Consider the following 72089-nt stretch of genomic DNA (forward strand, 5'->3'; position numbering starts at 1 on the left):
ATTCTATTTTAGTTAAAAAAAATTAAAGATTTTAATGAAACAAAAAATTAGATCAACAATTAAGTTAAAACTATAAGAAAAAAGATAAAAATATCATCACTTATTGTGATTTTGATATAATAATAATAAAAAAATTAGTATTACAAATTTACTCTTACTTTTACATGTGATAGAATTTACAAAATAAATAAATCTTTTATTTTGCATTAATATAAAAAATCTTATATTATAAACCTCTAAATAATAAAATATAATTTTAAAATTTAAATCTTGATTTATCAAATGCATTATTATAATTAATATTTAAAATCACCAAGTATATTATTTATGGGATAATATTTTTATTTTTGTTTATTATATATTTATGTTTTTATTTAATTTGTTATATCAAGTATTTATTATATATTACCATTTTAAAATTAATATGTCCAAAAAATAATTAAAATCATTAAATATGGGAAGATTAGAGAGTGAAAAAAATTACAATTAAAGAAGTTTTATGAGATAATACATTAACATATTAAAAAAAATGTTAAAAGGAAAATATAAGAACCTGTGAGGTGACATATGTGGGAGAGTTGACGTAAGAGAAATAAATAAATAAATAAAATGATTGGTGTACTTGATAACAATTTTTATAAATAATAAGTGTTCTTATCCTTTAACTTTTGAGTATAATTTTGGAACAAATTCATAAGTGGTACATGGACCGGTAATTTTTTTTATTACTTTACTTTAAAATTGAAAAGGTAAAAGCATAATTTTTTTATTGGTGATGTATGGTTGCATGATATTCCCAAATTTTAATCAATTAATTTGTTATTATATTAAATGACACTTTTCCCTATTATTTTTAACTAGGTGGCAAGTGAAGAGGATTGAATGTGCTACAATTTAAAAAACTGAGATTTTATCCACTATTCATGGCTCTCCTTCATCCTAAAAAAAAAAAGAGGCACTCGGTGCAACATGACAATATCGTCCTCCCCCCTCCCTCCCTTTCCCTTGTCACAGGCAAAACATATTAACCAATAGACACACTCATACAGCCACATCAACTAATAAAACCCCTTATAGGATATCTCATTATATTAATAAAAATAAATTAAATGGCAATTAAAAAAATAAAATTTTCTTATTTATTATTATTTAAAAAATATAAGATTCACAAGGGATCATTGGCCTAAATATCTGAAACAAACCTTTTAACTTTATAAAAAAATAATTAAAATTTAAGTCTAAATAAAAAAAATAGTTTTAATAATATTTTTAATAGTGTTTTAAAAAAGAAGATGATTTTTTTAATTGATACCCATTTAATGTTATTTTAAGAATTATCTTAAATGATTTTTATTTTTTTTTTATATTAAAAATCATTTCAAAGCATTAAATACTTTCAAACAAGCTTTAAAATTAGAACAGCACATTTAAAATTACTTAAATTCAAAATTAGAGTGAGCAAAGAAGCATAAAGGGGTTAGGAGTGCAGGAGGAAGTGGGTGAATGATTGGCATCCACAAGTGCGGTGGCAATTCTGGGGCCACAAACTTGGTTTGTGGACGGAGTTGATTTTCCCCATTTTACTTGGCCCCCACCCGCCTCCTCCTCCGTCTCTCACTGGACTCTGCCATTTTGGTTCTCTCCCTACCAAGGTCAGTTCTCTGCATTCCCTTATTTTCCTTTCAGTTTCTTTACTATTTTTCATTTATGATTACTGTGTGAAACCCCTTCTCTTTCTGATTCTCGTTCAGTGCCAAGCCTCTCTTTTGCCCTTTAGTTTGTTTGCAACTTTGAATCAAACTCTGCTATACCACCACTATTCAACAAGGCTACTGTAGATTGTTCGAAGAAAACAAAAACAGCTGGTTCAAGATAGATTATTATTATTATTTTTATTTTTTTTAAGTCTGTACCCATGATTTATTTTGTGCCCAAATCTGGAGCTTTTTTTTTTTTTTAAAATTTTTAATCTTTCCTCATACATGGAAAATTAAACTTTTCTGAGATTCAAGGAACACCCCCCACCCCCCTTTTTTTTCTGCTTTATTACAAAGGCCTTGTAATTGGTTAATGGAAGACCTTACAAATTTTCCATTTACTGAGCCTGTTAACCGGTTTCAAACCAATTTATATGATTTGTAGTAGTGTAAAAGGTTAAGAAGCCAAAATCTGTATGATATGGTGGCAAGAACATGCATTATGGACAAGAGTAATGAGGACATAAACTTGGTTGTTCATGTTTAGAGCAGGTTGATATGGTGGACAAGGCAACCTCCAAAAACCTAGCATAACATATAAACATGGTCATATGACAACAACAAGGTGTTTGATGTGGGGGTATTATTATCATGTTGGGCCTTGGTTGCTTCAAAAATTAACCTCTGTCCAAAACGAGGAAAATTTAGGGCAAAGCTTTGTAAAACTCTGAAAATAAACCCTTGGGAACTCTTTAGAAACACCAGGGAACTCATGAGAATTGCATTTCCGGTAAAATCCCTCAATTTTATGTTTCTCAATCCTTTTCCCCATAATGATTCATGAACATTTCCAAGAAGTTTCTCTAATCATTCACTGAAGTTCATATTTCAATTTACCATTCAACTTTTTTCAGCATTCATATTAGCTTTATAGAGTTTATTATCAGGTTTCCCATAGTTTCTTATTTCATTCCTATTCATTTCCCTGTTTCACATTTGTGACATCAGTCCTTGCTTTTGTTTCTGCATGTGGTTTTCCAGTTCCTGTATCCTGTTCCTGTTAAAGATGAAAATATAGGAAATTCACAAAATATAGATAGTTGGGTTTACTCAAATATTTGACTGAAATTCTGGAAAAAAATAAAATAAAATTGGTGGAATGGAAATTGATTATAACTCGTTGAAATGTTAGAAAAGACTCTAAGCAATTCTAAAATAATCTATAATAAGCATATTGAAATTGCACTTTTTAAGACAACAATATATGTATTATAAAAATTTGTGATGTTGGGCAATAGTGTAATGTGTACTGATAAGAATTATGAATTTTGAAAGTGTATACTTGATATTAATGTGAAGGTAAACATTTTTTAAATTAGTTTTCAACAAAATAATATATGTATGATAAAATTAGTGACATTGGTCAAGACTATAATAGATAAATGAGTTTAAAAAGTGAATAATGAATATTAGTGCGGAGTTAAAACTTTTACATCATTGAATTGTATTATTTGAAAACATGTTACACTTCAATATTTAAAACACATTACATTTATAAAATAGTTTAAATTTACCCAAAAAAAACACATTGCATTTGTAAAATAGATCAAATTTACCCCAAAAAAATCTATATTGAAAAAACTAACTTAAAATTATATACAGGGTCTTGAAAGTAAATAAATTTAAATTAATTAAAATTACTCAAATTCTTGTCAATCAATCTATATTTACTTACTTTTCTTCTAAATTATCTTAAATTTATTTCCATCCATTTATATTCATTTAATTGGAGGAAAAAAAATAAAATCTGTCAATGAAATTATTAATTTTATTGAAACGTTTTTATTAAATTTGAATAACAAATTAAATTATTCAAAATTTTTAAGTAAGATTTTATGTGAAATATATTATTTGAAAGTGCATTTTAATAGTCTATTTAATTTTTTTTTGACATTTTTTTATTTAAATAATATTATCGAGAGTTGTATTTATAATTATTTTATGAAATTTATTTTTATTTAAAACTTATATTTTATAAAATATTAGAAAACTTATTTTTTTATTATTTTTAATATTTTAGTTCTTTGCAATTCCATGATCTTTTTTTAAAATTTTAAAATAAAATAACTAAGGGATAAATATGATAAAAATTAAAAATAATTTTTTTTGAATTTTTTTTTCTAATTTTTTAAAATAAGAAATTAAAGTGAACAAAAAAATAAAAAAAAGATGATTATTTAGCCAATTTTTTTTCAAATTTTTTCAAAAATCAGCTCAATTGTTGAATCTTATCAGCAAACAATATTTTCTTGATTTTTTTGCTAAACAGTATGACCAAGTGGTATGTGAGAGGTATGGTGTGGGTTTGTGGAAAACAATTAGGAAGGAGTGGATTTATTTGAGTGGTAGGTTGGCCTACCAAGTGGGCAATGGGCAGAGAGTGAGATTCTGGATGGACAAGTGGTGTGGAGATGAGCCACTTTGTTTTTTTTTTTTTTTTTCATAGGAAACGACAAAGGGATATATTGATAGAAAAAAGAAGTACAAGAGAAGGATGAGGAATCCTCCCACCAAAGAAAACTAAACTACAAGAATACAAAAATAAGAAAATACATAGTAAAAACATACAAACTCTCTAGATTAGACCAATCCTTTGGAATTGCACACCGCTATCCAATCAAGTTGTAACACATTAAGGGGAGTCTCCTTAAAAACCTTGGAATAGAAAGACTAAAGAGAAGCAAGGAAATGAATAGAATCCCAAAGATACTCTGAATTCCTTGCTTTATCCTAAAAAATCCTCGCATTTCTTTCGCGCCACACAACCCAAATTAAAGCGATGCTCGCAGCTTGCCACAAAATTATCCCTCTCTCAGATAAACCAAAACCATTATAATTGATGGACAACATGTCGAAAATGCTCCTCGGGGGAACCCAATCCATCTTGGCTAATTGAAATAATCTGTGCCACAAACCCCATCGTCAAAAAACAATATAGGAAAAGATGATCTGCTGATTCTCCATGCTTCATGCACAGTTTACAAATATAAGGATTAAGAGCTTTATAGGGTCTTCTGAATTGTAGCAATTCATTAATATTTACCTTCTTGTGTGCCACTAACTAGACAAAGGACTTGACTTTGAAAGAGACTTGAGAATTCCAAACAAACTTAGTAGGGAAAACTGGAGGAGAACCAGAAAATTAGGATAAGGTTAGAAAGAAAGATTTGACTAAAAAAAGCCCTGAAGAAGATAAAGACCAGGATCTCGCATCTGAAACTGAAGGTGATAGATGCAAACCATCAAGTGACCGCATGAGACCTTCTAAATCTTCTATCTTAGAATCGGAAAGGTTACGGTGGAAATTAAAGTTCCAAGAGAAAGGACGAGTAGAACCGAGAATTGAAGAAATATGAATATTTTTATCCAAGACTACTCTAAATAGTCTTGGATATTGGGATCCCAAAGGTTGGTCCCCTCACCACAAGTTTTTCCAGAACTGAATTCTTTTCCCGTCTCCTACCACAAACCGAGTAAACTTGGAAAACTCCTGAAAGACTTGTGCAATAGCCTTCCAAGGACAATGATGTGACCATCTGACTAAAGTGTTAGCATCCCAACCATTAGAGTGTGATCCATAAATGCTTAAAATAACCTGATGCCATAGAGCTGAACCCTCTCTAGGGTACCTCTACAACCATTTCCTTAAGAGAGCAAGATTCCTTAAAGAAATATTCCCAAATCCCAAACCCCCTTTTGCTTTCGGATTACATACTACATCCCAACTAATTAGATGATCTCTTTTACCTTCCCTAACCTTTGACCATAAAAAATCCCTTTGCAATCTCTCAATTTTTGTAGCCACTGAAGCGGGTATCTTAAACAAGGAAAGGAAGTAGTAGGGTAAGTGGGTGAGGCAAGATTGGATAAGAGTTATCCTACCTCCAAAAGATAAATAAGCCTTTTGCCACCCATCTAATCTTCTCGAGATCCTCTCAATCACTAGATCCCAAAAGCTATAAGCCTTGGGATTCCCTCCCAAAGGAAGACCCAGATAGAGTATAGGCCAACCAGAAGCCTTACAATCAAGAAATTTGGCTAATCTAGAAAGATGATTCTGATCAAGATTGATGCCATAAATATTACTCTTGTCTAGGTTAACCTTAAGCCCATAAATAAGCCTAAACACTAACAATAGACTCTTGAGAGTCTGCAATTCTTCCTCCCTAGTGTTAGAAAAGAAAATGGTATCATCTGCAAATTGCAAATGGGACACCCTAATTCTGTTCCTACTCACCCTGAAACCCTCCAATGAATTTCTTTCCTCTACTCTCAATAACATCCTGCTCAGTACATCTGCGACTAAAGTAAACAAAAAAGGGGATAAAGGGTCGCCTTGTCTTAAGCCTCTAGATGCCTTGACCCACCCTTTAGCGTTTCCATTCACTAAGACTGCATAAGATACCGTGGACAAACAACCACTCATCCATTTTCTCCATCTAGGACTAAACCCCTGCTTCTCCAACACATGATCCAAAAAATCCCAACTCACATGGTCATAAGCCTTTTCAAAGTCAATTTTGAAGATGACTCCTTCTTGAGTCCTTCCCTTCCTTATTTTCCATTTCTTTGTCTAAGGAAGCTTGGGTGTCGGATGTTTGGAACCCTGATGGTGATGGGGGTGGTTGGACCCCTCTTTTTCTCAAGGGCGTTTAATGATTGGGAGGTAGAGTTGGTGGAGCATTTTTTGCAAAAGATCCAAGTTTTTAAGGTGCAAAGGGAGGGGGAAGATAGTGATTTGGACAACTTCGAGGTGTGGCACCTTTACGGTCAAGTCTCTTTATTCTATCTTGGAGCCTGAAGATTCTCTTTTGTTCCCTAGTGGTAGTAATTGGAGGGCGAGTGTGCCTCCTAAGGTGACTTTCTTTGCTCGGGAGGCTTCTTGGGGGAAAGTCTTAACTTTGGACCAACTTCAAAGGAGGAGGCACTCGTTGGCAAATAGGTGTTTTTTATGCCTCTCTGAAGTAGAGACGGTGGATCACCTTCTTCCTCATTGTGCAAAGACTCGGATTATGTGGAATCTTCTCTTCTCCCTCTTTGGTGTGACTTGGATTCTTTCTTGTTCAGTGAAGAAAACTCTTCTTGGGTGGCATGGGGCTTTGGTGGGGAAAACTCATAAAAAGGCTTGATAAATGATCCCCTTATGTATATTTTGGACAGTCTGGAAGGAAAGGAATATGTTAGCATTTGATAATGAGGAGCTTTTGCTCCAAAGATTGAAAAATTCTTTTGTATGTAATCTTTGGTCTTGGGTTAATGTGTCTATAGTTTTGAGCCCTTCTTTGCTTGTAAGCTTCATTGATTGGTTAGGCTCTAAGTAAGGGCAATTGATGTTTTTTGTTTCTATCCCTTCCCTTTCGGTTCAAGCCTTTTGGCTTTTTTTGTATACTCCTTATATACTTTGAGGGCACTGCTTTTGGTGCTTCCTCTTTTCTATATATACATCTTTTTTTATCTATATATATAAAAAAACAATTACAGTATGACCACTAGTTAAATTCGACAGGCTGCTTGTGAGATTGCTCTTATAATATTCACTCTCGACTGAAAAATACAGATCTTGTTTGCTAGTGTATCACATGATGAGCTTTCCTCTAAGAGATGCAATGAAATCATTAGCTTAGTCTTCATCCTGATTTTCCTATATAATGATTGACATGTGAACATTTTATATTGAAACTCCTGCTATGTTTTAAAAATGAGCATAAATATTTTAAATTTTTGGTCATTTCAGGGTATTTGATGCTTGTGGTATGAATTATTCTACTATATTGTTATGCTACAAAATCTTTAATTATAATTGCAATGTTCATTGTCTCCAAGATCATTTACTTAAAAATTGATATTGCATATGACGCTTCCTAATTACATCTTTGTATTTATTCAGCTTTGTGTTGTAAAGGAAATGCTGGCTAGTATTATTTCCTTCTTATATTGACCCTTCCAATGGCACTAACTGCGAGCAAGTTTTCAAGTAGTCCTGTGGCGACCGACAGGACAAGTATCTCTAAATCGCAAGGAACTATTTCTTCATTTTCCAAATCAATAAAACATTGTGGGTTGCATTCTAAAAATCAAGGAGTTGAGCTTAGGCGACAGAGCAGTGGACATCTCTTGACTGCTAGATATAGATTTTCCAACAAGGGTTTCTGGCACATATGTGGAAAAACTGGTCATTATTTTTCCTCTAGGGGATCTTCTGTGTTATGCTGGTTAACAGGGACACATAAGACTGAAGCAAAACAATGTGTTGAACATTATAGTGATCGTTCTGATATACCAAGGTAATATTAATTAACTACAAAAATTCTGATAATTTTAGTATTGTTAATCTATATATATTACATTTTTTCTTGTAGTTTCATTTTTTTTTTCTGTGACTTTAATTGTTAAGTTGTCAGAAAGGATGTCACTTTGGCACTGGCTTTTGAAAACGGGCACTTATTGCATTTTGACAACGGCATTTGGACAACATCCAAACATGGCAGGACTATATATCCGTGTGTTTATGAATTCCCTGACTGATAACACATATGCATGTATATATATATACTTGCATAACACACACACACACGCACTCAGGCGTACCCACATATATAAATACACACACACATATATAAATACACATGTGGAAGAATGATATGAATTTAATGAAGAAAACAATAACTTCAAAAAAGGTTCAGTAACCATAATGAAAAAGGGTAATAATTTTATAATGGGTTTGTTACTCATAAGGCCTTACACACTGCCTACTCAGTTTTGATGTAAATATTTGCAGTATTTAAGTGTCCAAGCTGATTTCACATATGTACATGGTCATGGTTGTCTTGCTGACTGGCATCCAACACCAAGTGTTAGTAGGGAGATGTATCCTGCTTTTGCAGTTTTAATGCAGTCTGTTCTTTCGAAACACTTGCTTCTGTTTAACATGGAATGTTTTAATCTTCAGGTTTTAAGCAGGTTTATGTACATCTGAATGTTGTTAAATAATTATCATGACCTTTTACCTTGCTTATTGGGAATCTTCCTAATAAGATGTAGGACACTTCTGGCAGTCAAAATCGTTCATTGCACTTCTCCCAATCAATGGTTGGTCTGTTTGACACTTGTTGACATGATATCCACCATCATACCATAACAGACACCTATTAGAAACTTGCAAAACAATTCATCTTCACTTATTTCAAACAATGTCGAGTATTTTTCTTGAGGAAACTACTGTGAACTATTTATTTTATTTCTTATTTTGGTCTCTTTGGTACTTTCACATCCACAAACAAACCCAAATTTATAAGTTTCTACTATGCACTCAAATGACTTTGTCCTGTTCTCTTGTCTAAATTTTAGGAGTTTCCTTTGTTAAAAATCCTATGTCCGTGTTAAAACACAGCACTCATTTCTGTGTCAACAGAACATAGAAATTTCAATATACATAGTTCAGAAGGGTTAATAGCAGTTACATTGTTTAAGAAGCTGGGGTTTAGATAAAGTGGCATTTCCTAACTTTTGTGTGTAGAAATAATAGTTATATAGAAGGTGAAGAAGGGACATTAATATCTCTTGGATGAAGAAAAGTAATTGATAAAGACAGATGAATCAGTATGGCTATCCCTGGGATTGCCTCTTCTTCTGCATTACCAGTTTTAATTGGCTGGACTTCCAATTTACTGGACAATAATTTTTTTTCCTAAACTGGAGTCTGTTTCACCTGCCAAATTAACTAGTGTTTAATTTTAATATCTTTATTCAATTACTGTGAGTGCCATTTTTTTCACTCATGGCAATGAATGATACCCTTTAGTTTCAAACAAGAACTTATGCTTATCCACCAACTGTTTTCAGTTCTATCACTCCTTTATTTTGTGATTTATCCATCATTTGAAACTTATTGGTGCTGATATCTTATCTGTCTATTCATGGTAATCCTGTTGTAATCAGTGTACAACTTGAAGATGAGGAAGACGAGAATCTGGTCATGCCTGAACGAATCATTCACTCAAATCAGGGTTTAGCTGAAGCTTGTAAATTTGTCTACAATGATGCAAAATTTGTAAATGAAAGGGCTCGTAATGACATGGTCTTGCTTTCTCGGTAATGCACATGCGCTATATTGTCTTTTTGGCTTAAACATATTAATGTGAAAATGGTTTGCAAAATCTGCAATGTTCATGACTAATTGTATGCATATGGTACTTCAGGTTTAGTATGCTTAGCTAAAACTCCACTTATAATATGAAACTTCTCTATATGGTGGAGAAGTTAGCTTCAGACATTTGATTTGGTTTAGCTGGCTTGGGGTACTAGTTATTTTTATTAAATTATCTTTTCTATGTCATATTATAGTTTCATTCACATTCCTTATCATGTTATGTGCCTTTGAATTTATGTTAATCTGGAGATGTCTGCTCATGCTTTAGTAATTTAATTTTCATTAGTGGCATAATGAGGTTGGATGCCCGTGCACGCCAAGATGTTGCTATTCTTGGGTCAGAGTTTCTTAAGCTTGATGGTAAGTTCTCTTTTCTTTGTATTTTAAAAAAGTGCCAGTGTGGTCTCTTGGTGCTATATTTGCTTCAATGCACATCTGGACACCACAATAAAGTTGAATAATTCAGTTTTATATCAACAAAGCATGTGGAATGAGCCTTCTTTTTTCCATAGCACCTGGAATTATTACATTTTTTCTTCATGGGTGGAATTATTCTTAGAATTTCAGGAAAGCTTGTGGTGATGAGTTCTTTTTATTTCATTTTTAGAGGGTTGATGCCATATTAAGTTGTGATCATTCAATTTTCTATTTTAGATTCTGGAATTACGTTCTTCCCTTTACATAGCATTCTAAAAGATTCTACATTTTTACATGCAAGTAATCATTGTTTGAACCTCATAAAAGGATATTTTGATATTTCATTTTTATTTGTGCTGATAAATTTTTCATTATTATTATTATTTTTAATTTTGTTTTGGTGTTGAGAAGAGGTGATTTAAATTTGTTTGTGTTAGAACTAATAATGTATTACCTAGTGAGGATTAGTTATAGGATATTCTCACATGACACCTGTACAAATGTGTGAGCTCTCTTTGTCTTGTAGTGCTAGATATATCTCTCGCTCTGTAATAGCCCTCTGATACAGTTAACAGAATACAAAGCAAAATTCCTTTCTGTAGCTTCTTCTTTTCCTCTGTTTCTTATTCCTGAAATTTATCTTGGTATCAAAGCTTCCTTCATTTGATCCAAATGGCCACCTCCGGAAATATATCTGAGAATACTTCCTCTATTAACCCTACAAATATTTCCACTGCTTAAATCCCCCAAATATCAGTTCAAGCAAATCCCCAAAATCAACTCATCGGAGCTCAAACTTTTCCTCTTGTTCAAACCTCTTTTCCATCTCCAAATGAGCCACTTACTATTAAGCTTGACAGAGACAACTATTTGATATGGAAAAATCAGCTACTCAATGTTGTGATTGCAAATGGATTAGAAGGTTTTCTCGACAACACCCACCCTTGTCCTCTAAAGTTTCTTGATCTGCGGCAGCTCATTAACAATCCAAAATACTCTCTATGGCAAAGGTATAATAGGCTTATCATGAGTGGTTCTATGCATCTTTATTTGAGAATGTCATAACTCAAATAGTGGGATATGACACTGCTAGTGAAATATGGTTAGCATTGGGCTAGATCTATGCCTCAGCTTCAATGGCTAGACTTGTTGAGCTGTGCACCCAACTTCAGTCTTTAAAGAAGGGTGGTATGTTTGCCTTGGATTATAATCAAAAGATTAAGGGACTTTGTAATAGCTTAGTTGCCATTGGAGAACCGGTTTCTAGAGAGGATCAGTTGATTTACATGTTTAATGGTCTTCACTCTGAGTATAATGCCTTTTTTTTTTTTGATAGGCAAAAGCACAAATATATATTAGAGAAAGGGAGCTTGAAAGGCAACCCAGAGCATACAGGGAGTATACAAGAGACACCTAAAACAAGCAACAAAAACACAAGCACTCACCGGCCCTCAACAAGAACCCAACCAATCCACAAAGTTAAACAAAGATAAAGGGCCTACAACTATAGAAGAATTAGCCCAGGATAAGAGATTACAAACAAAAGAGTCGACTCAAAGATTGAAAAACTCTGAGTATAATGCCTTTGTCACCTCCAATGTTTTTAGAATCGGACCGGTCATCGAACCGAAAAAATTATCGGTTCACAGTTCACTGGTCAAATCGGCGGTCGAACCGGTGATGTAATAAATATATAATTTATATATTATATAAAATTAAAAATAATTATAAAAAATTTAAAATATAGAAAATTACAAATTTTAATAATGTTTGATTTTTATATTTGGTATATTAAATTAAATGATAAAGTTTAATATTTTAAATTTTATTAAATAGAAATATGTAATATTTAAGAATGAAGATATATTTAAGATGACAAAATTTATAACATTTAATTTTATCTTTTTGTCTTTGTATTTAATTGTTTTCAAATTATTCTATTAATTAATTTATATTATTTTTTATAATTATTATTATATTATTATTTTAAAAATAAACAAGAATTTAAATATTTACATTTCTTTAAAGATTTTATATGATAAAAATTTGAAATAAAAACATTAATCTTAGAGTCTTATTATATATATTTTTTAACATCATTTAATAAATATGGTGCAATGCTCAATGGTTCAAAGGCTTCAAACTCTGAGATCCGTCCAACCCTCAAAGAAGTAATGTTTTGCCTCTATTTAGTCCTAGTCCCAGTCCCACATCGGAAGCGCATGAATTCTATGTGCTCTAAGTGCCCTATAAATACCTTCAACATCCAAGCCAAACGTGCCAACAAATTGGGCCTGGAAACATGGCCCAAATTTAAGTTTTATAAGCTTGTCATTGGATTGGGCCTAGTGGCTTGGACCAAATTTAATTAGTTTTAGTTTTGAAAGTATTGGGCATGGAAATGTGCCTGATGGATAATGGGCCTTTTAATAGTTAACAAATTTTTGTAACAATTATGGTCTGACCGGTTTGTAAAAAACCGAACGGTTTGTTCGGTTTGGTGGTTCAACTGTCGGTTTGAACGGTTCAATACCGATTTAACCACGAAACGGTTTATTGAGATGGACCGAACCAGAAAGTTCACGGTCGACGGTTCGACCAGTTGGACCGGCCGGTCCGGTCTCCTTTTTAAAACAATGGTCACCTTTGTGAATAATCAATTTGACTTGCCCAGTATGGAGGAGATACATAGTTTATTTTTGAGGTACGAGTTTCGACTTGAGCAACAACATACAGTTATGCAAGCCAACAATGTTTAGATTCAAGCTCATACTACTCAGACTCAATTGACTGCTTCTCATTATAACAAGAAACACTTCAAACACCCATCCCACTTCTCCAATTCAACACCCCATTTCTCTATTCCTGCTACTCTTGCTACGAATTCCTTTCACCCAAGTATCTTAGGTAGACCTCAAGGAAATCCGCTTGTTTGCAATTGGCTATTGAAACTTGTTAATTCTTTGAATGGTCCAAAACCACAGTGTCAAATCTGTGGCAAATCTGGCTATACTGCTCTTGTTTGCTACCATAGAGGAAACCTTCATTATCAGCCTCCATCTCCAAAGAATTTTAATACTACCTTCACTTTTGATTCCCCACTTCCAACATCCTCTCTTGTGCCTAGTTCTTTTGATACAACTTCTCCTGTAAGGGATCCCTCCTGGTTCATGGATTTTGGAGCCACACATCATTTTACTCCAGATATCTCCATGATACAAAATCCAACTCCATTTATTGGCAATGAACAGGTTATGGTTGGCAATGGTAAGAAAATTCCCATCTCTCATTCTGCCAATTCTCTTTTATCTTTCTCCTCTTCTTCTCCTCTCAAATTGAATGACATTTTGTATGCTCCTACTCTTTCAAACAATCTTTTAAGCGTGTCCAGACTTTATGCTGATAACACTGCATTTGTAGAATTCTATCTTGACTTCTTTCTTGTGAAAGATCAGGTCTCGAAGAAGGTTCTTCTGCAGGGCCAGCTTGTTAATGGTCTTTATTAAGTCTCTTCAGCTTCAAAGTCTCGTACATCAAATCTCTCCAAAGTCTTCCTCTCCAGCACTTAAGAAGCAAACCTATGACACCATTGTTTAGGACATTCCAATTCCAAGATTGTCAAAAGAGTTTTAAATCTTTGCAATTCCAGTATCATACATTTTGATGTGGATTTCTGTAATTCTTGTTAGTTTGCTAAAAGCCACAAGCTTCCATTTGTAAACTTTGATTCTAGAGCTAAGTTTTCTTTTGAGTTAATACATTATGATCTTTGGGGTCTTTCCCCTATTTATTCTGTGAGTGATGTTTTTTTGCTATTTATTGATGATTACTCCCGTTTTAGCTGGTTGTACCTACTTAAAACTAAAGATGAGGCGTTGTCCATTTTTCTTCAGTTCAAAAACCTTGTGGAAAACCAATTTGATGCTAAGATAAAAATATTACAAACCGATTGGGGAGGGGAGGGTAGATTTGTCTCCACTTTCTTGGCTTCTCGTGGTATCTCTCATCGAGTCTCTTGTCCTTATACTCTCCAACAAAATGGGTGAGTTGAGAGAAAAAATCGTCATGTTGTTGAAATGGGATTAACTATGCTGGTTCATTCTAGAGTACCTATGTCATATCGGCCATTTGCGTTTCAGTCTACTGTTCATATCATCAATAGGCTTCCTACATCTATTCTTAACTTCAAAAGCCCCTTTGAGATCATTTTTTTAGGAAATTCCTGATTACAATTCCTTCAAAATTTTGGTTCTGCATATTTTCCTTGCTTTTGATCGTATAACTCTCATAAGTTGTAACCATGATCAACTGAGTGTGTTTTTTGGGGTAACGGTTCCTAGCATAAGGGTTTCTTGTGTCTTGATGTTTCTACAAGTCACATTAATGTTTCAAGACATGTTGTATTTAATGAATTGGACTTTCCTTTCAAAAAGCTTTAGTCCACATCTTCCCCTTCTATTATCTCTTATTGTATAACTATTCATTTTTTTTTTTTTCCTGCTTCTTCTTTTCCTTCTACCACCAGTCCACAATCCTCATCTACATCCTTCCAAACTGGACCACTTTCTCCTACTACCCCTTTTTTTGTTTCCTATTCCAAGTTACCTAGTGACCATCAGTCTAGCCCACATTCCATTCCCTTAAATTCTTCTTCATCTTCTACCAATTCCAACTTCCTTCCAAATTATGATTCTTCTCCCCTTCTTCCTCCTCCTCCTCTTTTCCCTTCTTCTGTTGTATCACCATTGTGTCCTTCTGATACATCCATTTCACCACAAAGTCCCATCATCCATCGGTCTCCTACTTCCTCCAACATTCATCCCATGTTCACCAGGTCTAAACATGGTATTCATAAGCCCACATTATATAACCTCTCCACTTTAGCTACCTCAAATTCCATTCTGACTGAGCCTACCACTTACCAACAGGATTCTCAACATTCTGTGTGGCAATAGGCAATGTAAGCTGAGTTTGATGCCTTGCAGGCTAATGACACTTTGTCCCTTGTACCTGCTCCACCTCATTGCAAACCCATTGGCTGTAAATGGGTATACAAGGTTAAACTCAAACCAGATGGCAGTCTTGAGAGACATAAGGCTTGATTGGTTGCTAAGGGTTATTCCCAAACTGCTGGATTGGATTATTTTGAGACCTTTAGTCCAATGGCCACAATTCGGATTGTTCTTACTTTGGCCATGTCTAAGAATTGGCTCGTTAAGCGATTGGATGTGCATAGTGCTTTCCTACATGGTGAATTAGGGGAAGATGTGATTATGGTGCAACCTCCCCGCTGTGTTCACTCAAATAATCCATTTTATGTCTATAAGTTTCCAAAGGCTCTTTATGGTCTTAAGCAAACACCACGGGCTGGGTATACTAAACTTAGTTCCTCATTGACTTGTTGGGGTTTCAAACAGTCTCAAGGTGATTCCTCCATGTTTATTTTTCACTCTGGTGCAAATATGCCGATTGTTTTGATTTATGTGGATGACATATTGCTTACAAGAACTAATTCTCAACTAATAACTAATCCGATTTCCACTCTTCACTCTCAGTCTACACTCAAAGATCTTGGAGATCTATATTTTTTTCTTGGTATTGAAGCTCATTGAACAAAAAATTCTTTGCATCTTAGTCAGGTGAAGTACATATCAAATCTTTTAGCTAAAGCTTCTATGGTACACTCCAAGCCTTTACCTACTCCAATGACTTGTGCACATTGTTCATTTATGAAGGCCAACCTCTTGAGGATCCTACTCTCTACTGTAGTGTGGTTAGAGCTCTTCAATATTGCACCCTTACTTGTCCGGATATTTGTTTTACGGTAAACAAGGTTTGTCAATTTATGCATTGTCCTACCAATGTGCATTGGCAAACAGTGAAACGAATTCTTCGGTATTTACATGGCATTGTTTCCCATGGCCTCTCCATTGCTGCTTCATCAGATCTCTCCTTAACATGTTATACTGATGCTGATTGGGCCTCATGCCTTGATGATAGGAGGGGTACTAGTGGCTATTGCACATTACTTGGTTCAAGCTTGATCTCTTGGAGCTCCTTCAAACAGAAAGTGTTTTCTCGTTCAAGCTCAAAATTTGAGTATAGAGGATTAGCTAATGCTGCTACTGAATTAACTTGGGTGGAGTCTCTTCTTCATGAATTGTAGATCCCATTTTCTCCTCCACCATTGCTGTTTTGTGACAACATTAGTGCCTGTTACCTTATTGTTAATCCCATTCTACATTCTTGGACAAAACATGTGGAGATTGACTATCATTTTGTTCATGAAAAGGTCTCCAATGGCTCCTTGGCTGTTCACTTCACTCCTTTTGAATCCCAGCTTGTTGATATAATGACTAAAGCACTACCTACTTAGCGATTTCTTGCATTGCACAGCAAGCTCATGGTTCTCCCAAGACCTGTGATCTTGAGGGGGGATGTCAGAACTAATAATGTATTACTTAGTGGGGTTTAGTTATATGATATTCTCACATGACACCTGTACAAATGTGTGAGCTCTCTTTGTCTTGTAGTGTAAGATATCTCTCTCTCTCTCTGTAATAGCCCTCTGATACGGTTAACAAAATACAAAGAAAAATTCCTTTCTGCAGCTTCTTCTTCTTCTCCTCTATTTCTTCTTCTTGAAATTTATTTGTATGGACTTTTTCTTTTTTCTTTCTTTTTTTTTTTTGGGTGGGGAAGGGGGTGAATTATTGAGAGTTACAACAACATTCTTTAGTGCATCTATCACAAGTTTTGAGTCTTCTTTGATTTTTAATTCATCTAATACCTTGTTAACATAGTTTGCCCCTGAGAAGGTAACCAAAGGTAACACACCTATATTCATTGTCATTGTAGGCACAAGTGACCATAAAGATCTCTAATTATTGACCTTTCTAGTTGTTTGTTGTTCTAGACCTAGCAAATTTCTATATCAAAATCTTGTTAGAACTTTCATATTAGAACTTTCAATATCAAAATTTTAAAACGTATCTTAAATGTTAATGAAATTCTTAGTTGGGTCTCTATGACAAGAAAAGGATAAACAACTTTCCCTTCGAAAATCACCTTATTTTTATGATTCCAAAGATTTTAAATAAGATTTAAAGTTTTAATTCTACCAAATGTTTTTAAAACCGGACCAAACGTTGAACCAAAAAAGTTACCAATTCACAGTTTATTGGTTGGACTAGTGGTTGAACCGTGGTCAAACTGATGACGTCATAAATATATAATTTATATTTTATTTAAATTTAAAATAATTATAAGAAATTAAATTGTATATATAATTAAATTTTTTAATAATATTTCATTTTTTACGTTTAATATATCAATTAAATGATAAAGATAAATATAAATGTATTAATATATTAAATGGAATAGGTATAATATTTAAATATAAAGGTGAAAAGAAAACTATAATATTTAATTTAATTACATATCTATGTATTTTGTTATTTTAAATTTTAAAAATTGTTATATTAATTAATTTATATTATTTTCATATTTATCATTAATAATTATTATAAAATAAATGTAGATGTAAATATTTATATTTGTTTAAATGTTTTATATGATAAAAATTTAAAACAAGGATATATATATATAAATATTTACCATGTTATCTATTAAAGCAGCCAAGTAGCTGAGTGGTCCTTTACTTATTTTGATAACCATGGGTCCTAGGTTCAAATCTTTACAATGCAAAGTTTCATTTTAATATAACCAAAACCTATCCCACATCGGAAACCAATAGATCCCATGTTTGGTATAAATACCCAAGACAACTTTAATAAACATCAAATGATATGGTGGGCTTGCAAGGAAGGAGATTTGGCCATTGGCATGGCAATCAATCAATAGTTGACCAGTTCGTATGGAACCGGACTGGATGAGCCAGCCTGGAGAGACCACCGGTCAATGATTGGACCGGTTGGACTGGCCGGTCTAGTTTGGTTTTCAAAATATTGATTCTATCCCAAATATCCCAAGAGAAAGAAAATCCTTGGTAAACTTTTATCAATCAATGGCCAAAGAATACCTTAATATAAGGGATAAGTTTCAGTTTTCAAATCCATTTTAATAACATGGCATTAGGATGAGAATTTCAACCAATGAACCAAATAGCTACTTTATTAGAAAACTTACCATCTTTAGAATAACCCAAAAAATATCATCTTTCAATTATTACTAGAAACATGAATAGTTTTTCTATTATATATAAACATTAGATGGTAACACCCTACAGATTCCACATAAGGGAGTGATTATTTATAAAAAAAAATCTCTCATTGGGATTCTAATTAATAAAAGGTGATTTATCATCACCAACAAAAAAGAACATATACCCAATACCAGTTTAGAAAAAAATATTCCTACCATTGTTGATATATCATATTGTAGAAAAGAATGATTTTTATTTATGCATTTTTGACAAAATGATACAATATTTATAGTGTACAAAATTAAGAAACTAAATTGCATAAAATTAGAAGATTCGCTAATTCATAGAAATCCTCTTCCCTACAAATCATGAAAATAAAACAAGAAATATGCAGCTATACAATCTCGGAAATTAGGGAGTTAATTCGATAGTAATCTCAATTAGATTCTTTAACACTCCCTTTTAAGCTAGTGAGTAGGTATTCTTTCATTCCCAACTTGCTAGTTATCTTCTAAAATAAGTGACTTGGTAAACCCTTTGTTACAATATCAAAATGTTGCCCATTTGTTAAAATGTAAAATACAAATTAGTCCATTGGCTAGCTTATCTTTGATAAAGTGTAGATCCACTTGAACATGTTTAGCACAATCATGTTGAACTGGATTATGAGTAGTACTGATTGTTGATCTATTATCACAATATAAGTTCATAGACCCCGTCCACTTCACTATCAAATCACCAAGAATTATTTTCAGCTAAAGTAGTTCACAAATTTATTGTGCATGACTCTGAATTACATTGTTGAATTAGACTTGGCAACTACAACTTGTTTCTTACTTCTCCATATCACTAAATTTCCTCTAAGAATATATGTAGAGGTTGATTTGTGGTTTGTTACTGATTCAGCCCAATTTGCATTAGTGTATGCCTTCATACTCAACTTTATTTTTTTAGAAGTGTATTTCCTAGCTTGGAGTGGATTTAAGGTATTATAAAATTCTGGGCATAGCTTGTAAGGAAGTCTCATTTAGGGAGTGCATGAACTAACTTACTATACTCACCGCATAAGCTACATTAGGTTTCATGTGAGATAAATAAATCTCTCATCTAACCTCTAGCGACTCCCCTTATCTATTGTTGCATCTTTTGATGTTTCTTTAAGGTTAAGATTTTGCTTAATAGGTGTGTTGGAGATGGGGTACTGTCCTTGCAAAGGCTAAAAGCTTCTTTTGTTCATTTACTTTGGTTGGAGACCAAACTGTCTATAGAAGATGATCCTTCGACATTAATAGATTTTATTGATTAGGTGGGTTCCCAGGAGGGGCTGTTTTTTGTACATCTTGTTTGGATAGGTTTCCTTTTTGTTTCAGCTGTAAAGGGGGTGAGTGCCCTTTTCTTGTACATTTTGGGCCATTATTTTAGTGTCTCTTATTAATACAATACCTTTGATTTTGCTTAATATGTGTGTCAGTATGCCTATATTCAAGTATCTTGGTTTCTTAGAGAAGATCAAGAATATACTTTAGTTGGGAAATAAAGTTTCCATTTCTTGAACAAGCCACTCCAATTCCCAAGAAATACTTGAGCTTATCCAAGTGTTTTATTTTAAATTCCATGGTCAATTGTTTCTTAAGTTTTTCCATGTCTTCAATAGCATCCCCTAGTATGATGATATCATCCACATAAATAATTAAAATTATGATTTTACCTGTTGTTGACTATTTGATAAAGAGAATATGATCCCCTTGACTTTGTCAGAACTTTCAATTTCCCATAGCTCTTGCAAATCTTCCAAACCATGCTCTTGGAGATTGTTTTAGGCCATATAATGCTTTTCGTAGTTTGAATACTTCATTAGCCTTAAATCTATTATTGAACCTTGGAGGTGTTTCAAAATGCAAGAAGACATTCTTAACATCAAATTGTTGTAAAGATTAACCAAGATTGGCCGTTAAGGTCAATAATCCTTGTATAGGATTCATCTTTGACTGGAGCAAAGCTTTCTTACTAGTTCACCCCATATGTGTTAGCCTTTAGCTATAAGTCTAGCTTTGTATCTCTCTAAGTTTTCATTTGTCCTATATTTTACAAAGAAAACTCACTTACAATCCACTGGTTTCTTCTCTTTAGGTAATTCAACAATCTCCCATGTCTTTTTTTGTTTTTTTCAAGTGCACTCATATCCATAGTTTTCCTCCAATTTTCATTCCTAAGCGTGTTTTAGACAGTAGAATTTTAATAAGATTTAATTGGGTAATAAAAGCTTTATGTTGTGAGGGTAAATCTTATCAAAAGATATGATGTTAGATACAGGGTGTTGGATGCATTTTCTAACTCCTTTCCTAAAAGTTGTTGGAAAATTTAGGTCCTCAAACACTGGTGCCAAACAAAAACGACTAAGGTTACATTTAGTACCTCTCATGGGTTTGGATTTTTAGGTTTGGACTGGAACAGGGTTTGACAATCTTCTTCTTGATATTCCTAAGTGGTTGGTTTTGGAATGCAATGTTTGAGATTGAATTTTCTGCAATTTTTGACATAGTGTTCAGTGAAATAGAAACCGATCAATGATAAAGAGGGCCCACTAAGAGGAGAAAAAATGGTGACCATGATGAAGACCTTAAGGCTGAGAATAGCAACAATGAAGGCCACTGGAAATCAGCAATAATGAAGGCCATTTAAAAGCTGTTTGGAAGAAAATCCAAATTCTTCCCTTTTTTATTAACTTCTTGTGGAAATACAACAGGAAATAAATAGGACTCTTAGCAGCCTAGAATCCTAACTAAGTGAGATTCTTAGCAGCCTAGAATTCTAATGAAGTGAGACTCCTAGCAGCCTAGAATCCTAACTTAAGTAAAGAGAAAAAATAGTAACTGAAGAGAAAAAATAGGAAAGGTCCTATCTACTCCAAGTTTGTTACTGGATTTTGTTGAAGGAAAACATAAAAAACCTAACTAACTTCCTAACTTTCTTCAACACCATTAAATAAAGGGAAAGAAGGATTTTTATTCATGCATTTCTAACAAAATGATACAGTATTTATGATGTACAATCCTACAAAATTAGGAAACTGAATTACACACTATTAGAAGGTTGATTAATTCCTAGAAATCCTCTACCCTACAAGTAAGAAAAAATAAAGCAGGAAATATGCAACTATAAAATCTTGGAAATTAGGTAGTGAATTCTCTGGTATCTTCAATTAGATTCATCAACATATATGATAATGCCATATATGTTTTCTTTGATCTAGTATAAATTTCCAAATAAAAGAACATAAAAAAAGAATGATTTCTGTTGTGTCTGTATGAAAAATATGGTTTTCCTAAATCAACCTTCCATTTGTAGCTCGGGCAAGAGAAGATACTGAGAAAATTGACCATGGTGTGAAGAAAAAGGCTGAACGTCTTCATCATATTGCTACTGTATGTGTATCTATATGCTCAGTTGTTGGTTCTGTTGGAGAAAATTCATGCATGCACTCTCTGTTATTAATATATATTCAATTTTGTATACTTATCAGATTTTGAAAGACAAAGCGCAGTCTAGATTGAAAAGTGCAGCTGACAAGCATTGGAGTGATGGAGCATTGGAGGTATCTCTACCTTCTTTGTATTACTTAATTCTCACTCTTCTTTGAAGCTTGTTATTCTGGAGTGAAGTAATTGATGAAGATGTTTAAATTTATTGGACAATTTGAATTTTATCTGTCCTGAACAGTTAGATGTGAGGTGAAAGATCATTAAAAATATAATAATAAATAAAATTGGAAAGTTGGAAACAACAAAAAATTGCTTATCATGCAGTTAATTTTGCGATTTACTTGCTTTTTCTTACTTCCTGTGCCACCTCTGTTAATTTAACTTTGATTAGGTCATTGTATTAGCTTGGAAGAGGAGTTGATTTTTCTTTCTTCATTTTTTAACTTTTTATATTGTCTTGGGTGAAGCCTTAATAATTCTATTCCGTTGTTGGAAGGGCTGAGGAGAAAAGCACAAAATTTTTTACCCTTATCCTCAAAATTTTAGTCTACAGAGAATAGAGGTTTCTTTCTTCCCCCTTTTCTACCAGGGATAGATCTAGAAGCTGTTATCAGTGGCAGTATTCTCTACATTGTCGAGTGTCTCATTTGTGCTTTGAAGTCATTGGACATTGGTGAGTTCTGTACATTATTTTTAGGGTCATAAAATAGTGGTACACACACTAGTCATGATTACAATTAAAGATGTTTGTGAATATGTTTGGAAGTGGTGGCTTCTAGAAGATGTGTTTTTACCCCAAGAATATATAAAATGGCTGGAAAATTTGAAATCTCAGTGATTAGACTTCTGCCTCACAATTAGCTTGTTCTTAGGTTACCTTATTTCTCAATCTTGTGTGATTAGACTTCTGCCTCACAATTGGCTTGTTCCTAGGTTACCTTATTTCTCAATCTTGTGTGATTAGACGACTTCTGCCTCACAATTAGCTTATTCCTAGGTTACCTTATTTCTCAATCTTGTGTGATTAGACTTCTGCCTCACAATTAGCTTGTCTTTAGGTTATGTTATTCTCAATCCAATTCTAAAGATCAGCACCCCTTCCACTTGCACTAATATAAAATATGATCCTAGTCCTGATAAAATTGGTTTGGCATAGCTTTTTGCTCTAGTTGGGAAATTTGTTGATCAATTTGCAATTAACTTCACCTTATTGATGGTCACGATGGATTGATTGTACTTTCTCTGGCCTCAGATTATATGAGCATCAATGATGTTGAAACTTTCATACATTGATATCATTAATGATGTTTCCCATCTTCTGATGCGCTTTGCCAAAAGTCTTTTGAGTTTGTTTGTTTGCCTTTTTCTCCTTTGATCAGAAACAAAAGATGTATAAATTGTGAAAAAAAGCACATGAGAAGGATGAGGGGTCCTTCTCACAAAATATAAGAAACTGATCAAAGTAATGACTAAACTCCTCCACTCTACAAGGAGAACTATACACAAAAGTTTAGTCCACTTAATACATGGGTCACATTTCCTCGATTCCTCAGAATTGAGTAGTATGTATTATTAAAAAGAGCATTACTTCTATTTGCTCATGAGGTGCACCAAACTCTAATGAAAATTATTATGGTTGTACTTGGATTGTTGCTATGGAAGAGGAAATGGGTGATGGATTAATGTATGGAGATTGTTATTATTCCTTATCTCAACATTGGAAGTTTCTCTCAAGGGTTGTGCATATCTTTAAGGTTATGTATATCCTGAAATATCTTAATTTGTTGTGCCAATGAAAGCTTCATGCCACATGTTAGTGCAATAAAGACAAAACAAATCCAAACACAATGGTACATGAGGTTTTAATATAGCTGGGTGTTATATGCCAAAATCCACTGATAAGAGAAGATCATCTGCCTTACCATAGAGAATTTACAGAAGAAAGAGAAAACAAATACAATGCTCGAATCTAAAACAATTTCATGTTTCCCCGCTTCTAGTATCTATAACTTACTCTATTGGGTATCTTCCGTTTTTCCTTACATCTCTATTTATTGGGTACAAACTTATACACATGCTAATCTCAATTTTATGACTTTTTTCCACTCATGGATAAAGATATTTCTATCATCTTTCCTTATTCTATTAGTAAATTTATTTCTCAAGAAAATATCAATATATGAAATATTCTAATATAATAATTGTTTACCAAAGGAATATGTACTAAATAGGAATTTGAGACACCTTCCAAAATATCCCCACATTGGTTCAAATTTCATTAAGTCTTACATCTCTTTGCCACACATGCTATGAATTGTGGATTCAGTCTCATGCTGGCTCCTGATTGAGTTATCAATCCATTGTGCATCTCATTCATTCAGTTCCATTTGTGATGGTGGCTAATTTTGGAAACAAGTGCTACATGACACATTTTAGAGCATTCTTCAAACCTTTTGTCCCATTCTGGTTGTCCATAAAATTGTTTTGATCTCTTGCTATAACTCATATTAGTTACTTGAAAATTTGTTATCTAATTACAATCTAAGTGCCCCAAAAGTCTTACAAGTCCCAAGTTTTATTGGAAATATTTTGTGTTCCGATTCTTGATGCTTTCATGTTTTGTCTTTACCTCATTCTCTAATTGTGGAGTGTGAGTAATGGGAGCCCTTTCTAACTATATTTGACGAAGGCAATGTTTACTACTTAGGAAGTGATGAAGTACTTGCTTTTTTCATGTCTCTCAACCATGCAGTCATCTTCTAAGCCAACATGTTTGGATTATGGCATTGTTGGCTTTTGCATGCTAGTGTTGCAAACATTACAATGCTTTGCTGAATTCAACTTCATGTGGGAAGAAGTTTACAGTTAAACTACATATAGGTTTTCATTTAGGGGCCATTTAATTTACCCAAATGTACCTTGTGCTTTTAGTAGATCAGTTAAATTGTGATACTGGATTTTCTCTTTTACAAAACTGATAGTGAAATTATGAAAGTCAAGAAAAGAAACCTAGAAGGAATACCAAAGAGATACACAAAAGTCACTACCCTTAGGAGTCCAACAAGACTTGCAATTCACAACTCAATGCTATCCACTAAAGAGATTTGGAGTTTGGAGAAAGAAATCTTGATTAAACCTTAAAGTTATCTTCGACAATTTAAAACTAATCAACCTCAGAAGACAAAGGACTGACATAGTCTTAGACTTGAAACAATTCTCCAAGCATAGGTTCTCAAAGCATGACCAAAATAAATGTTAGTCTTAAACCTTATTTGACTAATAATAGAAGACTTCCTACAAAACTCATGGAGGGACTGACCATTCATCTAGGAAGTAAAAAAAAAAAAACCTAACAGGGTAACAATGGTCAATCTAGTAGGACCACTTCTAGAAATGATGTAATAACTTACTCTATTCAACTTTTGATAAAGCTCTATTATATGCATTAGAATCTTAACTCATAGGGTTTTCCAATGGTAAGTAATTTGCATAGAAAGTCTAGCCAGAGTTTTTCAAAGGCAATAATGATTTATTGAAAAGCGCTTTACAAATGGGGTTGTACATTATGTACCCAGTGGGGGTATGCAATGAGTGCCTAAGGCACCGACAACACCTTAACCCCTACCTTAACAGTCAACTAAATCCAGAAAAGATGAAAAGTTTCAATATGATACCAAATTAGACTATGGTAAGAAAGCACATGTAAAGAGATTTTTCATTATCACTTCCCTGAACTCTTGAAGCCTTCAAAGCATCTTTTGTTACATCTCTCCAAATAGACCAAAACAAATGGGGTGTAACCATACTCCAAAACCTCGTCCTATTCTCCCATACAAATTTTCCATGCTAATATGACAAATAACTCCTCAATAAGCGAGGAAATAACCACAACACATTGAAAAGAGATCACACCAACTATCATAAGCTGTGCACCATGATACAATGAATGGGAATATGGTTAACTGACTTCTTACCTATTCGCAAAAGAAACATCAACTTACTAATGACCAAGCTGCCTTTTAAGTCGATATAAAGTAAAGTTTTTCTCCCAAGTAGCCTTTCACACAACTTTAGATGGGGAAAAAGACTCTCTCCCTTGGACTTGAAATGTTGTAGAAAGATCATACCAGAAAATGTCATTTTTAGTTAGCTTCCATTCTAACATATCAACATTTTTTTTATATAGGCAAATAAAAAAATATATTAACAGCACCTATCAAAAGCACACCAAAGTACATAGTTCATGGAAAAGGGACGTTAAGAGGCAAAGCAAAAAAACCCTTTCATGAAGACTTTAACCAATTTACAAAATCTATAATGGCTAGGGGACCCCCATCTATGTACATCCTAACCCACAACAAAATATTACAAAAAAACATGGATTTAAGTGCTTGATTAGACATATCTCTGCTTTCAAATGATCTCCAATTCCTCTCCTAATAGAGAGATCAAAACACTCACATCAAGATAACCCTTCAAACCTTCTTCCGTTTTTTCTCACAAAGAACCTTAAACTTGACATTAATAATGCAACCCTGAACAAGGAAAACCCCAAATTCCATAACACTAGCTCTGGCACAATGCAAAAGGATGTAATTTAGCTCTTCATCTTTCTTATAAAGAAAACATCAATTTACTAGAGACCATCCTCGTTTTTTTCTGCAGATCCAGAGTCAAAACCTTTCCCTTAGAATCTTCCCATGCAAAAAACTCTAGTTTGGTTGGAGCTATAAATTACAAATAATGAGTTTCATTGGTTTGATTTTGATCCAAGAAACTAGGTTGGAAGTTATGGACAAATATCTTGTCTGAGACATTTGGAAGCTTCCCACAAAGAATGGTACTTCTCCCTCTGACGAAGCCTCAGGTGGGATTGTCAATATTTAGAGATCCTCTTGTGTTGCTAGACATGATGTTTTCCTTGGATACTTTTCACTTTAGATTTAAGGAGGGTGATCGGTAAGATCTTTGAGTTTAGGTAGTGAATGGTTTAGTTATTCTTGGCTGAAATTGGGCTTTTGGGTGGTTCTAACAAATCTTCTCAGTCTTGGCTTGCTCATATAGTGGGTAGAACTCTAACATCATCAGGGATCCAACAAGCTGGGGGAATCTGGAATCTCTAGAAATATGAGCAACTGACTTTTGGATTAGGAGCAATGTAAGATATTTGCATAAAGTGAAAAACCTTGATTCTCAAGAGGGAGCATAAAGGAATTTATAAAGGTAGATTAAACAGAGGAAAGGAGGAATAGATGTAACAAATAGGAATGATACAAAAATGAAACAGGCAATCTATCTAAAGGGAAAACCTTGTTTCCACTAATGTTTGTATTCTTGTGGATGAATTTGTGTCTTTCACGCTTGGAAACCACCAATTTAACTCTTTCAGGTATTACAAGATAATATGACATCTCTTAAAGCTACCTGTTTGTTTGTTCTCAGGCTGATTTGCGCCGTGCTGACTTTTGTGCCAAACAACGTGCAATGGAAGATGCCCTAATGGCCTTAGAGGTAAACTGATTTATCTTTTAGAACTGATTTTATGGATTCATCTCTACTTTGTATTTGTGATGGAAAAATGAAAGTTTGCTTCGATAAACACTATTCCCCCTTGGATTTAATACTTAAATATATTTCTTTTTGTGGTTTCACAGTTTGTAAAAAATATCCATGACATGATGGTGAGCAAAATGTACAAGTTGTAAGTTCCTTCTCTGATGGTGCATCCTGTGTTTGTTCTCTCTGACTCATAGTAAAGTTAGTTGAGGCTTAAAACCTTAATTTTATTTTGACATATTCTTGGCATCAACTTCCCTTATAGGAAAAAAGGTACTCCATCATCTAATGACACAATGGGACATATAATGCTCGAAAAGAATGGAAAAACTCTTGATTTCTTCCCTGGGGAAGTGTCCACTGATCGCATTACCGCTATTCAGGTCCTTTTTTATTGCCATATAAACAGCATGTCCTCTGGAATGCATCTGGGATCATAGCAGTTACACCTTCACATTTGATAATGTGCAGGAAGTTTACTTGAGTATGGCCTCGGCTCTCTCTGAAGCTGATGGAATTGACTATACTGATCCTGAAGAGGTTTGAATCTAATGTTTGCTATTTTTTTAATCTGATTGAGCCAATTATGTAGGCTTGGGGTTAATGTTTGTTTCTTTATCTATTTTTTTCATACCTGGAGCAGCTTGAGTTGTTAGTTACAACTCTTATCGATCTTGATGCAATGGATGGTAAAAGCAGTGTTTCACTGTTGGCAGAGTGTTCAAGTTCTCCTGATGTCAATACTAGGTGAGGTCTTCTCCTACCTACTGATACCAAGCACACCCATTTCTTTATTTTTTCCTGATAATATAATTCAAATTGCAGAATGTGTTTAAATGTTTCATCTCATGGGAGTTGTTTAAAATGAGCAGTCACATGATCTCTCCTGGGAAAGAGCTCATGAACCTCCTATAGCTTCTTTTTAGCACAAATGTAATAATGAGAAACTTTGTATTTTTAAAGTTAGCATGATGAATAATTATAAGGATAAAATGTAAATGTATAATATTTTTTATGTTATTAAATGATAAAGTATAATATTTAATTATTAAAAAGTTATATCATTAGTCAAAAAGTAAAATAAAATTTCATTCATGTTTCATTAGCTTTTTTATTTTATCATTATGTTATATTAACATGTTTATGTAACAAAGGATGTGGATGTCAAAAAACTCAATATACTTAATATAAATCTTATAACTAAAAGAAAGATTGGTGTAGTGTTGGCTGATCTCTCCATTTTTAAAAAATTCTCTTGTTCGAGTCCTAGTCTCTTAAACCCTTCTCACCCATTTCAGGACCCGACTGATCCAGTTAGGCTGGCTGGTCGGCCAGTTTGCTGCAATTGGAGTCCAAAAATGGCTCATTTGTGAAGCAAACCAAAGACACGACTGGTCAGTGGTTCAACAAGTCCCACTGGCCAGGGTGGTCTGGTTTCAAAAATGTTGGATTTTATCTCTTTTGCTAGTAACTGGCCGATTCGGTCTGGTTTTAAAAACATTGGATTTTATCTCTCTTGTTACTAATCCTCTTGGAATCCTGTTATTGCCTCTCTCTCTTTAGAATCTTCAACACCACTCCCACAGGATTGCCATTAATGTTCCTTTGAACATCATATTGTTTGATACTATTGATGTTCCACTAACATCATGAGGTTTGGTATTTCCATTAAATATAAGTTTGAATGGAATTTTGGTAATGCAACAAAAAATCTCTGGCATGGAAGCCTCTTACAATCAGTAGTTATTTCCAGTTTTCCTTGGAACATCTTTGAAATGTTATCATTTCCTAGTTCCCTGATTTATTTCCAATTATTTATGCCTCACCTCTTGTCAGGTCTCTCATTTTCTTTCCTTCTTTTGCTGTTATTTTTCCTATTTGTAGACAAGCATTAGCCAATGCATTGGCAGCTGCCCCATCCATGTGGACTCTTGGAAATGCAGGCATGGGAGCATTGCAGGTGCTTAATTTCTTAAACTGATTTAGAATTATGATAATTATTTTTATTTTTCATCACAGAAAACACCAATAATTTGTACTCTTTTCAGAGACTGGCAGAAGATAGCAATCCTGCAATTGCTGTCGCAGCATCAAAAGCTATTTATGAACTGAAGAAACAGTGGGAAATAGAAGAAGGGGACAGTTGGAGGTTCACAATGAATCAAAAGCCAATGAAAGAAGCTGATGATGTAGAAGATACTGACTAAGAATTATCCATATGATTATACTGTAGATATCCACTTGGATGGCCCAAGTAATTATTATGGTAAATCCACTAATCTGAAGAAGTGAAATGAAGTGCTGAAGTAAAACAGAGAGCTTTGTCATATGTTTTAAGGTTGGTGTTTCTTTCGTATATTTTTTCACCTGTCCAAGCTCTGAGAATTCAAGTCTGTCTGCCCATTTCATTTGATTTCTTTCCAATTTCCTTTTATGGTGCAGAGGCAAACTTGGAACTATATAAAGGTATAGACCAATTTGACTTTTTAGTGAATAATTTTGTTACAGTATAAATTAGAACTCAATCCAGATGCTGAATTTGTAACTTATTTTTCTATATTTTCAGCATATTCATTTCCCCTTTCTTACACTTTCTGAGATTCAAATGGAACCACATGGTTAGAAACTTGTATCCTGCATTACTTTGGGAACCATGATGCTGATCTCTTTACGGTAACTATGCTAACCAAATAACTATTACAATAGAGAAGATGAAGATAATTAGCCACGACTGTAGTTCTCCATTAGAGGGGCAAATATGACTGATAATTTTATGAAAGCATTATGTTTAAAGAGATGGTCGTTATCCGCTGCAGTTGATCAATGCTTACTCCCGAGGATGGTTGAAGAATTGATCAGTGTTTTGCCTTTTTATTTTTCTGGTATTGTATTTGGTCTTTTTGTTAGAATTGTAAAGACCGAGAACCTGGTAACCATTGATGAATAGGAATGTTGAAAATTTGAGTAATTTTACATTTGGTGCCAAATGACTTATCCAAGAGTGCAGTATGCTGGCTTCCAATCTTTGAATATCCCATGTTGAGCTGCATGGGCTTGCACAAATGACATTTCTTACTTGTATATATGGTAGGGCAGGAAGGTTATAAAAGCTGCGCAGGGCATTTATTTGGAGTTTGCGAGTGGCAAAATATTCAAGAAGCTTCTAGAAGAGTTGAATTTTTCCTACGTACCCTTTAACTTTGTAGATATAGTATATAGTAGACATCATAGGACTGTTTTGGAGCGTCTCTGGAGAAACTGTAGGATTCTAGAACAATAAGATTATTTTCTCTTGTTTTCTTTTATTTCGTAAATCCAGGAAAGACCCTTTTTGAAAAACTTCAAAAAAAGTGGCTCTACTTCTCCCCATCTCTCTTCATACAAAGGCTCTTAAGTCACCATCACACTCCCCTAATTTCAACTTTCTTCCTTTTCCCTACTTTTGATTGCCCTTTTTCCTTTATTCTTCCCTTTCCATCATAGCCATGTTTGACAGCTACGTTCATCATTTCCCATACCATCCATTTTCAAATCGTTCTAATAAAGCATGTTGTTAAGATTATTATATTTTTTGAGTCAGGAAAAGTTGCTTATCATTTCTAACAAATTCTTTTCAACCTAGATGTCACAAAAATAAAACTAAATTAGAAAAGTTGCTCGGAGAACATGCATGTGGGTTTGAATTATTCAGTCGGCCTGATGATTTACTACTTAGTGGGAGACTAGAGTGGACGCTAAAATGGAAAATAATAATAATTATTATTATTATAAAAAAGAGAAAAAGACTGAAAAGGAAAACTAAGACAAAATTAAAGAACCCCAAAAGTTGAAAGGCATGAGCGCCTGTCTAACAGATCCACACCAGGTGGGCTCAGCAATTCATTTTCATGGATGGGTGGTGGTCCCCCACAGTCCAGGCCAGATTACCATCCAAATGGGGAGCCTAAGAGCAATTCATTAACTGGCATGAAGTTGAAGCGTTGTCAAGGCTTCAAAAGCCTGCCTTCTTTGTTCTAATGAAGTAACAGCAACGCATCCATGGCTCCCAACAAGTTTGCAACCATGCTTCACATGAACACCCACAAAATCACTGTAATTCTAGTGTACGCAGTCCTTGAATGGCTTCTCATTATTCTCCTTCTCCTCAACTCTTTCCTCTTTTATTTCATCTCCAAATTTGCCGCCTACTTTGGCCTTAAACCACCTTGCCTATGGTGTGCTAGAGTGGATCACCTCTTTGAGCCTCCTGCTGCCACCAACGCAACTCAGTCCTACTACCATCTTGTTTGTGAGGCCCATGCCTCTGAGATTTCCAAGCTGGCTTACTGTTGGGATCATCGGAAATTGGTTAAATGGGAAGACATGTGCAATGACTGCTCCTCCTCTCACTCCGGTTGCTCAGGAAAACCATTTGAAATCTCACACCAAATGGCTTTCTTTTCAAGCATGCCTCACAACAATGCTGCAATTAATGGTGAGAGGGATCGTAGGTGTTGTTGCTGTGATCACCTCTTCACCACTAAATTCTGCCCTCCTTATTTTCTGTTCAAGCCTTCCTGGAACATTTTGGAATATTCCCGCAAGGGAAACCTGATTGTGGAAGAGATGCACAGTGAAATCTATGGAGATGACTTCTCAGACAACTGCGAAAATCAAAGTGAAATGAAACACAACGTGGAAGCCGATGTTGGGAATGACCAAGTGTTGGCAAATGAACAGCTCATAGTTTCTGGTGTCCAGAGTATTAGCTTTCCATATGATGACAAGGAAGGAAATGAAGATGAGAAAGCAGACACTACTAAAATCACACCGCCATATTCCAATTCTAAGGATTTTCTTCATCCATCTTCTGATGATGCTGGCATCCAAACTTGTTGCAGAGCAGATGAACCTCTTGAAATCATCAATCTGCATTCTAAGATTCAAATCCATCCTGAATTTCATCGCATAATCCCTTTTCATTTGATTGATTCTTCAACTACTGAGAACCAGAGGTCATACAAATTTACTAAAGGAGGTCTAAGGCAACATGAACTTCAGCATCATGGAACTTTTCATTCTGAGTCCCTCATCAAATCAAATGAAGAGATTCCCTGGATCTCAAAAGATGCAACACTACTTGTAACTAATGCTGAGAAGGCAGAAAAGACAATGTCCAAAGAGCTTGAAAGCTTGGAGATGGGTGCGATTGAGGATTCTGTGGCTCTAAATACGGGAGATGGAAGAAACGAAGATTTAGTTGACAAGGCATGTGAACAATCTATTACTAGTCAAGCAGCCCAAAACGTATCTACTGATACAAACGACAGAGAAGCTAAAGCTATGAAAGAACCCGATGATCCTACAGGTATAAACAATTTGTTATATTCATTACATTTTGTAATTGTAAATCTATTTCTTCTCCCACATTTGTTGTATATTCACGTTGAATCTATGTCCTACTTTATTGATCCAAGCAGCTCCTGAAGGAGACAGTTTTAATTTGTCAGGTGATGAAATCAAATCTGAGATCTTGACAGACATGAAAGCATTTGATTATGAGCCAACTGATCAAGCTCAAACTCAAGAATCAATTCCCTTACTCACACACCTAGGAGAAGATCAACCTTTAATGATCTGTGATAGCATTCGAATTATTACTAGCCCTGATCCATTCATAGCTGAGAATGACCAAGGTAAGCCTTACTTCCATAATTTGTGGCCTCAATCAGTGAAAAAAACTTAATTCATACAAGCCATCCTGTAATTACAAGGTGGGATGCTAATGCAAGTTTGGTTTTGTTAGGTCTAAATCACACTGAGAAAGCTGCCAAGGGAGAAAGCATAAATTTTGCTGAAGAGAATCAGCAAGGGATAAAGCTTCATTTATCCCTATGTTCAGAGGCCTGTGAGGTGGAGGAAGAGAGGTTTTCCAGCACTCCCACTTTCAGGGAAGGCCTCCACCACCTACAAAAGAAATTACTATTACCAGAAAAAAAAGAATCGGTAATGGAGAACTCATTTGATGGAAGCGTGATTAGTGAGATGGAAGGTAGTGATACAGTTTTCACCATTGAACGCCTCACAGCAGCGCTTGAAGCAGAACGCAAAGCTCTTAGAGCTCTATATGCAGAACTAGAAGAGGAAAGGAGTGCGTCTGCAATAGCTGCCAACCAGACAATGGCCATGATAACCAGGCTTCAAGAAGAGAAGGCTGCAATGCAGATGGAAGCATTGCAATACCAGAGGATGATGGAAGAACAATCCGAGTATGACCAGGAAGCATTGCAGCTTCTGAATGAGCTCATGATTAAGAGAGAGAAGGAGAAGCAAGAACTGGAGAAGGAGTTAGAAATACATCGTAAAAAGGTTTTGGATTATGAGTCAAAAGAGAAAATGATGAGAAGAAGGAAAGATGTAGGGAGCATAAGAAGTAGAATCTCTTCTGCTACTTGCAGCAACGCTGAGGATAGCGATGAGCTTTCTATTGATCTTAATCAAGAAGGGAAAGATGAAGATAGTAGCTTCTGTGGCCATCAAGAAAGAAACGGCAATAGTACACCTGGTGATGCAACCCTAGACTTGGATGAAATGGGGCTAGAATGTGTGAATCATTTGAGCACACTTGAAGAATCATTGGCAGAATTCGAGGAGGAGAGGATGTGTATTCTAGAACAGCTCAAGGCACTGGAGGAGAAGCTTTTCACATTGGGAGATGATGAACAATTCTTTGAGGATGTAGAACAGATGGAACAGTTTCCAGAACACAATGGCAAGGAGTTGGATAAGGAGTGTGGATTTGGAAGTGGAGAAGTACAAGGAGTCTCAAATGGACTTCCCAAGGAAATGAGTGGAAAGCAATATTCAGAAAAAAAGACAAAGGGATCCAATGCAAAGAGCCTGCTTCCACTTTTTGATGCAATCCATATTGAATCTGAAGAAGGGGTATTAGAGGAAGTACATGTTGAATCTGATTCTGCTAGAATGTTGGTCTCTTCAGTTTCCCAATTTGAACTGGAACACAAGAAACTTGCAATTGAAGAGGAGGTGGACCATGTATATGAAAGGCTACAAGCTCTGGAAGCAGATAGGGAGTTTATGAAGCATTGTATCAGCTCCTTAAAGAAAGGAGACAAGGGCATGGATCTTCTCCAAGAAATCTTACAACATCTCCGAGACCTGAGGACCGTAGAAGTGCGGGTGAGGAACATGGGTGACACTACTCTAATCTGAAGTTGCACTTCAACTACTGTACCATGAATTAGAAGTGCTGGAGAGGTGATATTTGACTTGTTTTCAGGTATAATTCTTTCTAATCTGATTCCACAACTTGATTGTTCATCAAGATTTGGAACATTTGATATTTTGACAGTGCAGGTTTCTTTCTTCCTTGGAGTTGATTGGGGACTGACTATGCAGGGTTACTCATCTTGAGCCTTGAGGACTTTGGAAAAAGAATCTTGGAATTCTGCATTCCCCTCTCTTTCCCTGGCTAATCACTGCCTTCTCCTGCACTCTCCAGGCAAAAGGTGAAAGAGGTTATGTGTAGTGTCACCTGGGACTCGTGTATTTCTCTTCTAGTTTATGCATCATTTGATATCATATGGAGTTCGATCAATGAGGTGGAGACAAAGTTTAATTATTTGTAAGCCACATGTAAGTCTCAGTCTCTGTTAATATTCGTGAGTGGTTCTGGTTCTTATTCCCTTACTTTCTATACCATTTCATAACATGGATAGTTTTACAAACTAAATATAAGACATTTCTTTCTCCTGCTATATGTTTTTAACTTTCTACTGATATACCACACCAATTCACATGTTTTCAGGAAAGATCCAACTTTTGGTCCCTCATATTTCTATCCTAACACGATAACCCCTCCTTATTTCCTCCCAGTAATCCCTTAACTGTCCATATTGCTCACCATATGAACCCTAATCATAATTGCTGCATTTTGTTTTCCACTAGTACATCTGAGACTTTGATACCAAAACCACATGATCTTCTCTCACCTGGGACATGAAACCACAAGTGATCACTTTTCATTATTTCTAAATTAGCCAAAAATATTTTTTGCATACCCATCTAGAATTGAAAATTTTGTTTTTGTGTACTTTTCCACATTGATGAATAGAATTATATGTTTTAACTCGAAAAACAATTGTTTTCACGTAAAAGTAACCTTTCGATAAAGTGAACTTGTTATCAATAATTTCAATTATGAAAAAGTAAAAAAACAATAAACTTCAAATTTAAAAACAAATTACATCTTTTGGCCTATCATTTCCCTCATTATTGTCCGCTTGTTTATTATTTCCTATTCTACCAAACTCAACACTAGGATCTATATTGGCTTCAAAAATCAAATCATCATCTGGTTCCTCATATGCACTTTTCAGAAAGTCCTTAACCTTACTATCCTCACTATCCTTATCCCCAACAGTAGCTTCTTTGTTTATGTCCTCATCTTTCTCACCATCAACCATTGTCACATCCTCCTTTCTAGTATCCTTTCCCCCTTCTTCGTATGTCTCCTCTATACCAGAGGCTTCACTTTCCATAAACTTAAATTGATCTAGATGTTTGAAGTATACTTCAACTACTCCTTTTTCAACCCACATTAATCATCAATACCAAGAACTACATGGATATGTCCAAAGCTTCTTTGTAACCTAGATTTTCCTTTATGTCATCAATTTTTATTAATGATATGTAGTCTGCATGACATCATTCATTGTAACGAACCCCTATCTAAAAATTGCCTCCCTTGCCCGTGACAAATTTTCATCCTTAAAAATTCAGATGGAGTCTTTGCTTGCAATCAGAAAACATTTGACATAGAAATCAAAATTAAAGCATATCTAATAAATGAATTATTCATTTGAAAAGTTAAAATCCTATACCATTTTTTATGTTCAAAATAGTTACATGTAGTGGGCCTACATAATAAACATTTGGAATAGAAATCAAAACCGAACTCTATAAGGTGGATCGTGTATAATAAATAATAAACAATCAAATAGTAAGGAATACAGTGGTCTTTATTCAAGAGACGTATGGTAAACTAAAATCTAATAAAAGGGTCATAGAGCACACTTCCAAACACAATAAAGGTTCAGGCTGAACCAGCATATTTAACCCTCAAAGTTTTATTTATTTATTTTTCTTTTGTCTTTTTTGTGGTTGGATGTGTTTCAAAATTAAATTTTGGTATGTAAATAAAATATCCTTACAAACTAAATAAGAGAAAGAGAAAACAAACCAACAAAACCATGAGTTTGCATTAATTTCATCAAATAGAACAAGTCTAAAAGACATGCTCAACAAACTAACAACGAAATTAAAACCAAGAAAGAGTAGAGATGATACCATATTATGACATTACATTGCATATTAACAATTTTATTCCAAACATCATTGGATTTACTCTTCCTACTTCTTAGGATTTACATTATTGAAGACTCAAGATAATCAACAGTTTTAACTTAGGGCTGTTCAAGTATAGATGGTTGAGTATACTGTAGGAATTCTTGGAAAACTTCATTCCAAGCCTTGGATCAAAAGGGTGTATGCAACTAACTTCCTAGGGACACTAGATCTAGACAACAACAACACTATAATCATAAAACTTAGATCTAGGTGCTAAAAAACATATCTTTGATCCCCATGTTCTCATATCACTTCCAATTAATGAAATGAATGATGTAGATCTTGAATACCCCTCATGATTTACTTTTAGATGGCTCTCTCCTAAACCTTAGCACAGGAGATGGAGGAATTCTCTCTATAGGGATGGAGGCTAGGGCTCTCTTTATGGAAGATAAAATGGCTGAAGTGTCTAACCCTAAACTTTTAAGGGGGTTATTTAGACTTCCTTGTGGGCTTAAGTGACTTGAGCTTGTTTTGGGCTTGGGTTATTTATACTAGTTCATGAAGTCTTAATTCATTAACCCTGTTAAGCTCCAATTAATTAATTAGTCCAATTTAGAAAAATCATTCATAAGTTCTTGTGCAACCTTACATATTTACCAAAATACCTTTATACAAATATATGAGTAAAGAACCCAAGTATCCCTTAAACAATGTGTCACCAAGGAATATGAGTTAGACTTGGGACCATTAGGACACATAGGAAAATATTGGCTCTCTCATAATTTAATTATAAAGTTTACTCAACACCCAACTACATAAATATTGAAATATGGTCCTTAAAAGCAAGACATGATGTAACAAAGTTAATTTCCACTACTTTATTCTTATTTGCATTGATTTTTGTTTTAGCATTCTAGCTTGTATCACTTGCCTAATACACAACTTAGGTGCATTAGGTGTTGCACAAAAGATCTAAGTCATGGGTTCCTTACAAGTTGATGAGTAGTTCACAACTGGTTTATGGACTTAGGCAATCCATCTAAGACTATAGTGCACTACCTCCTAATTAGAGGAATGACTTGTCTTGGTCATTGGGATGAGTTTTCCATGGTGAGTACATTATTATGTATGGTTACACATTGAACAGTGTTATGATAGAACCCTTAAAAGCATAACATGATGTAACAACTTTGGAATTCATTATTAATTTGATGATATTCCATGTTCACTTTTATTTATCCTTATTCCATGCATTATACTCTATGAGCATGCTAACCTATCATTTCTTGCATTGTACATGACTTAGATGCATTTAGAGTTGCACGAAAGATCCAAGTCATGGGTTCCTTACAAGTAGATGATTTGTTTATAACCGGTTTATGGAATTATGTAATCTATTTGAGATTGTAGTGCATCACCTTGTAATTGGAGGGATGACTAGTCTTGACCATTGGGTTGAGGTTCTCATGGTGAGTGCATTAGTGTGCATGGTCACATATTGGAAGGACTTATGGTGAGCCATGATTTAAGGCTATCAAGTAGTCATGACTTCACTAAGCTGCTATACTATATTGTCTTTTGACCTTGAAAGAATATTGAGCTTGTGCAAAAGTTGATATTGACTTTGACCTATGGGTGAGATCATAAGTTGATCATATATTCCTTATGGATTAGGTCATTATTGATGGAAGCTAGTAGCAATAGGTATTCTAAATAGAGAGAGGCACCATGATATCTCATGGATTTTGAGACAATGCATTGTTAGAATAAAGCCCTTAAAAGCATGACATGATGTAATAAACTTTTGGATTTTATTATTTATTTAATAAAGTTCCAATTCATTTTTATCTATTTTATTTCCATTCATTATATCTTATAAGCACTCTGACCTACATCTTTTGCATTATAAACGACTTGAGTATATTAGGAGCTGCATGAAAGATACAAATCATGGGTTCCTTGCAAATAGATGACTTGTTCACAATCGATTCACGGGTCTAGGCAACCCATTATAGGCTGTAGTGCACCACCTCTTAATTAGAGGGATGACTGGTCTTGACTATTGGAATGAGTTTCCCATGGTGAGTGCACTAGTGTACATGGTTATACATTGGATAGGACCTATGGTGAGTCATGACTTCATCTAGCTGCTTCATTGTGTTATCTCTCAATCTTGAGAGAATATTGAGCTTGTGTTGAAGTTAGCAGTGACTTTAACCTACGGGTGAGATTGTAAGTTGGTCATATATTCCCTATGGATTAGGTCACTATTGATGGAAGCCAATAGCAATAGGTATTCTCTACAGAGGCACCATGATATCTCTTGGGATTGAAACGGTATATCCCCTTGGGTGATCATAAGGAGGTGTGGTCATGGAAACTATGACCATAGTAGTTCCTTAAGTGGAACTTGACATAAACTCTTTGAGAGGTTAGACATGTCAATTGAACACACAATAGGAGAATCTCTAACTCAAGGATAGTAGTAGTCTTGAAAGACTAATAACTTTCACCTTGTTAAAGACTATGAACACCAATTCATGGGGAGATTGAACATAATGGATAGTAGTAGCTCATGGACCCGAGCACTTGGTGTCTAACTGTTATTTACATAGGATACTAGAGTTAAGTTGATTCTCTGTAGAGGAATGTTGAATCAACTTCAGAATTAGATTATGAGGGAGCCGATATTCCTATGGATCTCAATGATCCCCACTTTGAGCTCATATGCCTTGTTGGCATGGGTTATGAGGATCATATTGACTTTAGGTTTACTTTTGTGCATAAGGGCGTTTTGGTAATTACATAAGATTGCACAGAGGTAAGTGAACAAGGTTTATGGATTGGGCTAATTGATTAATTGGATGACCCTATGTGGTTAATTAATCAATTAGGACCCACTAAAGAAATTGACTCATATACCATGATGACATAGTTTATGAGGGCTGGATTGACTCTCAGTTAATTCTTGTGCATAAGGGTGTTTTGTTAATTTCATAAGGTTGCACAGGGGATAATGAATAGGGTCTCTACTTTGGGCTAATTGATTAATTAGAGGGCCCTATGTGGTCAATTAATCAATTAGAACCCATTTTGGGCTCAATTAAGTGACCTAAGCTTGATGGACTTAAGTCACCTAAGTCCAATGGGCAACTCTATAAATTCTCCTTTAGGGATTAGGGTTTCCTAATGACTTTTGGTGAGAGTTGTCTTCCACCTCCAGAGAGAGAGAGAGAGAGAGAGAGAGAGAGAGAGAGAGAGAGAGAGTCACAACCTTCTTTCTTCCAAAGCCCACACTTTGGAGTTCCAAGATCGTGGTTTGAGTCATCGGTTAGAAGATCTAGGGTGTAAGAGACCTCCTTGGATGCAGGTGATTACTACCAAAAAGTGCTATTTTGTAGACCTAATTATAATGGTTTTAAGCACCTTTGAGTAGTAATCATATTCATTTAACCCAATTAATTCATTAAGGTCCTTAGTAATTGGTTTTAACCATTTTGTGGCAAGTTTACATGTTTATATCAGCTTGTGAATCAATTCAAGCATGCCAAATGATAGAGGAGCTACTTGGACAAGTTATGGCAAAGCTTTTGGAAGCTAAAATTCATGAAGAACCAAGCTTTGGAGCTCCATAGCCCTTTGCCAAATTCGTTCAAAGTATGCAAGGAAAGAACAATGGAGAAGAGGAAAGCAAAGTAAAGAGAAGCAAGGAGGAAAACAGAGGACAGCAGCTGCAGTCTTCTTTGGCACTTTTTGAGCACTTCCCGAAGTCCATTTTTTACATGCTATATACCGTTTCAAAGCTTAGGAAGTCAATAATCCAACCCTTCAAACCGTGTACGATTTGGAGCTGAAATGAGGAAGATATGGCCTTCGGAAGACAACTGCTCCAGGGGTGTGCGAAATTTTCGCACAACACCTTCCAAATTCGCACACCCCCTTGCATGGTGCGAATTTTCCCCTGTTTCTGCCGACTCCACACGAGATATTTTCTTTTGGATATTTTTGTATAAATTTGCATTCTTCTCCTTGTAATCTACCAATCATAAGATTTCTTAGCTAGGAAGGTTGGAAAAACTTCTCTATTTATATCCCCTTGCATCCGTTGTAACAATTAATATGGAAATATTGATATATTGATATATAGATAGAGAATATTTACAGAGCTCTCCCGTTTCTATTTTCTTAGTAGCCAAACAGCCTCTGAGGGTTTTTCCTCAGAGGATGATTGGCTAAAACTTTTAGTTTCTCAAAGTATGGATGTTATGTGATGGCTTGGATGCAATCCCATGGAAATTTCTCGCACCCGGAAGGTAAGGTAGTCGTTTTTCATTAATGGTACATTAATGTAAAGTTTGGTTTTTATTTCCTTTTGACAACTTCCAACGGCCAATACTTGATAAGCTTTTGGATTTCTATCCATTAGTTATCTCCTACGAGCTATTGGAAGGTGAGGTTTTCAATTCCAAGTTTTGCATTAATCCGTTAGAACCAATTTCAATGGCCATTGAAAGGTGAGTTTATCACCTGGAATGACTTTGAGTTGCCGATATTTGGTAAGCTTTTGGCTTTAGACCATTAGTTATCTCTTACGAGCCATTCAAAGGAAGTCTAAGGTGAATAACCATTGATGAAATTCACTACCATCTGTTTTGTCATTTTAAAGGATTAAAACTTGATTTGCTAAATCCATACCGGTTCGGGAAGCAAGCATCACCATAGTTGCAACCCCAACGCGAGGAGCCTATCCTGAGATTTCCAATTTGTATAAGAGCCAGAGCATAGCTATCCTATCTTTGAGAAACTTGTTTTTACACCCTTTCATTTTAGTCTTTAATGTTAGCTTAGATTAGTTTAAATCTTTCTAAAACATTTGCATCTTCTTTTAAAGCTAACATCCATAAGAAAATCACCTATTTTCCTAATTTGAATATCACTTGTGTTTGCGAAAACCCTTCCCAGTGAACGATCCTAGAACCACTATGCTATAGTAGCTTGGCTACTTTAGTAATAGTATTCAAGGTATAAATTTTGTTGATACGCCTTTAAAGCTAAGCTACCATGAGTCGAATCAGCAGGGCTATAGCACACGGGACGTGCACAGGTTGTATGCATGGAAATCACATAGGATGCGCACATGGACAACAACATAAGAAGAGAGACTCTCCGACTTTTCCAATCATGTTCTTCAATAAATGGATTTGATCTGGGAACATCTAGATCACATGTATGAGTTTCATATCTCTAGATCTTTATTCTATAATGGTTTTTAAAGCCATTATTTTTTATTGTGTTAGATCTAGATCTAGAAATCCTTAAGGATAGATGCATGCACCCTATGAGATCTAGGGCATGGGAACAAAGTAATCTGGGGTTCCTAACATGGGTGAAACCTTAAAGTTGTCATATATTCCTTCTCGATTGAGTCACTATTAATTAACGTAAATAGTAACAATTATTTGGTTTGAACCAAGGAGGGGGCCAAGTCAAATTTCTCTTAAGAATGGAGCCAATTTTTGGTTTCGTCCTTACGTAAGCTACCACAACCCTTTGCTTGTTAGGAACAAAGATATGAAAATTAAGTCCAAAAAGGTTCCTTGACAATAACACTAATTCTTCCATTGGGGCAATTCTTGGTTTAAACAAAATCGAGAAAGAGTTTCCAATCAAGTTTACCAATTCAAATATTTAAACCAAGATGGTTGTTGAAACTCTTAATCCTTGAACCAAAAATAAAAAAGAACTAACAATTGTATAATAGTTAGGTTGTCTCCACAGCAACAACTTTGTATCAACTTAGTCAGAGGTACAATTGGGGTAGCGTGAGCGAAAATGGAGAAACAAAACAAAGATAATTTTTTTTTTTTGTATTTTTTTTGGAAGGAGAGAAAACCTAACAAAAAAAAAAGAAAAAAAACCTTCACCAGAGGAAGGTAGTAAAAGTTTCACTTCTCAAGGCAACCCACCTACAAGATTTTGAATTGGTGCTTGCGACACATAGATTAAACTAAGGGCTTGCACCCATGGGAATGGGTTCCAACCGAAAAAAAGATTAACTACCTCAACAACTAATTAACTTGGTATGATTGCTCATTTTTTGTCCTTGTAATAAGATGATTCTGATGGGTTATTCTTTATGTTAAAAGGCTTGTTTATGATCTATTAGGCTAATAATAAAGAAGTGCGGACATGTGGCTCTGGTTGCATGGTTCGCAACCCCTTATAACCTGAACTACATACCATTGTTTCTCTCTAGGGATACTCTTTTTTATCCTTGTAGCCTTAGCTTAGTCAAATGGAAACCCTTTATGGTCCTCATGACCACTCGCCTAAAAGAGGCTACGTTCAACGATAAACAACTAAACTAGAGGTAAGATGGCCAAGAGTTAAAGATTGCAACTCCCTTTACTACTAGTAGAGCAAACAAACACAAAAGGGAAACTTGTATTTTGGGAGGGCCATTTGGAAATAATATGGATTTCAAAACCCTAGAATAGGAAATATGATATTCAGCTAATAATATAAAAATTAATATAATTCTTGTGCACTTTGTGCTGAGTGGACTTTTGATACCCACTTTGCCCTTACCCAATCTCCATGTTAGCATCCACGTTGAGATAGTAGGCAAAAGGGTTAAAAAAAAATAATTACATAAATTTCCCAAACATCTCTCTCTTCACTTCCTCACCACCCGCACTAAAGCCAAAGAACCCTAAATTTGAAACCATAAACCCTCCTTGATCTTCCTCTAAATCCAAATAACCTAAATGCCGTGAAATCCTACTTGTGATTTTTTCATATATCCCCAAAATCCCTATAATCTCGGGAAACAAACCCTAATCCTTATTCGCATAAGTCGATGTTGTAGATTTGAGAGTGTGGGGAAACCCTAACCTCTTTGTCTAAAGATCTAGCTCCAAATCTCTATCTTCATCATCGTCATCAGGTGATATATTTTTATGTTGGTATATTTATAGTGGTTTATTTGTGTTAATTTTTTTTTTTCACATCGAGAAAGGAGGGTGTGTCAAAGCATGACTATGAAATTTACATATTCTCTCTTTCTTTCTGTACAAAACTTCATATTTCTCTGTAAATTCCTCTCAATTAAGGGTTTCTTTCGGAGATTTGATTCAATTGCTGATATTTTGTACTGTTTCTTGAAAACCCTTTTTTTTGTTTTGTTTTTTTTTTTTTTGTTGTTGGAAAATGTTCTCAGATTTTGAAGGTGAGAAATTTGTTTATTTTTAATATTGAAATAGAAACCCAATTGTAGTAATGAATTGAAGATGTTTATTTATTTATTTATTATTATTTGTTATTTGTTTGGTTAATTTAAAGGTTTGTGGTCTGGTTGATTATCTTTCAGAAATCATTGATCTCAAAATTTTTTTTTTTTTTTTGTATTAATAAATTGAAGATGTTTTTTTTATTATTTTTTTGTTTGATTAATATAGAGGTTTGTGGTTTGGTTGATTATCTCTTAGAAATCGCTGATCTTAATTTTTTTTTTTTTTTCAAATTCTAGGAATACCTATGATTGATGTGATTTTGTTCTTTTTCTTTTTCTTTTTTAATGCTCAGTGGTACTAGGTTTAAGTTTTTTATGGATGTTTGGGTGGGCATTATTGAAATTAGTGGGTTTATTTTGAGAAATTTAGTTTTCCGGCTAAGGAATTTATGCTTTTGAAACAATAAGCATTCAATTGAGGAATTGTTTTAGGGTTAAAAGCATACTAGATTTTAATTTTGTTGTTTCTACATCTTTTAAAGAATGATTTTAGGCGGTTAGAGTGTGTTCTTTTGTTGTTTTAGGGTTTTTAAGTTGAAAAATTATATGGATTTATGTTTATTAGATTGGGTTAGAATTTTTCCCACAAATTTATCTGAGAAGCCATGATATGTAATTGTGTTTTGAGATGGTTTTATACTAATTAGTTTTATTTGTGTCTGTTTTTGTGCATTTATCTGAGAACTTTTTTTTTTTTTTGGTTTTATATTTTGAAAAATGGTTTTTGGTTCATGACTCTTAGAATCGGAAAGGTTTAAGCCAAGTAGGATGAGTTAGCTCTGTTACTTTGGATTTATTTAATATTCATTTTTTCGGGTTATCTTTTTGGGATCGGATTACATTTGTGAGTCTTTAAATTTGAGATGACTCTCATTTTATTTTATTTTCAAATGGTACTGTGGTTTTCAAACTACATAACAGATGTAAACATAGGCATTATCGAGGCTTGGAGACCATTGATGCAGTTCTTTAATTACATTCCTTTTTACCATAATTCAAGATTGACTTTTGCTTAGAAATATTGATTCTTCATTTTGGTCTCCTTCATAGTTAATGTAAGCATCACTATTTCTACATCTTTGTTATCTTTGTAAATAATTTTTTGGCTTGAATCGTATAACATACTCATACAATTCAAAGTTGCAAAAGTCTTGACCCACAAATTACCATCTCATGTGGATTTGGGAGATAAGAAATTTACAAGTTGAAATGCATTGAGCTTTGATAATTCTTACATATTGAAAACCTTTTTATTTGTACAATATATTCTAATGGCATTTCAATATTTATGTTTACATTTCATTTTCTTTTAAATTTTTAAGCAGATTCATGGGTCACAAAGGCTACCATGGGCTTCAGAATTGGACTTTAATATCTAAGAGGCATTCCCTTATTATAATACGAAATGCTTTTGGAAGTTGGTTATAGAATTCCTAGGGAAATGCTTTTAAATAGAACCTTTTTTTTCTCCCTTCAATCTATTACTTTTAGGAAGATTTTAACTCAAGTCGTATGGTTTCATATGAAAAAAATTGTCAAATCCTCTTTTATGTCAAATTATGGATTTTAATTAGTGTTTTTCACAACCCTAATATTATGAATATTATTGTTTGTGTTGGAATACTCAATTTTCTCTTCAAATCCTTAAACCCAATGTACCATCTCAAACATTTCTTTTTGTTTTATAAATGAATGTTGGAAATAGGATAGGCTGATGAAGGCCAAAGAACTAAGAACCAATTTGGGGTAGATTTGAGATCAATCACTGAATGGTTAAGATGACTTCTTTTCCTAGTTTCATTTGATTTTGAGTAGATTCAGTGGCTATACTTATAGTAACAAATACACAGTACCCTACTTTTCATGGTGATCATGTTGGACTAAGATTTTTTTATCAACCTCTACATATGGCTTATGCCAAGAAGTGAAAGCCATTACTCATGGCAGACTCCATTTTAGGACTTTATTGAAAGATGGATGGACCTGAACTTAAGCATTTTTCATGTCTCGAAGTTAAAATATTCTTTTATATGTTTGTTTTATAAGTTTGTAGGAAATTTGAGTATTAATTATTGAGTATACATTTTATGCTCAGATGGCCTTGTAAGAAAGTTTAGCTAAATTTAAGAAGCAACAAGAGAAGTGTCGATTGACTCTCACTAGCATTGCATCTGAAGCAAGATCCCCTGAGCCTAAAGTACCTTGAGATGCATGTTGGAGCAGTTGAGCCAAGTGATTGTGCTTTGGTAGCGATGATGTAATTGCTATTGGTGGTAGTCTTTGTGTAGCTATGAATTTACTTGTTAATCATTTTGTAAAAGTTTGAATGTTAGCCGTGTATTCAATTACTTTGATCCACTAGTTCTTTTAGAAATGTTGGTGTTTTTCTTTGTTATTTTAAGGTGTATATTAGTTACTGCTATTAGTAGAAAGAATAGACACACTTGATTCCTACATCTTCATCATGGTTGAAAACATTATATGATATTGCATGATTTATTATAAATTTTACTCTCAAATATCAAAGATGTGTAATTTAATTTAGTTGGTTATTTTATTTTATGAGATCAAGGTTTTGATTTCTTTATGATAGTGCTACTGCTTGAATAGATCAGATTTATCAAAGATCTTTATCCAATTAAGATTTATGTGGAGAATTAAGATAATATTTTAGAATTAGATGCTACTACTTTTGGTTTAGACTAGCGATCTTATAACCAACTCGATGGATTTCTAAGAACTATTGTAACTTGGGACTATTGTTCTTGGTAATATCTTTGACTTCATTTGGAGTGATGTTTTTGCCCTTAAAAAAACTAGAATAGCAATGTTTAGAGAGGTTATAAACTCAAACACTTTAAAATTATTTAATCTTTATATATATATATTATGAAATTAAAATGAGTTCAAATAAGTATAAAATTAATTTATTGACTTTAATTCTATTGTATTTATTTCCAGTTGTTCTTTTCTTATACTTCTCACCTCTAAATTCTTCTCTTCTCATCAGTTTAAGGCACCCTAAAGCAAAACTGTAGATAGCATATCCAAACATCTCCTAAATAATAATGTCATGTTGTTTTTCATCTACAAGCACTACTGGAATTGGACAAAAAACTTTCACACATAATATCAATTTCTCTCATTTCATCCTAGCATAAAAATTAAGTCAAATCACAATTGTGGCCCATGACATGAAGGAGAATATTAAGTCTCTTCCTCTTATGATTCAAAATAAGAAGGAAGATTTTGAGCATAACAACAAATTTTTTTTTTTTTAAAAAAAAAAAATCACTTAGGCCATTTCTAGGCCATTGTCATGAATCTAAGAATCTTCAGTTATGTGATGAAAATAAGAAGCTTTAGTTCCTTTCCCTTTTTCAACCTCATAAGGTATTAGGCCATTGTTGTAGGTGTATCCCATTGAAGCTGCAAGGAGAAATAATTTGTGAAAAAGCATTATAAACAACAATAAATAAGTAGAAATTCATATGTCAAGACTCTATCAAAGGCTTACATACCAAAGGCTTACTCAAAGTTATTTTGATGAGTTAGATGGATGATTGAGATTTGGGGCCCATTCAAATGCGTCAGTTTGTGTGACTAGGTGCTGACACATTTTCCCCCCATTTTAATGTTCCAAAACTATAAAATTCAATGGCTTATATTTAAATATCAAGACTATACAAAATCGACAAATGTAAGAAACATCATATTGAATGGATCTTGTGTGTCTGTGTGTTGGAACTTTTACATCATACTAAAATACACAATATCTTTGTTTACAATAAACTAAAAAAATTATTTCTTCATATTTAAATTTACCAACACAATTTTATTTGTACAAATAATTGAGGTCAATTCTTTAAAGAACTAGTCTCCAAAAATTGATTGTTGAAAGCTTCTATTTACATGCTTCTATTCAGTCTTAAATATGTCGATTATTTTTGAAAAGTGGCAAGCCTACATCATCAAAGCAGGGAAAATATGAGTTTTCAATTGTAGTTGCAAGGTTGTGACAGAGTGAAATATCAACATTAAAGAAATTAGAAGTGAAAGGTCATTGGATTTATGGGAAAAAGTGCGAGGGTAGGAGTTTTAACTCCATATGAGGCCCCATAAGATTTTTATAATATTTTATCTTCATATTTTAAACTATAATGATAGTAAGGGGGAAATAGTGAATAATATGTAGGATTATAGGTAGGTACCTAAGGGCTCTTAAGGTAATGCCTAAGGTACAGTCCCAAAAACCAAAGGTGAACCACTTGACCACACTAGATAATCCCATAATGACATGGTCTAAGGGTCACAAAGGAAGGCTCGAGGCTTGGAAAAGGTAGACCCCAACTTTAGCTAAGGTAGTACCTAAGGTCCCTTAAGGTAGTACCTAAGGGCTCTTAAGGTAGTACCTAATGTGTAGTCCCAAAAAACCAAAGGTCAACCACTTGACCACACAAGAGAACCACATAATGACATGGTTTAAGGGTAAAAAAGGAATGCCCTAGGCTTGGGAAAGGTAGACCCCAACTTTAGCTAAGGTAGTACCTAAGGTACATTAAGGTAGTACCTAAGGGCTCTTAAGATAGTACCTAAGGTACAGTCCCAAAAAACCAAAGGTGAACTACTTGACCACACAAGAAAAACACATAATGGTATGGTCTTAGGGTCATAAATGAAGGTTCGAGGCTTGAGTATGGTAGACCCCAACTTTAACTAAGGTAGTACCTAAGGTCTCTTAAGGTAGTACCGAAGGTACATTAAGGTAGTACCGAAGGTACATTAAGGTAGTACCTAAGGGCTATTAAGGTAGTACCTAAGGTACATGCCTCAAAAAACCAAAGGTGAACCCCTTCCCCACATAATAGAATCACATAATGGCATGGTCTAAGGGTCACAAAGGAAGGTCCGAGGATTGGGAAAGGTAGACCCCAACTTTAACTAAGGTAGTACCTAAGGTACATTAAGGTAGTACCTAAGGTACATTAAGGTAGTACCTAAGGTATATTAAGGTAGTACCTAAGGGTTATTAAGGTAGTACCTAAGGTATAGTCCCATAAAACCAAAGGTGAACCCCTTCCCCACATAAGAGCATCACATAATGGCATGGTCTAAGGGTCACAAAGGAAGGTCCAAGGCTTGGGAAAGGTAGAACCCAACTTTAACTAAGCTAGTACCTAAGGTCCCTTAAGGTAGTACCTAAGGTATATTAAGGTGGTACCTAAGGGCTATTAAGACAGCACCTAAGGTACAGTCCCAAAAAACCAAAGGTGAACCACTTGACCACACAAGAGAATCACATAATGGCATGGTCTAAGGGTCACAAAGAAAGGTCCGAGGCTTGGAAAAGGTAGAACCCAACTTTAACTAAGGTAGTACCTAAGGTCCCTTAAGGTAGTACCTAAGGTATATTAAGGTGGTACTTAAGGGCTATTAAGGTAGTACCTAAGGTATAGGCCTCAAAAAAGCAAAGGTCAACCCCTTCCCCAAGAAATAAGGTAATTATCAACATGTAGAGAAGAATAAGGAAAATTTGATTTACTTTAAGAAGAATTTAAGGCCCAACTCTCCAACATTCTTCTTCATTGAATTCTAGGACTTCACCACCGGAGCTTCTTGCTCCTCTGTGAAACTTATTTTATTGTAGAGGAGTTTGTCTATAGAAGAAAGATAGGCATTTTGAAAAGGAAAAAGAAAAAGAAAAAATCTAAAAAAAATCTCATTTTTTTAAGAATTATCAATATTTGAAGGTTGGCATCTTTGAAAATGTAAAAAAATAATATTTGTTTCATGCTTTGTTACCTCTACTTCATTCTTGCCAAAATCTACACCATAGCTGAACATTAATGAGTTAATAAAATTAGAGTCATCTTCTTGTCAGTTTATTTGATTGGCTTCCAAACATAGAAACAGAGTAAAAATGCCAATGGTTTTGTAAAACAATAAAAATAAAAATAATTAAATTTAGGAACCATTTCAATCATGAATATAGTGTTAAAAAAAACAAAAAACAAAAATAAAACCTCTATGAAAATACTAGAGAAGTCATTGAAAATTTTGAAGTTCACTTCCATTGAAAATTAAAATTAGTTTTCATTCAAAAATATGTTATACAATTGGATTGAAATATCTTTGTTTACCAATGAGCTTTGGCTCATTGATTTTCAAGATGTTTGAAACTGACATGTTAGCTGTTTAAATTTCATCAAAATATATCAAGACCTTCTTAGTTCCAAAAATTCTAAGTAGCCATGTGCAATTCATGAAAAAATTAACCACTATCAATTGGAAAACAACAAAATTCTAACAATCAATTAAGAATAAAACTCAACTGCCTGAAAATTATATGAATAAATTGGATGGATCCAAAATGTCATACTCATGCAAAAATCATACAAGTATAACAATAAGCAGTTAAAAAAATCTCTCGAAGGAATATAATTGACAGCCCGCTATGTTATCCATTGAAATTGTCGATACTAAACCCTAAAATAGTAGAAGACCATCAACTAACCCTAAACCCCCCAAAACAACTGTTAAACTCAATGTAGATCATACTATCTTTTCCAAACTACACAATATTATAAAACTTGATCAAACAAAATCCTTTAATAGAAAAATATCTCAACCTTAGTAATGGAAAAAAAACCACAAAATAGGAAAAACAAAATCCTTTAATTTAAGAAAATTTTGACTATTATTTTCTAAAGAAATAGAGAACCCAAGAGAAAGAGAAAGAGCGCTTACCTTAGGTTTTGGGTTTTTAGAGGGTGAGGTAGGAGTCGTTGCCAACACTGGATTTTCATTTTCCGAATGAGAGCAATAGGTTAGGGCTTTTTGGGTTTTCGGAATTAGAGGAAAATGAGGCAGAGAGGTTTTGTAATGAGAGGAAAATGTTATGGTTTTTCAGTTTTCCTAGATGAGAGGAAGATAAAAAATGTTAGGGTGTTTTGGTTTTCTAAAATGAGAGGAAAACAAAGAAGATTAGGGTTTAGTTTCAAGGTTCAGTGTCCATGGGAGATGAAGCAAATAAACAGTTTTTGTTTTGTTTGCTTTTCTGTTCTGGTAGGGTGTCGGGCAGGAAATAGTTTTTTTTTCTTCTTTTCTTGCTTTTTCAGATGTAGAAACTGACTTGGAGGATAAGGAAGGGCATATTGAGTATAAAAAGCCCATTCAGCATAAAGTGCATAAAGATCTAATAATTTTTCACATTAACATACGTTTCTTGAAATAGGAAAAATTGGAGTTTAAAATCTCTATTATTTTGGGATCAACAGCTCAAAACATAAGTTTCCCAACACAAAATAAAGAAAGAAGCACAAGAACATAAAAATTGAAAGTTAAAATTTTTATAAAAATGAAATGAAACATTACAAAAGAAAAAGCAAAACCTTAAATCTAACTTATTGCAATTTTCTTATTAATCCCTTTTGAGTGAGCTCTTCTCTATTTACAATTCTTCCATTTATAGGCGAAAATCTCCCCATTCCCTTGTTACTCCTAAGTAATCCCTACTAGTTGCATCTCCTGCCCATGCCAGTGATTTAATGGGTTTGTATAGTGATAAGTCACAAAATGTCTACATAAAGTGCGAGACTATGACTCCTTTCATTTCAGTTCAGTAACATAGGAGTAAAGATAGATTGATCAAATTGTAAAGAGTGCTAAGCAACCTTGATTATTACACAATGATAGAAAGATATGGTTTAGGTGCAAAGTGGAGCAACCAAGTCAATGCACTAGAATGGTGACTTCACAAAGTGCGCTTCATAGGTGGATGAAGGAGAACACTTTATTAAGGGGCACTATTATTAATCAAAATTGTGCACCTCGAACTATTGATATGTGTTGTGCTTTATTATTAACAATAACACACTTTTGTTTGTTGTGAGTCTATGTAGGATTGAAGCGATGTTGTGCGTAGACTTCCTCAGTGCACTTTATTATTGTGTACTTGTGGCCCTAAAGAAACGAGTTATTCACTCCTACACTCTTGTGCAATCCGGGCTAGTCCCCTTTAGTGTGCTTAGTGAAGCACTTAGTCTAGATTAAGACTTCAAAGTGCACAATTCAAACTGTCGTTGGAAGGTGCACACTTAAAGTGTGTTTCTCTTTGTGTGCAATTTGAGTCAGTGTTCCTAGGATGCATAATTTATGCTTAGCTCTTCTTAATGCATGATGGATAGTGCACTCCACATAAGTTCTCATTTTGTCCCTAAAGTGTTGCTAAACATGCCTCAATCCTACAAAATTCTCATAAAACACATCGAACATTTTTTTTTTTGTTTTTTTTTTGTTTTTGTTTTTTTAAGGTATTAACAACAATCCAAAGTTGGGCATGTCATAAGTGCCTCAAACATACTGAAATTAGCTCTTAAGAAGACATCCTAGTATATAGTTTTGAGTTCTCATCATGTCCCTTGGCTATTTTGTTGATAGTCCCTTAACAAAAAAAATGAGAACACAACTAGAAAATTAAAGAATAGAGAATACAAAATTTGAATAAAGAATGAAGAATAGAATTGCATCTTGTTTAACTAGTTTGGGTAAAGTATACGGTGCTACCCTTTCTCAAGTTATGAAAAATCCAAACTAGTGTGTTAACTCCCAATATCTAGATGATACAAGTTCCTATCAAACAAAAGGGGTCCCTAAAAAGTGATTTTTAGTGCAGTCTTCCCTTTGTCTGTGTTAGATAATATCGCCTTTCCAATCTTAGAAAATGACCCTTTATGGGTTGCTTCAAAACAAGAAGTCCTTCCACTAATCGCTCAATTCACAAATATATATAATATATTTATATAATTATATTTGCTACCGATGCTTGGAGGAATACACAACAATACCCTCTATTTGCTCATGTAATGGCTTTTGGCTTGTGACTCTTGGGCATTGAGTGATGAAGCAACCTTAAGAGCTTAGCTCCAAGTGGTGGTAAGATTGGATTCTTGCTAGCTTCTTATCACTACATCCTCTTACGAGACACTTATGAAAAAAAGGTAGATTGGACAATTTTTTTTCTTTTTCGTTATGAACTTGTTCTCGGCATGTATATGTTGCTAACCTAACATCCACAAGAGTTTCCATTTATTATATTAGAAAGAAGTGGGTGTTGTGTGTGAAAGAAGAGAGAGAATGCATACAGTCAAACATTCTCATTTAATTCCCCAAATAGTTCATCAAGTTACAAGGATCAATTAGAAACTAGTCTTTAATACACCCTTTGATTGAATTCAAACCCTAAATGGACTAAAAATAAACAAATGTACTTTAACCAAGACTATCAATTTTAAGGGGGAAGGAGGAACAATGACATGATCGATCGTATAAGAGTAGGCTACACCGAAAACAAAACTGTACTATTGTGATGGATCAGACCGCGTGCGGTCTGTGACGAAAACAAGAAAGGACAATGATGTGACTGATCATACAGGTGTTGTCTAGGCTGCAAACAAAATTGAATTTTCATGATCGATCAGACAGGGTTTGATATTTAACGAAAATGACATAGGATAATGACGTGACTGATTGTATAGGTGCGTTATATGCTGAAAACGAAATTGAACTATTGTGATCGATAGGGCACCAATGTGATTGATTGTATAGGTATGGTCTATGTAGCAAACGAAACTAAATTATCATGACTGGTTAGACTGGGTGCAATCCATGATGAAAATCACATAGGACAACAATGTGATCAATCGTACAGGTGCGGTCTATAGTGAAAATGATATTGAACAATCATGAATGATTGGATCAAGGGCTGTCTATGATGAAAATGAGATAGGATAGCGATGTGACAGATCGTACATGTGCGTTCTACATAAAAAATGAAACTAAACTGTCCTGACCAATTAGGTAAGATGTGGTTTATGACAAAAACTACACATGCAAAGATGTGATCAATCGTAGAGGTGCGGTTTGCACTAAAAACATAACTGAACTATCATGATCAATCGAGCAAGGTGCGATCTATGATGAAAATGACATAGCATAATGATGTGAACAATGGTACACCTGAAGTTTACACCGAAAAAGAAATTGAATTATGTTAACCGATTGAGCAAAGCGCGATCTATGACGAAAATGACGTAGGACAATGATGTGATTGATCGTAGAGGTGTGGTATACATCAAAACCAAAACTGATTAGTTGTGATTGAACGAACCATGTGTGGTCTATGACAAAAAATAGATAAGACAACGATGTGACTGATTGTATAAGTGCAGTCTACATAAAAAACGAAACTGAACTATTGTGATCGATAGGGTAAGGTGCGATCTATGATGAAAACGACATAGGACAATGATGTAACCAATTATATAGGTAGGATGTGACCGATTGTATAGGTACGACCTTTGCTAAAAATGAAACAAAATTGTTATGATCGATCAAGGAGGGAGTGATCTATGACGAAGATGACACTAGACAATGAGGTGAACAATCGTATAAGTGTGATCTATGCCGGAAACGATATTGAACTGTCGTGACCGATTAAGCAAGGTGCAATCTATGACGAAAATGACATAGGACAATGATGTGATCGATCATACATATACGATCTTTGCCTAAAACGAAATTGAATTTTCGTGATTGATAGGGAAATGTGCAATTTATGACAAAAACAACACAAGACAATGACATGACAAATCATATAGGTACGGTCTATGTTGAGAACGAAACTGAACTATCGTGACTGATCAGACTGAGTGCAATCTATGATGAAAATGACACAGGACAATGACGTGACCAATTGTACAGGTGTGTTTTATGCTAAAAATGAAATTGAACTGTCATAATTGATCGGACAAGGAGAGGTCTATGACGAAAACGACACAGGCAAAGTTGTGATTGACGGAAGAGGTGAGGTCTATGCCAAAAAAGAAATGGAACAATCATGACCGGTTAGGTAGGGTGTAATCTATGACGAAAACGACACAAGACAACGACATGACCGATCGAACAAGTGCGAACTACACTGAAAATAAAACTGAATAATCATGACAGATAAGACAGGGTGCGTTTTATGACGAAAACAACACAACAATGAACATCGTGACCGATTGTACAAGTGCGGGCTATGCTGAAACTGAAACTAAACAATCATGATAGATTGGCCAAGGTGCGATTTATGATGAAAATGACAATAGAGAAAAACATGATTGATTATACAAGTGCGGGCTACGCCTAAAATGAAATTGTACTATCCTAACTAATCGAACCAAGTGTGGTCTATGAGGAAAATAATATAGGATAAAAATGTGACCGATCACACAGGTGTACTCTATGCTAAAAACGAAATTGAACTATCGTGATTGATCGGACAAGGTCCAATCTCTAACAAAAATGAAAATACAATGACGTGATCGATCGTACAAGTGCGGTTTAAGTTGAGAATGAAACTAAACTATCTTGACCGATTAGGCAGGGTGTGATCTATGATGAAAATGGCATGAGACAACAACATGACCAATTGTATCGGTGTGATCTACGCCAAAAATGAATCGTAACTGTCATGATTGATTGGATCAGGTGCAATTTGTGACGAAATTGACATAGAACAATGATGTGAGCGATTGTATAGGTGTGGTATATGACAAAATGACACATACAAAGTTGTGACTGATGCTATAGTTGCAGTCTATACCGAAAACGAAACTAAACAATCATGACCAATTGGGCAAGGTGCAATCTATGATGAAAATGAAACTGAACTGTCATGATTGATCGAACTGGGTAAATCTATAACGAAAATGACACAGGACAACAACGTGATTGATTATAAAGGTGCGATTTATGTCAAAATGAAAACTAAACTCTCGTGCCTGTTCAGACCGTATGCGGTCTATGACAAAAATGACAGAGACAAAGATCGATCGTATAGGTGCGGTTTGTGCCAAAATCGAAACTGAATTATCATGATTGATTAAATTGTGCGCGACCTGTGACAAAAACCAGACATGACAATGATGTGACTGATCATACATGTGCATTCTACTCTAAAAATGAAACTAAACTGTCATGACCAATTGGGCAAGGTGTAGTTTATGACAAAAATGACATAGACAAGGATGTGACCAATCGTAGAGGTGTCTACACTAAAAATGAAACTGAACTATTGGAATCGATCAGATAGGCTATGGATTATAACGAAAATGACACAAGAGAATGACATGAAAACCGACATTGAGCTTTCGTGACCGATCATACCATGTGTAGCATGTGATGAAAAACGGAAAAGACAACAACATGATTGATCGTATAGGTGCAGTTTATGCTAAAAATGAAACTGAACGATCGTGATCGATCATGCAGGGTGCGATTTATGACGAAAACAACATAAAATAATGACATGACTGATCATACAAGTGTGGGTTACGTCAAAAATGAAAGCGAGCAATTATGACTAATAGGGTTGGGTGCCATTTATGACGAAAATGACATAGTAATGAACATTGTGAAAAATCCTACAGGTGTTGGCCACGACAAAAATGAAACCAAACAATTGTAGCAGATTGTATAGGTACGGGCGACATTGAAAATGAAACTATAATTCCCTAATTGATCGGACCGGGTGCGGTCTATGAAGAAAATGAGACGTGATAACAATGTGACTAATCGTACAAGTGTGACTGACACTGAAAACGAAATTGAACTATCATGACTAATCGAGCAGGGTGTGATTTGAGATGAAAACGACTTTGATTACTACTCAAAAAGTGCTATTTTGTAGCTTATAATTAACTCTTTTAAACACTCTTGAGTAGTAATTATTAACTTTTAACTCAATTGACATGTTAAGGACCCTTGCAATCGTTTATAATCAAATTGTGTTAAGTCTTGGTGTTTTTGATAGCTTTTAGCTACACCAAAGCAATCCAAGAATGAGGGAGAGTTGTATATAGTTCATGGCAAAGCTTTTGGAAGCTCAAATTCATGAATAACCAAGTTTTGGAGCTCCATAGCCCTTTTCCAAAGTCGTTCAAAGTATGCAAGGAAAGAACAACGGAGAGAGGAAAAACAGAGTTAAGAAAATAGAGGACAGTAGCTGCAGTCTTCTTTCGCACTTTTGGAGCACTTCCCGAAGTTCATTTTCTACATGCTATATACCATTTCAAAGCTCAGGAAGTCAAGAATCCAATGCTTCAAATGGTGTGAGATTCGAAGTTGAAATGAAGGAGTTACAGCCATTGGAAGCCAATCACTCCAAGCTGAAGGAAGAATTTTGCACGGCTGCGAAATCACCCTTTTGCTGCAAAATGATTTCGCAGCCATTTTGCACAGTGCTGTGGAATTCCTCCTGAAGTTTCCCGATATTTGTGACACGTTGGAAGCCGAACATTGCAAGCTGAAAGCCAACTTCGCAGCGCTGCGAAATCAGCCTTTTGCTGCGAAGTGATTTCGCAGCCCTTTTTGTGCGTCTGCGAAATCTCGCAGACATCATTTTTACTTGCGAAATGGTCCTTAGTGCTTCCCGATATTTGCGACCGACACTTTTGGATATTTTTCTTCATATTTTTGATGTCTAAATCCCCATTTTCTCCTTGTAACCCACCAATTATAGGATTCCTTAGTTATTAAGTTTGGAAAAGGGGTGAATAACCTCAGATATTTTGTTTTGTAATTTTCTTTTATATATAGCTCTTGGGAGCTTGTTCTCAGGGCTTCATGTAATATAGAATCATGTAATCCAACGGGATATAGATATATCTTATATAGAATCAACGAACAGAGCACTTGCTCTGTTTTTCATTTATATTCTTGTTTTCTCGTTAGTTTTCTTTCTAGCCAACCAAACTTTAAGGATTTTTCCTCAGAGGATGAGAGGCTAGGCTCTTTGTCTCTTGGAGTGAAGAAAGCCGGGTAAGTTTCCACATGCATAATTTGGAAGTTTTGTTGTTTTAGTTTTTAATGAAGAGAAAGTGTGACCTATTAATGGTTTTTAGCTTTTTAGTTAACTTAAAACGCCTTGAAGTCACTTGGGCCAACACTTGGTAAGGCAAGTAATCTCCGTTCATGGAGATGCACTAGTTTACCCCTTGCGAGCCTCTAGGAGGTGACTTGAAGGTAGGATTTTCTAGAATAGCCAACACTTGGTAAGCTTTTGGACTCCAAGGAGACATCCATTAGTTATCTCTTGCGAGCTTTTGACGGGTAATCCAAGGTTAAAGATCATCTTGAATGGTAAGTGCTAGGTGAGAGGCATGAGCCGTTGCAAGGTGCATCAGTGAGAGGGATTTAGTGTTTGAACCCATTCATGGGAAGCATCTGTACAACACCGGTTGGAGAAGGAACTATATGTTAATTCTCTAATGCGAGGAAAAGAAACAAGTGACCGGAACTCCCTTTTTGTATGAGGAATCTGAGCCTAGTGATCTGAAACTCTAAGAAACACTTTTCTTTGTAAGTAAAATCAGTTACTATTTTTGGTTAGTTTAAAACCAAACCTTTTTCATTCAAACATCTTTATGTTTTCTTTTAAAGCTAACCTTGAAATGAAAAGGCACCAATTCAACTTTGAATTAATATCATTTGTGAAGTGAAAACCCATCCCAGTGAATGATCCTAGAGCCACTATGCTATAGTATCTTTTTCTTTGCTACCCTAGTATATGGTGTAATAGGTTATAAATTTTGTTGATTACTCCCTCAATCAAGGAGTACCAGCTGGACACGAATCAGCTGAGACACCAATTGGGCACGAATCAGACTTGACCAATCGTATAGGTGCGGTCTACACCGAGAATGAAACTAAACTATCATGATTGATGGGACGGGGTGTAATTTAAGACGAAAACAACACAAGACAACAACATGACCAATTGTACAGGTGTAGTCTACACCAAAAACAAAACAAAACTATTGTGATTGATCAAACCGGGTGTAATGGTGACAAAAATGATATAGGACAACGTGACTGATCACACAAGTGCACTCTATGCTAAAAATGAAATTGAACTGTCGTGATTGATCGAGCAAGATGTGGTCTATGATGAAAATGACATAGGCAAAGTTGTGATCGACGGTAAATTTGGGGTTTGTACCCGAAATTGAACAATCATGACCAATCGGGCATGATTCAATCTATGATGAAAACAACACAAGACAATGATGTGACCTATCATACAAGAACGTTTTATGCCAAAAGTGAAATTGAACTGTCTTGACCAATTGGGTAAGGTGTGGTCTATGACAAAAACGACATAGGCAAAGATGTAACCGATTGTAGTGGTGCAATATGCACCGAAAACGAGACTAAACTATCGTGACCAATCGGGTAGAGTGAAATTTATGACGAAAATGAAAAAAAGACAATGACATCCCTATCATACAAATGTGGTTTACGCCAAAGAGGAAATTGAACTATCGTGATCGATTAGGCAGGGCGTGATTGATGGGAAAACTCGGATTTCTCTATTTCCCAAGCTTGGATCAGGTTAGGAACATGCATAACTATCCTAAGCCTTTTCTAAATCCTATTTATGGCAAAAAAAAATAGCATTTTTAAAAATTAAAAGGATTCAGAAAGTGCTAACAAAAACCATACCTTAGATTCATATGTTCCCGAATTAAATCCACGTGGTGAAGATGAAGATCGAAATTGCAAAAGTCTCATAACCCCAAAGTCTTTTGCCCGATGACTCAAACCTTGATTTTGGCACACTTCCAGTGGCTAGGAAAAGAGGGTGCAGGCTATGGTTCTCTATCTCTCTAGATGGTGGAAGATAAAAGCTATGGAAACCCTAATCCCTAGGGGGTATTTATAGGGTTCCTAAGTGGGCTTAAGTGACTTGAGCCCAAATGCGCTTGGGTCACTTAATCTAGCCCAAAATGGGTTCTAATTGATTAATTAACCCAATAGGGTCTACTAATTAATCAATTAGCCTAATCTATATACCTTGTTCACTTACCCTTATGCAACCTTATGTAATTACCAAAATGCCCTTATACACAAAAGTGAACTTAGAGCCAATCCAACCCTCATAATCCGTGCCAACAAGGTATATGAGCTCATAGCGAGGACCATAAGGACCCATAGGAATATTGGCTCTCTCAGAATCCAATTCTAAAGTTGATTCAAGATCCCACTGTAGGGAATCAATTGAACTCTAACATCATATGTAAATAACAATGAGACACCAAGTGCTCGGGTCCGTGACCTGCTATCCATTGTGTTCAATCCCCCCATGAACTGGTGTCCATAGTCTAGCAAGGTGAAAGCTATCAACCTTTCAAGACTACCTCTACCATTCTTGAGTTACAAATCCTCCCATTGTGTGTTCAATTGACATATTGATTACTACTCAAAAAGTGTTATTTTATAGCTTGTAATTAACTCTTTTAAACACTTTTGAGTAGTAGTTATTACCTTTTAACTCAATTGGCATGTTAAGGACCCTTGCAATCATTTCTAATCAAATTGTGTTAAGTTTTGGTGTTTTTAATAGCTTTTTGATCACCAAAGCAATCCAAGAATGAGGGATAGCTTTATATAATCCATGGCAAAGCAAATGGAAGCTCATTTACATGAATAATTCAAGCTTTGGAGCTTTTTAGTTCTTTGCCAAAGCCAATCAAGAATGCAAGGAGGAAAAAGAGAGGAATCTAACATGAAATTCAAGAGAATGGAAACTGTTGGACACATTTCGAGTACTTCCTGGAGTCCATTTCATGCATACTATATCTCGTTTCGAAGCTCAGGAAGTCAGGAGTCCAAATCTTCAAATGGTACACGAATTGGAGTTGAAACGAAGAAGTTATAGCTATTTGAAGACAACCATGCAAAGTTGAGCGAAATGAGCTACGAAAATTTCGTAGGATGTTTCGCAGCTGCGAAACCACCCCTTGGCACACGAGTGCCATTTTGCAGCCCCCCAACCCCATTTGGCAGCTGCGAAATGGGCTACGAAAATGTCTCCACCCTGCAAAAATGCTCCTTGGCTGCGAAATGGCCCTTGGTTGCGAAATGGCCTCCAAGCTACGAATCAAGTTGCAAATCATCTCCAAGTTGCGGAATCACCTCCAAGTTGTGAAATCACAAATTCAACTTGAAAAATCAAAGTTCAAACTTGGAAAATGGACAATTCAACGTGCGAAATCAACCTGTGCAATCTCAGATATTTGCTACCGACTAAGTTAGATTTTTTCTCAAGATATTTTGTATAAATTTCTATTTTCTCCTTGTAATCAATCAAAGATATTATTGGGATATTTCTTAGAAAATATCTTCTCTATATATATCTTTGAACCAATGTAAAGTGAAAAATCCATCATAGAAATCTTGTAAAATATGTAATCCGACGAGATGAGGATCATAGTAAGAAATATATTTTACAAAGCACTTGCTCTGTTTTTCCTTCATATTTTTGTTTTCTCGTTATTTTTATTTCTAGCAAATCAAACTCTGAGGATGTTTCCTCAGAGAATGAGTGGCTAGACTTTTAGTTCCTTGGAGCTAAGGTAGTCGGGTAAGGCCCCAAATGCAAGAATTGGTAGTTTTGTTGTTTCAGCTATTAATGAAGAGAAAGTGTAACCCATTAATGATTTCTATGTTTTTAACACTTGGTAAGCTTTTGGACTCTAAGGAGACATCCATTAGTTATCTCTTGCGAGCTTGAAAAGGGAAGTCCAAGGTTAATGATCACCTTGAATGGCAAGTGGTAGGTGAGAGGCACGAGCCATTGCAAGTTGCATCAATGAGAGGAAATTAGTGTTGAAATCCATTAAAGGGAAGCATTTGTACAACAGCGGTTAGAGAATTAGCTATATGTTAATTCTCTAATGCGAGGAAAAGAACCAAGTGATCGGAGCTCTGTTTTTGCATAAGGAGCCTCCCCTGTGAACCTAAAACTCCAAGGAATGTTTTTCTTCATAAGTAATTTCCATTACTTTCTTTTTAGTTAGCTTAAAACAAAACTTTTTTCAACCAAAGTTTATGTTTTCTTCTTAAGCTAACCTTAAAATGAAAAATCACTAATTTAACTTTGAATTGGTATCAGTTGTAAGTTGAAAACCCTTCCCAGTGAACGATCCTAGAGCCACTATGCTATATTAGCTAAAACTATCCTAATGCATGGTGATATAGGTTATAAATTTTGTTGATTACTCCCTTCTAAGGACCATAATCAAGGAACACCAGTTGGACATGAATCAGCTGAGACACCAATTGGGAAACACGAATCAAATGGCGTTGTTGCCGGGGATGGTGCCACTTTACTGTGATATGACCTTTACAGAGTACTTGTGATCTTCATCACAAGTTTGGTGACTTTTCTTTTCCTTTTACTAACTCTTTTTATTTGTTTCTTTTTCTTTATTCATATTTTAATATAGCTTTTATTTAGTTTTTAGTTAATCTTAATAATTTTTTTTTTCTTTTCTAGAATTCTTTTTCTTTTGTTTTCTTTTGTTTTCTCTTTTTTTAATTTACAAATTGCTAGTTGTGCATGCCATATTGAATACGAGATAGTAGAGGAAGCCATGAACTTCATGAGTTATGTGGCTGAAGTTTCAAGAGGATGGGATGAACCAAATGCTCGAGATATGGGGAGAATGAAGTCTCAACCTAATGCTAAGGGTGAGATGTATATTTTGAATGACGACATAAACATGAAGGCAAAGATTGCAGCTATGGCAAGGAGATTGGAAGAGCTAGAAATGAAGAAGATACAAGAAGTGCAAGCCATCTCTCAGACACCATTGCAAGCTATGCCTTGTGCCATTTGTCTATCTTATGAGCACTTGGTGGATAAGTGTCCTACCATTCCAACGGTGAGAGAAATGTTTGGTGATTGCAACACCTACAATTCCAATTGGAGGAACCATCAAAATTTCTCTTGGAAACCACAACCACCTCAATACAAGCAATATGTTCAAGCACTTCCGCAAGCCTCGAACCTTGAACAAGCTATGGGGAATCTTAGTAAGGTCGTGGGAGACTTTGTTGGAGCTCAAAAATCCATCAATGCTCAGCTCAGTAAAAGAATTGACAGTGTAGAGAATTCATTGAATAAAAGGATGGATGGAGTGCAAAATGATCTATCCCAGAAGATAGATAATCTCCAATATTCAATCTCAAGGTTTGCCAACCTCAACACAGTGCAAGAAAAAGGAAACTTTCCTTCTCAATCTTATCAAAATTTCAAGGGTATCCATGAAGTGGAGGCTCAAATGGGAAAATCTTCAATGGTGAAGGAAGTTAAAACGGTTATCACTTTGAGGAGTGGTAAAGAGGTTGATCTGCCCACATCCAAGCTAAAGCATAAGGTAGAAAGTGAAGCAGAGAAAGAAAAGAGGGAGGAAATCAAAGGAAAGAAAAAGGGGAAAAGTACAAAGAAAGATGACTATGATGTTAATGTAGATGAAGAACCACATAGGATAGTCATCAAGGAAGAAATGATGAAGAAACATATGCCTCCACCTTTCCCCCAAGCTTTGTATGGCAAAATCATATAGAGCAAGTCTCAAGTGAGAGATGCAAACTTCATATGGGATCTGAGTAAATTGAACCAGGATCAAATTTTTTGATGGACTTAGTCTTTCTAAAGACTAGCTAGTCCATATCTTTTTGTTTTATTTTATTACTTGTTTTAATTTTGATTTTAATACTTTAATTTTAATTTTTTTATATTTAACATAGGTTTTTGGATGATCAAAATCAGGAGGAATGTCAAAAGAGGTGAAGGAAGGTCTAAAGGAACCAAAAAGCAAGGAATTTCAGTGGTATGTGAAATTTCGCAGCCCAAAAGGACCCCTTGCGAAAATGGCTCTTGGTTGCGAAATAATTTCGCAGTCCCCAAGTAGCAGCTGCGAAATGGGTTGCGAAATCCCCCATTGGCTGCAAAATCACCCTTTGGCTGCGAAAATGTTTCTTTTTTCCCTTTGGCTGCGAAATGGGCTGCAAAAATGTTTAATTTTTTCCCTTTGGCTGCGAAACGGCTGCGAAATGATCTCAAGCTTCAAAATGGGTTGCGAAATGATCTTCAAGCTTCAAAATGGCTGCGAAATGATCTCCAAGCTTCAAAATGGCTGCGAAATGATCTCCAAGCTTCGAAATGGCTGCAAAATCACTTCCAAGCTACGAAATGGCCTTCAGGCTACGAAATTGACTTGCAAAATAGGGGAAATGGTTTGCGAAAACACCTTATGAAGCCAAGGGAAGTTGCGAAAATGACAACAAAGCCATGAGACCATGCATCTAAAGAGGAGAGCCCCGTGCACCCTGAGATCACATACATAAAGCCTCTCACTCCATCTCTGACCTCCCTAAACCATCACAACCCATAGCTCTAACTTAGGAGACTATGCCACCTAAGGAGACTACCAAAGCAGAGGTCGATGTCCTGATCCAACCCACTCACAAGGCCACCATAGATGCATCAACTCCACAGGACCTTACCATTACTTGATCATCTCTTTACTTTTTGTCTTTACATATTATATTAGTATATACAATTCCATGTTTTGATGTCTTATATTATGGGATTGGATGTATTACTGATGATACATCATATATAGACATCATTTTTTTGTTTAAACTTAGCATTTTTCTATTTCCTCTACTCATTAACTCTTTTGTTTTATTTGAAACATGTGGTTTCTCCTATACGACTCAGACTCCATGTCACTCAGGAGATACCACTTTCTCCCTATTTTTCAATCGCTTTTGTCACATTGAGGACAATATTCAGCTTGGTTGGGGGGAGAGTTGAGGAAGGAAGTTTTGTTATTAATGCTAAGTTATTTTGGTAATTTAGTTGCTTTTTGCTTAATTTTAAAATTTTTTAAAGTTTTTATTCTACTCTCCATGGTTATTAAGGAAAAATTCTCAAAATGAAATGGGAAAAATTGAATTTTTGTCTTTTTACTTGACTTAGAGTTTGTATTATGCTTACTAAAGTTGATGAATTGTTGAAACTTCTATTGAATCAACTTTAGTTCTTCCACTTTAAGCTGTTCACACACTGTGCACACTAGGTTCCGATTATAAGATGAAAAACTATTTCCCTCTTGACTTAGGAAAATTTAGACTTGGTACCTTTGACCTCACTTAATAGTGTTGGGACACCTTATAAAAGACCAATGAGCCTTTGAAAAAAAGAAAAAAAAGAAAAAAAAATGTTTTACTTGCCTTGAAACCTGAGCAAGGTCTGAGGGGTATATGGTGAAAATCTTTAAAACCTGGTGCCCTAAGCCTTCATTGGTTGGGAGTCACCGACCTCAATGCTCGTTACAAGGGTGAATAGGTGGAGTTTAACATACTGTAGGTGCTTGGGTATTAAAATTCATTCTCAAAAGTTCGGGGTAAAATTCGAGGAGTTAGTGGTTGAAAGATCCTTAAAGCTTGATGCCCTAAACCTTAATTGGTTGGGAGTCATTGATGGACCCCCATTACATGGACAATTTAGAAAAGAATACCTTTAAGCTTTGTACTCCTACAAGAAAAAAAAAGTGTGAAATAAATGAGGTGCATTCTTAGCCTATTGGAGGTTGATCAGTTTGCTAAGCTTTGAAAAAGAACTAGGTTGGAGGGAGAGATTAGTTCAACATACTATATTCGGAAGCTAATAAATAACACTTAGATTTTTGTGGAAGAGTAAGGTTTGACCCTTTGGGAGTGGAAACTCTTTTAAAGCTTAAATTTGCATAATGTCTTCTCTTTATGAATTGCGATTAGTTAAGTTATTTGATAACTCTTGTTGAATTTTGAGTTTTATTTCTTTAATGTTCCATGTGAGAGTTAGATCGTCATGCCACTTGAAAATTGTTTTTTGATCAGCATGATGTTGTAAATTATAGTACTTTTTATTTTTCTTTTTCTCTCCTTCATTGCTAAGTGACTAGCAATATGTTGGTTGGGGAGAGTGATTACTACTCAAAAAGTGCTATTTTATAGCTTGTAATTAACTCTTTTAAACACTTTTGAGTAGTAGTTATTACCTTTTAACTCAATTGGCATGTTAGAGACCCTTGCAATCATTTTTAATCAAATTGTGTTAAGTTTTGGTGTTTTTAATAGCTTTTTGATCACCAAAGCAATCCAAGAATGAGGGATAGCTTTATATAATCCATGGCAAAGCAAATGGAAGCTCATTTACATGAAGAATTCAAGCTTTGGAGCTTTGTAGTTCTTTGCCAAAGCCAATCAAGAATGCAAGGAGGAAAAAAAGAGCAATCTAACATGAAATTCAAGAGGATGGAAACTGTTGGACACATTTAGAGTACTTTCTGGAGTCTATTTCATGCATACTATATCTCGTTTCGAAGCTCAGGAAGTCAGGAGTCCAACTCTTTAAACGGTGCATGAATTGGAGTTGAAACAAAGAAGTGATGGCCGTTTGAAGACAACCGCGTAAAGCTAAGCGAAATGAGCTGCGAAAATTTCGTAGGATGTTTCACAGCTGCGAAACCACACCTTGGCACACGAGTACCATTTCGCAGCCCCCCAACCCCATTTGGAAGCTACGAAATGGGCTGCGAAAATGTCTCCACCCTGCAAAAATGCTCCTTGGCTGCGAAATGGCCCTTGGTTGCGAAATGACCTCTAAGCTACGAATCAAGTTGCAAATCATCTCCAAGTTGCGGAATCACCTCCAAGTTGTGAAATCCAAGGAAGAAAATGTCACGATATCGAAGGGTTTCGACACTATATTTCATGAAGAAATATCGGTTCGGTGATATTTTGGGATTAATCTCAAGAAATCGGTGATTTCTCGCGATATATCAGCGATTTTGGCGATAAATCGACGATTTTCCCCGATATATCGCATGGTCAATGCGGGTCAACGAAAGTCAAACATGCTACAGTGTCCTCCCATTTGTTGCTGCCGAGATGATTTGAACTCCAAACCAAAAGGTTTGGGGTTCACCCGTTTACCACCTAGGCTAACTTGCCTCTTGATATATAATATGCAATAAATTTATATATACTTAAACTCATTATATAAAGAAAATATAAGAATATTTTAAAGAGCAAATTAAATATAATTATTTTGTAATTAAATGCAAATTATTTTAATTAATTACCAAAAATATAAAAATTATATAATTTTCTTCATAGTGTTTTTAATATCATTAATAATTAATTAAATATTAAAAAATTATATATATATATATATATATATATCATAATTTATTTTATATTGTTTAATACAATTGAATTAAATGGATCATATTTTAATACTAATATATATTTAAAATTAGACATATTATAATCAAATATCATAATATTAGGTGTAATTTAATAATAAATGTACACTTATAAAATTCATATTTTTATCGATGCATACGATATTATTATCAAATATGATAAATCATGTTATACATATATCAAAATTTTCAATAAAATAACTTTAAAATGTCTATTATACTTCTAATTATATTATTATGAGGTTTTCCTTACATTTTCATGAGTTTTTAACAATTTTAAGCTTACCGATATTTTTTTCCAAAATATCCGTCGATATATCTCCGATATATCCGATATATCTCCGATATATCCGATATATCCGTAAAATCGAAGTACCGATATATCTGTGATTACCGATATTTTCATCCTTGGTGAAATCACAAATTCAACTTGCAAAATCAAAGTTCAAACTTGGAAAATGGACAATTCAACGTGCGAAATCCACCTGTGCAATCTCAGATATTTGCTACCGACTAAGTTAGATTTTTTCTCAAGATATTTTGTATAAATTTCTATTTTCTCCTTGTAATCAGTCAAAGATATTATTGGGATATTTCTTAGAAAATATCTTCTCTATATATATCTTTGAACCAATATAAAGAGAAAAATCCATCATAGAAATCTTGTAAAATATGTAATCCGACGAGATGAAGATCATAGTAAGAAATATATTTTACAGAGCACTTGCTTTGTTTTTCCTTTATATTTTTGTTTTCTCGTTATTTTTATTTCTAGCAAATCAAACTCTAAGGATGTTTCCCTAGAGAATAAGTGGCTAGACTTTTAGTTCCTTGGAGCTAAGGTAGCCGGGTAAGGCCCCAAATGCAAGAATTGGTAGTTTTGTTGTTTCAACTGTTAATGAAGAGAAAGTGTGACCCATTAATGATTTCGATGTTTTTAGTTAACTTAAAACACCTTCAATTCACCTAAGCCAACACTTGGTAAGACAAGTGATCTCCGTCCATGGAGATGCGCTAGTTTATCTCTTGCGAGCTTTCGGGAGGTGACTTGAAGGTAGGATTTTCTAGAATTGCCAACACTTGGTAAGCTTTTGGACTCTAAGGAGACATCCATTAGTTATCTCTTGTGAGCTTGAGAAGGGAATTCCAAGGTTAATGATCACCTTGAATGGAAAATGCTAGGTGAGAGGCACGAGCCATTGCAAGTTGCATCAGTGAGAGGGAATTAGTGTTGAAATCCATTAAAGGGAAGCATCTGTACAACATCGGTTAGAGAATTAACTATATGTTAGTTCTCTAATGCGAGGAAAAGAACCAAGTGACCGGAGCTCTGTTTTTGCATGAGGAGCCTCCCCTGTGAACCTAAAACTCCAAGGAATGTTTTGCTTCATAAGTAATTACTTTCTTTTAGTTAGCTTAAAACAAAACCTTTTTCAACCAAAGTTTATGTTTTCTTCTTAAGCTAACCTTGAAATGAAAAAGCACCAATTTAACTTTGAATTGGTATCAGTTGTAAGTTGAAAACCCTTCCCAGTGAACGATCCTAGAGCCACTATGCTATATTAGCTAAAGCTATCATAATGCATGGTGATATAGGCTATAAATTTTGTTGATTACTCCCTTCCGAGGACCACAATCAAGGAACACCAGTTGGACATGAATCAGCTGAGACACCAATTGGGAAACACGAATCACATATCTTAGCTCTTAAAGAGCCTATATCAAGTTTCACTTAAGGAACTACTATGACCATAGTTTGCATGAACACACCTCCTTAGAATCACCTAAGGGGACACACTGTCACAATTCTAAGAGATATCATGGTGTCTCTATTGAGAATACCTATTGCTACCAACTTCCATCAACAATGACCCAATCCATATGGATCATATGATCAACTTACAATCTTACCAATAGGTCAAAGTTATTGCTAACTTTAGCACAAGTTCAATATTCTCTCAAAGTTGAGAGATAACACAATGAAGTAGCTTGGTGAGGTCATGACTACTTGATAGCCTTAATTCATGACTCACCGTAGGTCTTATCCAATGTGTAACCATACACACTAGTGCACACACCATGGGAAACCCATCCTAATAGCCAAGACCAACCATCCCTCCAATTAGGAGGTGGTGCACTACAACCTCTAATGGGTTGCCTAGACCCATGAACTGACTGTGAACAAGGTCATTTATTTGTAAGGAACTCATGACTTCAATCTTCCGTGCAACTCCTAATGTACCCAAGTCACATACAATGCAAAAGATGCATACTATAATGCTTACAAGATATAATGCATGGAAAAAAGATAGATAAAAGTGAGTTGAAACTTTATTAAATAAATAATAAAAACCAAGAGTTTATTACATCATCTCGTGCTTTTAAGGGCTCTATCCTAACATTGATCTATGACAAGAACAACATAGGACAATGATGTGACCAATTGTACAAGTGTGATATACGCTGAAACTAAAACTAAGCTGTCATGATTGATCGCACTATGTGCAATCTATGACGAAAACCAAAAAAGACAATGACGTGACTAATCATATAGGTGCGATCTATGCTAAAAACGAAATTGAACTATCATGACTGATTGGGTAGGGTGTGACCTATGATGAAGGGGACACGAACAACGATGTGATCGTACATGTGCGGGCTACTCCGGAAATGAAATAGAATTGTCATGACCGATTAAACCAAGTATGATCTATGATGAAAACTAGATAAGATAGCAATGTGATCAATCGCATAGGTGCGGTCTACGTCGAAAACGAAACTAACTTGTCATGATCGATTGGGCTGGGTGCGATCTATGATGAAAACGACATAAGACAACAACATGACTGATTATACAAGTGCGGTCTGGGCTAAAAAGAAACTCAATTGTCAAGATTGATTTGGTAGGTTGCGATCTATGACGAAAGCGACCAAGGATAATGATGAGATCGATCATATAGATTCAATTAGCGTCGAAAACGAAACTAAAGTATCTTGACCGATCCGATAGGGTGTGATCTATGATGAAAATGAACTTGCACAACAACGTAACCAATCGTACCGGTGCGGTCTACGCTGAAAACGATAGTAAACTCTCATGACCGATCAGACATGGTGCAATCTATGATGAAAACGACATAAGACAACAATGTGACTGATCGTATAGGTGCGGCCTTCATCAGAAACGATATTGAATTGTCATTATTGATCATATAGGTGTAGCCTACGTTGAGAACGAAACTGAACTGTAGTGATTAATCAGGCAGGGTGCGATCCAAGAAGAAAATGATACAAGACAACGATGTGATCAATCATACATGTGCATTCTACATTGAAAATGATATTGAACTATCATGACCAATAGAATCATGTGCAGTTTGTGACGAATAGCAGATAAGAAAATGATATGACCAATCGTACGAGTTCTGTCTATGCCGAAAATGATACTGAATTGTAATGACTAATCAAACCAGGTGCCGACTATGACACAAACCAGATAGGACAAAGATGTGACTAATTGTACATATGCGTTCTATGCCAAAAACAAAAATGAGTTACCTTATCCGATCAGACTGGGTGCAGTCTATGACAAAAACAACACATGACAACGGTGTGACGAATTGTATAGGTTTGGTATATGTTGAAACCAAAACTGAACTTTTGGGACCTATTTGACCGAGTGTGGTTTGTGATGAAAACCAGACAGGAAAAACGATGTGACTGATCATATAGGTGCGGTCTACACCAAAAACAATACTATATTGTCATGACTGATTAGACAAGGTGTAGTTTGTGATGAAAACTAGAAAAGACAATGACGTGACCAATAGTCAAGTGCAGTATACGCAGAAAATGACACTAAACTATTGTGATTGATCGAACCGGGTACGATATGTGATGAAAACCAAATAGGACAATGACATGACCCACTGTATAGGTGGGGTGTACATCAAAACCAAAACCAAACCTTTGAGACCAATCTAAACGAGTGCGGTCTATGATGAAAACCAAATAGGATAACGATGTGACCAATCATACATGCGTGATCTATGCCAAAAATGAAACCAAGTTGTCGTGATTGATCAGACTAAGTGTAGTCTAGGACCAAAACCAAACAGGACAACAACATGATTAATCATATAGGTTTGGTTTACGCTAAAATCGACATCGAACTTTCAAACCTATCAAATGAGGTGCGGTCTTTCATGAAAACCAGATAGGACAATGATATAACTGATCGTACATGTGTAGTCTACGCTAAAAGTGATACTAAACTATTGTGACCAATCGAACCAGGTGCTGATTGTGACAAAACCAGATAGGACAATGACGTGACTAATCGTACAAATGTGATCTACACCGAAAACACAACTAAGCTATCATGAACAATCAGCCCAAGTGTAGTTTGTGGCAAAAATCAAATAGGACAATAATGTGAATAATTATATAGGTTTGTTCTATATAAAAAATGATACTGAACTGTCTAGATTTATCGTACCGGGTATGGTCTGTGACAAAGTAAGACAGGTCAACGATGTGACCGACCTTACAGGTGTAATCTACATTGAAAAGGAAACTGAACTGTCGTGATCAATCAGACTAGGTGTAGTTTGTGACGAACACCAGACAAGACAACGATGTGACCGATTGTATAGGTCTAATCTATGCCAAAAATGAAATTGAGCTGTCAAGATAGATTGGACTAGGTGCCAACTATGCTGAAAACCAGATGATAATGAGATGATTGATTGTACAGATATGGTCTTTGCCAAAAA

At 35.0% G+C, this 72089-nt stretch overlaps 2 protein-coding genes and 1 long non-coding RNA gene across 4 annotated transcripts; all 3 read left to right on the forward strand.

Annotated features, from left to right (window-relative positions):
• The first annotated feature begins 1416 nt into the window (after positions 1 to 1416).
• Positions 1417 to 30512, forward strand: LOC100251878 (senescence-associated protein SPA15, chloroplastic). Of its 2 annotated transcripts, XR_002031790.2 has the most exons (15): positions 1417 to 1652; positions 7645 to 8041; positions 9696 to 9848; positions 10193 to 10266; positions 21836 to 21912; positions 22011 to 22082; positions 27412 to 27480; positions 27624 to 27670; positions 27791 to 27908; positions 27997 to 28065; positions 28169 to 28272; positions 29410 to 29485; positions 29574 to 29863; positions 29968 to 29991; positions 30092 to 30512. XR_002031790.2 is itself a non-coding variant. In XM_019225105.2 (13 exons), the coding sequence occupies exons 2-13, from the start codon at positions 7704 to 7706 to the stop codon at positions 29730 to 29732; spliced, it is 1356 nt and encodes a 451-aa protein (XP_019080650.1). In that variant the 5' UTR covers positions 1445 to 1652; positions 7645 to 7703; the 3' UTR covers positions 29733 to 30512. The 2 variants fall into 2 exon arrangements, 1 of the variants encoding a protein (XP_019080650.1); XM_019225105.2 differs by having other exon boundaries at positions 1445 to 1652; positions 29574 to 30512.
• On the forward strand, positions 12303 to 16933 carry LOC132255013 (uncharacterized). Its single transcript, XR_009467552.1, has 2 exons — positions 12303 to 15962; positions 16059 to 16933. It is a non-coding gene; the product is annotated as an uncharacterized LOC132255013 (long non-coding RNA).
• A 205-nt stretch (positions 30513 to 30717) lies between the features above and the next one.
• Positions 30718 to 35280, forward strand: LOC132252664 (myosin-binding protein 3-like). The gene is made up of 4 exons (XM_059742343.1): positions 30718 to 32872; positions 32985 to 33200; positions 33311 to 34804; positions 34882 to 35280. The coding sequence occupies exons 1-3, from the start codon at positions 31564 to 31566 to the stop codon at positions 34735 to 34737; spliced, it is 2952 nt and encodes a 983-aa protein (XP_059598326.1). The 5' UTR covers positions 30718 to 31563; the 3' UTR covers positions 34738 to 34804; positions 34882 to 35280.
• Positions 35281 to 72089: the final 36809 nt, after the last annotated feature.

This window comes from Vitis vinifera, chromosome 14 (assembly GCF_030704535.1).
Source record: "Vitis vinifera cultivar Pinot Noir 40024 chromosome 14, ASM3070453v1".
Lineage (NCBI taxonomy): Eukaryota > Viridiplantae > Streptophyta > Magnoliopsida > Vitales > Vitaceae > Vitis > Vitis vinifera.

Bases quoted from the DNA above. Each gene is read 5' to 3' on its own strand.
- LOC100251878 (XM_019225105.2), top strand. From the start codon at position 7,704: ATGGCACTAACTGCGAGCAAGTTTTCAAGTAGTCCTGTGGCGACCGAC. The intron at 21,913-22,010 runs GTATGTGTATCT...TATACTTATCAG, and splicing joins GTCTTCATCATATTGCTACT to ATTTTGAAAGACAAAGCGCA. The intron at 28,273-29,409 runs GTGAGGTCTTCT...TCCTATTTGTAG, and splicing joins TCTCCTGATGTCAATACTAG to ACAAGCATTAGCCAATGCAT.
- LOC132252664 (XM_059742343.1), top strand. From the start codon at position 31,564: ATGGCTCCCAACAAGTTTGCAACCATGCTTCACATGAACACCCACAAA. The intron at 32,873-32,984 runs GTATAAACAATT...TGATCCAAGCAG, and splicing joins AGAACCCGATGATCCTACAG to CTCCTGAAGGAGACAGTTTT. The intron at 33,201-33,310 runs GTAAGCCTTACT...TGGTTTTGTTAG, and splicing joins CATAGCTGAGAATGACCAAG to GTCTAAATCACACTGAGAAA.